General features: G+C 43.7%; 2 protein-coding genes across 5 annotated transcripts; one reads left to right on the top strand and one right to left on the bottom strand.

Annotated features, from left to right (window-relative positions):
• Nucleotides 1–12,525: 12,525 nt before the first annotated feature.
• On the bottom strand, nucleotides 12,526–26,001 carry UTP15 (UTP15 small subunit processome component). The gene is made up of 12 exons (XM_006263831.4): nucleotides 25,778–26,001; nucleotides 24,404–24,496; nucleotides 24,136–24,320; nucleotides 21,250–21,428; nucleotides 20,186–20,311; nucleotides 19,097–19,232; nucleotides 17,107–17,191; nucleotides 15,755–15,904; nucleotides 15,285–15,386; nucleotides 14,997–15,130; nucleotides 13,764–13,822; nucleotides 12,526–13,150 (listed from the first exon to the last, which is right to left on the bottom strand). Exons 1-12 carry the CDS (start codon nucleotides 25,865–25,867, stop codon nucleotides 12,930–12,932), a joined length of 1,560 nt encoding a protein of 519 aa, XP_006263893.1. The 5' UTR covers nucleotides 25,868–26,001; the 3' UTR covers nucleotides 12,526–12,929.
• A 95-nt stretch (nucleotides 26,002–26,096) lies between these two features.
• On the top strand, nucleotides 26,097–53,316 carry ANKRA2 (ankyrin repeat family A member 2). Of its 4 annotated transcripts, XM_014594525.3 has the most exons (11): nucleotides 26,098–26,205; nucleotides 26,884–27,019; nucleotides 28,660–29,069; nucleotides 31,599–31,757; nucleotides 42,199–42,264; nucleotides 45,325–45,348; nucleotides 45,935–46,032; nucleotides 46,220–46,345; nucleotides 50,602–50,668; nucleotides 50,774–50,854; nucleotides 52,759–53,316. In XM_014594525.3, the coding sequence occupies exons 3-11, from the start codon at nucleotides 28,781–28,783 to the stop codon at nucleotides 52,812–52,814; spliced, it is 966 nt and encodes a 321-aa protein (XP_014450011.1). In that variant the 5' UTR covers nucleotides 26,098–26,205; nucleotides 26,884–27,019; nucleotides 28,660–28,780; the 3' UTR covers nucleotides 52,815–53,316. The 4 variants fall into 4 exon arrangements, with proteins under 4 accessions (XP_019338185.1, XP_014450011.1, XP_019338183.1 ...); XM_019482640.2 differs by lacking the exon at nucleotides 50,602–50,668 and having other exon boundaries at nucleotides 26,097–26,205; XM_019482638.2 differs by lacking the exon at nucleotides 45,325–45,348.
• Nucleotides 53,317–67,969: the final 14,653 nt, after the last annotated feature.

Here is a 67,969-nt window from a genome sequence, read left to right as displayed (position 1 = left end):
CCTCTAATGTCTCTGAACCAATAATGGTGGATGCCAAGAAGGATATGGAACAGATTGCTCTAGATATCTGGTTCAGTGCTTTCCCTCCAAAGCATCCACTTTTGCTACTGTTGGAGATGGGATACTGGGCTAGATGGGCCATTGGTCTGACCCAGTATGGCACGTATGTTCTTAAAACTAGTCACACCCAAATTAAAAGAACCAGCATCACTGCACTTCCTTTTCTTCAAAATGTGGAGATGATCAGTCTGTTCATCCTTCTTCAGACATGCTGATAGGAATTCTTAACTGTCTCAGAACTATGGGAGCACACAAAGACCCTGTTGTTGTAGGAACTGTTACAAATGTTTAGTTAAACACAGCTCTAAGGCAGACTAAGAGCCTAACTCAATCAATCAAGACAAGGTAGTGTACATTACTGGCTGATCCCTAAATGCCATTAGCCTAACCCTACAGGAAGCTGTATTAGTTTTAGGATGCTTCGTATGTCATTGGCTGCACTATGGTAATGTTTAAAAGCAATGGACATGTTTATATCCACAGTTAGGATGGTACCACTGCCCTCTACTGGATGGCCTCACCAACTATGATGAATTAATTACTGCAAAGGTCCAATCCTGCTTTTCTTCTAACTTAGAAGATACATGCCTACACCTCTGGGTTTCAAGCAGCTGCTATAGTATACGATACAAGAAATATGCATTGCTAGGATGCCAGCAGTATGTCACTTTGTCAGTCTCTTACTCATTAGGGTTATGTTCCACTAGTATAGTTAATGCTGTACAGTCAGTAAATCTCTAGGCCATCGTCAAAGAAGCATATCAATTCTAAATCTCTGCATCACAGGTAAGGCAACCCTCACAAGAAAGTTGTTTGACTAGCCTGATACCAGACAAGTACACAGCAAAACCAAGAGAACTGAAAGCCATTACGCTGTGCAATGTCCAAATGTATTATATAATATGGGTACTTTCATCCTAGAAGGTTATATCATATTTGACTTTCAAACCCAGCCTCAATGTCCAGTATAAACTTACCCCAAGTACTGTAAATTAAGCATTTTACACTTGAAAAGAGATAATGGTAGTATCCTGCCAGCATACAATAGGTGCTGCTACAGTTAAATTTGTATTAATTTTAATTGTTAGGGCTGTGCGAAACAGCACCATTCCACTCCAACTTCCATTTCAACATTTCAACTGGACAGTGTTTTGTTTCAAGTTTCATTTAGTTTTGAAAGCAATGTTCCGTTTCATTTCGTGGAAACTGTTCCGCTGTTTCGACGCTGTTTCAACATCTTGCCCGTAGGCTATAATGGAGAAGCACAAAATGGCCTATAACTTTGTCATTTCTTGCCTGATTCCAATGAAACTTGCTGGGAAGGTAGCCCCTTCTGAAGCCATGAAGCCCGCCAAGTCTCAAGGGGACAGATGCAGAGGTTCCTGGATAACTGCACCTCAAGGTATTGACAAGCAAAACTCTTGTCACTTGCCAACAGCGGGAGCCTCCTGTCATTCAGCCCACAGATCCAGGGGCCTGCACCCCTGGGAGGGCTGTGCAGCTATGCCAGACTCCTCCCAGGGGTCAGGCCCCTGATTTGACTGCCAGATGACAGAAGGCTGCTGCTGCCGCCTAGGATCAGGGCTGGGCAAAGCCCATGCCGAGCACTGGGAAGATTGGTGCTGCAGCTGGCCCCAGCCAGCAGCAACAGCATGCTGTCATCCAGCCTGCAGATCCAGGGGCTCGCATCCCCGGGAGGGCTGGGGGCTGTGCCAGAATCCTCCCATGAGGCACAGCCCCCAGATCTGCACCAGATGACAGGAGGCTGCTGCTGCTGGCTGGGACCAGCGTTGGAGCCAAGTAAGCCCGGCTTCAAAACTTGAAATGTTTCTAAATGCTTTGGGTGCACTTGTTTTGCTTTGAAGCTGTTTCAAGGCTTTTGTTTTGTTTTGCTTCGATTTCTCCATTTCAAGCTTGAAACGCATCGATACAACTTTTAAATTAAAACACCCAGCGAAATTTTGCGCAGCCCTATGAATTATTACCTGTTAATGCTGGTTATATGTCCTTAGAGAGAACAACATTTCCATCTCCATTTTACTGTGTTACATAGCCATTGTTTAAATTTCCAGAAAAATATAAAAAAAAAACAACTTATAGATGCTTGTTAAATCTTCCCTTCATTTCTGAATTAAATGTAATTAAATTTAATTCAGAAATTAATTACCTCATCATTAAGCAACATCTTGACTAGTCAAAATAAGAGATGTTTTAGTGTCTTTTACTTATGACAGAAAGAGGTAATCATTAATACACTATAACCTGATTATTGTCTGGTCTCAGATTGGCCTGAGTTTCATTCTAGTAGCATTCCCTAGCCATTACTTACATATTTTTTAAAAAGACATGTGCCATGGGCCATGTTGTTAATATCATGATTAAATAGAAATGTACATTTTTAGTAAGTTACTGAATTTCCCAAAGTGTATGACTCACCCCCAAAGGAGGATAACATTCTGGGGGAAAGTTTTTAAATATTAATTTGATTGTAGAAATAGCCGAGGGCAATTTATGTATTTCAATTTATTTTTTGTTTGTTTGTTTTCAGTACAAAGCTTCAATGCATAAGATGCACCTTAATTTTAGGTTGCCTTTTGGGGTAGGAAGCTGGAATGTACCTTATAGCACCATATTTTCTAGGGTAGAATAGCCCTAAGGCGCTAGGCCTTACCTCAGAGGCCTGAATCTGAAGCACTAGAAAAACTGAGGAGTGCCTGCTAATATACACAGGTTAGTTGAACCTCCCACTGGGACTATGGGACTTGTTCTTTTTCCTTCAAATAGCTTTGTGATCAGGTTTTGGGATCACCCTCTATTGGGTAAGGAGAAACGTGAACCCTCAAGCTGCTCTCCCAGCCTTCCGTAGGAGAATTGATTTGAGCTTTTCTGCCACTACTGCCCCAGAAGGAGACCAAAGGCCTGTTTTTATGTGGTGAAAAATAACTACAGTGGGTACCCAGTTGTTTAGATACTGCTGATCTACTGTGCAGTGAAATTAGGACGTGGTTCAATCCAGCTATGCAAACAAAACTGAACCACATCAGGACACTCTTTTGTGGTAACCCGTTGGCCAAAGATTGGGGGGGGGGGGGGAGCTGGGGCATTTCATAAGGCACATGGGCCCAAAATGAAGGCAGAACTGTGAAAATAGCTCTTACCAAGCACACTGTTTTCTTGATAGGGCCTGTTATTTAACATCACTCACTGAGATGACAATATGATGCAGTCAATATGCTAGAGTAGTGGTTCTCAACCTTTTTTAGATTTAAGGCACTCTTGAAAAATGCCAGCTCTGAACCATCACTCATTTTTTAACTACAGAAGAAATAGAACTTTTTTCTTGTTGTAGTAAAGAACTCCGAATAACCACAAGCAGTCAGAATGTTTTTGATACTGTGGATTCCCATTTGAAATATCTGGATTTTTCTTTTGAATCATGTGTAGGTGATTGGCACACCTAGCTACCGATATTGTGCAGCACCCTGCATCACCTTTTAAAGCAGGGATGTCAAACTCATTCAGCCCTGTGGACTGGATGGTGGTTGCTGGCTTGGTCTATGGGCCAGATCCAGATCATACACCAGCCCCACTTCAGGTCTTGTGCTGCGTGCGGCTCATGGGCTGGATTCAGCACTGTGGGTGCTGTACACAGTATAGAGAGTGTAAGGTGTGGGCTGCATGGACCAGCCCCAGAGCCAGCACTCAGGGCTGTCTTGGTGCGGGTGCCACATGTGGTGTACTCTCTAGACCAACTTGGTGTTATGTGCAGGACCCCAGCTCTGCATGTGGTATGTAGGGTCAGCCCAAGACCAGATCATAGTACTTCATGGACCAGATCTGGCTGCAGACTGTGTTTGACACCTCTGCATTAAAGGATCTCATGGCACCCTCTCTGAGAATCAGTTTACTAGAAGCTTTGATCTGGTGACCTCTGGGTTCCAACTCTAAAAAAGGTTTAAAAAAAAAAATTACTTGGAAGTGCACAAATCTTACGTGAACAGCTGTTGTCCTTCTGCGGTTCTTTTCTTGGGACAATATGACAAGCTCACTGCTCCTTCACTATTTCCTTCTCTTATGCTGCATTCTCTTATCGTCTTACTGGACAAAGTACCCACATCTTCCCTTTATTCAAGTCTCCCCTGAAGATCCACTTCTTCAAGGTCCACAAATGCAAACCAACTGAAAAATAATTGTAATCACCAGACTGTGGGATTTCCAGTGTATTTCAGACAAGCTGTGTGAAAGCAATCTAATTTCCTTCTTTTGACAAAGGCATCTGGCCTACTAGAGGAGGAAGCAGTAAATAGTTTAACCTTCATAAAGCTTTTGACATTCTCGCACATAACGTTCCCCTAAAAACCCAAGGGAAAACTGTCCAGATGAAATCACCAAGATGAGTGTACAACTAGCTAATACAGCATGCCTAATACTAGTTAGCAATAGTTTGCTTTATAACAAGCAGAATGTTTCAGGTGGGGTTCCAAGTGCTCTGAACTAGCCCAATTGAATGACTGAACAAGAACACACTTCTTAAATCTGCAAATGACACCATGATGGAGGGGGTTGTAAGTACATCTGAAGATGGAATTAGAATTAAAAGTTGATCTTGTACAATCAGAGAAATAATTTGAAAACAGGAAAACATTCAATATAGACATTCATGCTTTTCTAGCTTCTGAGGTGTTTGGGACTTTTTATTATTATTATTTGTTTGCTTTTTGAACCTCTCTCTGAAACACTGGACAAAGGCCACAGCTACAAGTAGATCAGGCTGATAGGAACCTCTCAGGTGCCCGACTGGAAGATCTTGTTTTTCCAGTCAATGTCATACACAATCACCAGATTTGGGATCCAAAAGATTTTTTCCTCACAGGTCAGGCTGTCAAGGACTGTGGAGGCTTTGAACATATATTACCTGAATAACTTATCTGCCATTGCTGGTGCACTGCTTTAACGGTGCCCTTTTATTCCCCTCCTCCTTTTAGATACGGCATGTTGTAGGGTGACTTGGGTCTTGTTTTCATAAGGTGCTTTGTGGAGGTGATGTGTGTGAGGGCCTGGATAAACGATTGCCTGTGAATGCAAGGGGTGGATTTGTTGGCCCCAGAGGCTCCTTCGGTACTCTGGAGTGCAAAATCAAAAGTGCAAGTACAAAAACAGGAAACAAATTGGATGGGTAGCAATACTGCAGAAAAGGACCTGGACCTACAGTGAACATTGAACAAGCCGACACCACAATGCTGCTGCAAAAGATTTTGCTCTAGTATATATTAAAAATGAACATTGCGTAAGTATTCCACCTTACCAAATACTGGCAAGGTGTCAGCTGTAGCAGAGAATGCAGTTTTGGGCACCACACTAGATAGATGCAGAGAAATTGGAGTCCAGGAGAGCAACACAATGCAAAAGAAGTTTAGAAATGTTGCAACTTAAGAGGAAAGAAAAAAGGATTGGGGTGAAAAAAAAAACATTATGAAGGATGCACCTTTTCATATCCCTTCCAACTCTATATTTCTATGAAACATTTGATCTGTCTCAGCCCTTCCAAATTGTCTCCCCTTTGTGGCAAAGATGGTGTTTGCATTTAATACAGTACCTAAACCACTGCCTACACTAAATAATAATAATAAATTGCATAGACACCAGCTGCAGAATTAGCTCCATAAGTGTCTGTTAAGAAGATCCACATGTTATAGATTAAAATAATATAAAAGCTATCCACAGACTGGAAGTACTTTGGAAGTTGCTGTTAAAAACATTAAGTCATCAACAGACTCAAATTTCAGTAAAAGGCATTCTAATTTCTTATTTGTTGCACCTTCCCACTATCCTAAATATAATTATAGGTCTGAATTATAGACTTACCTTGGCACCATTCTATATTTTGACTGAAAAATAATATTGACCAGATGTAGCCCTGCTTAAGAGACCACAAATCAAGGTGGTTGATCAGAGAAAATAAATTTTCACTAATTTATCAATAATGCATTTCTCATTTTAAAGAGTGGACACATTATACAGCTGCAACAAAGCACATCTCAAGGAGGCATCCCTTAAGTGACTGAAACCTCCTCCTCCTCCTTAAAAAAAAATAATTATCACACCACTCAGCTGTTAACAATCCTAATGGATATAGGTATTTGTATTATGAATCAATGCATCTAATTAAAAAGCACTATTATAGCAAACATTCTCTTTCTCCTGGTCTTATACCTCTGTATTGTACTTAAAGAGAACAATGGCCTCAGAAATAAAGCTGGCAGATAGCACCATTTACATGGATATGTATAAGCTTTTGGCTCCATTTATACATGCCAAGCTCAAAAAGCAGCCCATTTTTACCAATTAGTTTTACAAAAAGTTATGCTGTTTGATAGTCAGTTTTTCTTTTTGAAAAGTCAGTTATTAAATATTATTTAGACCAGTGATTCTCTACCTTTTCAGACTTAAGGCACCCCTTGGATAATGTCAGATCTTAGTTTTCACTTTGTTGTTTTTTTTTTGTCTACAGAAAAATAACAAAGCAGCTTTTCTGTTGCAAAGAACTCAAAAGACCACAATGATGGAGTTCTATTTGAATATCACTGGGTTTATCCTGTGAATCATGTTTGTGAACTTAACAGTACTAACACTGTGTGACACCCCGCCCCAGCACCATTAAAAGTATCTCAAGTCACCCCACGGTGCTGTGACATCCTGGTTAAGAATCACTGATTTAGACTGAAGCTTCTCTGATCTGCCAAATTTTACTTACATTTGATCAGCAAGAAACAATCAAAAGTTTGCTCAAAGCGATTTTATTCGAAATATACTAGGATACAATCACAGCATTACTATCAGCCCAAGGAGTGAGATAATCTCTTTGGCTTGTAAATGTTGCATATTACTGTAAATAGCATACCAGTAGGATAGTATGTCATCTTCAAGAAAGGTTAAGGTTTATTCTTCTCTTGGTGCACACTTTGGAACTGTAAACTTAACACACACACATGCTGCCAAATGAGAACACACCCCTGCAAACGTTGCTCGAGTGCCAGGATGGAAAAATATAAGAGTGCTCTAAAAATAAAATCACTTATTTTAAAATGGACACCATTTAAATTCCTTCCATGATTCAGCCAGAATGGGTTCTTCGTATAAAGTATTACTCACTTAGAAAATGATAGAGAATACTTTATTACAAAAAAAAAATGTAGAGTATTTGTTTACTTCCATTTTTAAAAGGCTAAATGGAGAAGACCTGAGAATTATGCATTGGCTTTATTTTTATTTTCTTCATCATCTCTCTTTTCCCTTCATTATCTCTTCAGTAGTCTTTTTTTTTTTTTTTTTAACTGAAGTTTATTCCATTGCTTGGAACTCATAACAACAGAGCAGGTTTCATAAGTAAAATAGACAGACATGTATCCCACAATACCTTTCCATTTAAAAAAAAAGTGTAGCATCCAAAAAAAGAATTTGATTTTTTTTTTTTTTTAAGCAACTAAGCTGCCAAAATCTGCAAGTCTACCTAGGCCAACTCTTATTTTATTATGCTAAAATATTGCCTAGTAAATTGTATACAGCACAATACATTCTCTTCCCCAATATACCACAATTATAGCCCAGTGGTTCTCAACCTTTTTAGACTTGTGGCATTTCTCATGAGACAAGGCACCCCTCAAAAATGCCAGCTCTTAACTTTCCCTCGCTTTTTGCCTACATGCTATCCTTCTTTGCAACAAGGGTACACTGTTGTCTCATATTCAGCTTATTGTCTACTATAGCCCCCAGGTCCTTTTCTGCAGAGCTGCTGCTTAGCCAGCAGGTCCCCAGCCTGGAATAATCCCCTGCATTTGTACATCCCAAATGCAGGACTTTGTACTTGTCCTTGTTGAACTTCATGAGATTTTTTTTGGCCCAAACCTCCAATTTGTCTAGGTCACTATGTATCCTAGCCCTACCCTCCAATATATCTACTACTCCCCTCAGCTTGGTGTCATCTGCAAATTTGCTGAGAGTATACTCCATCCCATCTTCCAGGTTGTTGATGAAGATATGGAACAAAATGGGCCCCAGGAACAAAACTGGCCCCAGGACTGACCCCTAGGTCACTCCACTTGATACCGACTGCCAGCTAGGCACTAAGCTATTAATTACTACCCTTCAAGCGCAATGATTCAGCCAGTTTTCTATGCACCTTATACAGAGGAGGATTAAGGTATACTGGAGTCCTGGGCAAACACAAAATTGGAGGCTCCCTCACCGCATGGGAACTAGACTGCACCGGGGGGGGGGGGGGGGGGTGCGCTTCCCTTCCTGGTGCTGGCTGGGGAGGGTGCGTAGACCCTGTTGGGCTGGGGGTGGAGGGGCACATGCCCCCATCTTCTCCCTGCTCCCCACCCCTCCCCCATTATAACCAAACATACACAGGTGTGCACAGACGAGCATGCACTCTACTCTCACTCACACACTGCACATGGACACACAAACACACTCTCCCTGCAATAAACAGATACATGCACACGCTCACACACGTACACAGGTGCACAGACACAGAAACAGATGCACAGACATGCACACAAATGCAGATGCACAGATGCATAAACGCATAGAGATGCGCGCGCACACAAAGCAGACAGATGCACAGAGATGCACATATGCACTTTTCCCCACCCCCAGTCACTCCGAGGCAGCCCCCATCCCCCTGCCACAAGCTGTTCGCGGCTCTGTCTCGATCCCCACCAGCCCTGTTGCACTGACTGGCCAGAAGCTGATGCCCAGTTGTGTCCATGCGGACATGCACACGCACAGGGCTTTGGTTGGCTCAGGCCGGGAGCGCCTTGTCTCTGCAGGTGGGTGGCAGCACTGGGAGAGGTGGCTACAGGGGGCTAAGGTGAATTTTGGGGGGTATAGCCCCCCAAGCCTCCCCCTGGCATGACTGCACACCTGCAGAGGCATGGCACAGAGCAGCACTCCCAGCCTGCCCCCCACCCCATTGGGGGAGGGGCCATCCTCACTATGTTAGCAAGGGAAATAAATGTAAAAGCTGACCAGTGCATTTGCACCCAGTTTAAACCCCCACTTTCGCTTCCCTGCTGAGGAGGATCCTGGAGCCTCAAATTGGTAGGGGCCCCTGGGCTCGTGCCCAGTTGACCCATGCATTAATCTGCCTATGACTTTATAGTCCATTCATCCAACACATACTTCCTTACCTTGCTTGCAAGAATATTGTAGGGGACTGTATCAAAAGCCCTGCTAAAGTCAAGGCATCCACTGTTCTCGACACATTCAGAGAGCCAGTTATCTCATCACAGAAGGCAATCAGGTTGGTCAGATATGACTTGCCGTTGGTGAATCCATGCTGACTTACTAATCACCTTCTCCTCCAAGTGCTTAAAAATGAAATCTTGAGGACCTGCTGCATGATTTTTCCAGGGACTGAGGTGAGGCTGACCAGTCTGTAGTTCCCCCTGGACACTCCTTCCCTTTCGTAAAGATGGGCACTGTATCTGCCTTTTTCCAACTGTCTGGGACCTTTTGTGATTGCCACAATTTTTCAAAGACAATGGCCAGTCAACACCCTCAGGACCCTTGGGTGCATCACATTTGGCCCCATGGATTTGTACACAACCACTTTTTTTAAAATAGTCCCCAACCTGTTCTTTCACCGCTGTTGGCTGCTCACCTCCTCCCTAAACTGTGCTGTCAGGTGCAGCAGTCTAGGAGCTGACCTTGTGAAGACTAAGGTGAATATGTCATCAAGTACTTCAACCTTTTGCACATCATCTGTCACTAGGTTGCCTCCCCCATTCAGTAAGAGGGGCACACTTTGCCCGATCATTCTCTTGCTGCTGATATAGTTGTAGAAACCCTTCTTGTTATCCTTCACATCCCTTGGCAGCTGCAATTCCAATTGCACTTTGGCCTTCCCGATTTCATCCCTGCATGCCTCCCTACTCCCAACTCCTCCCTACTCATTTATCCAAGTTTCCACTTCTTATAAAAGCTTCCTTTTTGTGTTTTAGCTTACTAAAGAGTTCCCTGATAAAGCCAAGATGGTCTTCTGCCATACTTACTATCTTCCTGCACATTAGGATGGTTCATTCCTGCGCCCTCAGTAAGCTTTCTTTAAGATACAACCAGCTCTGTGGGACTCCTTTCCCCCCTCAGACTGGCTTCCCAGGAGATCCTGCCCATCAGTTACCCAGGTGAGTCAAAGTCTGCTTTTCTGAAGTCCAGATTCCTTACTCTGCTGCTCTCCTTCCTTCCTTTCCTCAGGATCCTGAATTCAAATAGTGAATAGTATAATCCAAAATTTAAGATCCCAGATTACATAAATGGTGGTGATAAGTTTGAACTTACTTGCAAAATGGTTTTAAAAGATTTTTGAAGCTCATTTTAATAGTTTCTTTTTTGTAGCCCACTAGTAATTTTAGAGACCACAAATAAATTAGATGTGTATTTGTTTTCCCATATGATATGGTAAGCTCACTGTTTTATTTAAACATTATCTCAGTTCTATTAAAAATGTTAATGCAACAGCTTGCAATGGGTGCCAATTGACATTTTAATGCATTGGTTCTAGAGCCAATTTTAGAACATGTAAAAGCTTTAAAAAAGTCTCTGCAATAAAAAAAAAAAAAGTGAGAATGAGGTCAAAAGTCTTCATATAAAAGTAATCATTCTTCAATGAAAACACACTGATCTTACTAGCTATTTCTTCTCATGAAGTTCAGATAACCAAAAACCAAAGAGAAACATTAAAGTTTAAACACATCCCCCACTAACACAACTCTACTTCTGGGTGCATGGGAATGAATCCAAACTCTTTTCTGGCATCTTTCCACAGTACCCATGCTCTGGAGGGCTAATAGGAGTCTGAGGTACAAAAGCCACTCCAAAGCCTCATCCAAAGATTACCTTAATCACATTTTGTCTAACTCCAGCACTAATGAAAAAGTGTATTAAATTGTTCGCTTCAAAAATCCCAAATTCACCTGCAAGAAAACCATACCAATTTGGAAATACTGAATTGACCTGCAAGACCAGGGACTATTCACTTGAAAGATTCCCATCACTTTCCCTAAGAGAAAGTCTACACAACCTGAATGCTAAATCCAAGAAACCACACACAGTACTGCAGCACTAAGAGCTATGCTTCTATTTAATGACATACACATAGTTCTAAATTATGCTGTTTCCCTCTTTTAAACTTGGCTAGCTCACCTGTTAGGATATGAGAGAGACAGAGAGACAGACTAAAAATAAAACTGTGAATTAATTTATAGCCTTTTAACTGAGCTTCCTGTCACTTGCTATCCATAAAAAACAGAGAATCTTAGACTCCCAAACAGCTGTCTGGCTTAGGCTATGGAAAGATACTTTTAAACTGCTTTAAAAGTGGATGGGAATTACCACATGAAAATATAGCTATATAAATGAAAGCAAAACAGGGTTAAATGTTAACAGTGATTTTGTTACATGTATTACTATAAGAGACTCCAGAAGTAAAAGTTACATCTTAACAGCTCCTAGTCTTATTATTCTGTAGGGATTTATTATATTTGTCTAAAGCCTTAGATATCCAGATTTCTTTACTGTAGACACCTATTTGAGCTGATAAATCCCCCCCCGAGATAATGAAACAATTAGCTGTTAAGAAATGCATCCCCCCCTGGAAACTAAAACACACCCAACCTGGAGATCCTGGTTATTATGTGAGCACCTTTTCACAAGTGGAGCAAGAGGACTCAAGAAAACTGCCAATGCTAGCAGAGCTTTCCACTTGGAGAAAGGCTTAAGAGAATGTGGCCTGGTTCAGGTGTATGGTACAATGACTATTTGCAGCCAAAAGGCAGGTAGAGTATATTTTCACTAGCATTTACAATAGTAAATTAATTGTTCAGGACACCAGAAAGTTTGATATTGTAGCCCAAATGTAGCTCTGCCCCTTAATATTATTTACTCTCTCACTGTTTAGTTTAGCTTTACAATACATCTGACAAACTCTACCACGCAAAAATACACAGAGGATGTATCATCTATCTGGCTCTAGTTTGAAAAACAGCCCAGATTTTAGCTGGAATTTTCACAAATTTCTCATCTGATTTCTGCTACTAATATTTACCTTACTTGCTGCATCTAGGTAAGGGCCACATCCACTCCCACAAGTGGGTGGAAGCCCATAAGATCAGTCGTCTTCCAGACATAAGTGGATTCAAGATTTTGAAAAGTAAATTTTAAAAGCAAAATGATACCAAATGTTAACTGAGAATTTCCTCACTATTCATTAATTAAAAAACAGACATACATTACTGCAAAATGTTCTAGGGAGATGCTAAGCAGAGCACCATCCTTTACCACTAAACACGTCACTCCACTGCACTATATTTTCTAATCAACTCAAATTCCTTTTCACTAATGGTTTCATACCAAAGGTTTGAGGTAAGGAACAAAGAGTAAAGAACATACACCACAGTCAAGTTATGTCAAAGTCGTACTTTGTTTTATTCCTGCTTCCAAGTGGTTGATATTTGAGAAATACCAGTTTTTATAGGACTAATGTTAAAAATAAGTAGTCTGAATTGGGTTTGGGACTATAAAATTGCAGCTGTAGATTGTTCCCTTAAAGCAAAGTCTGACTTCGTACTTTTTCATAGTTAAATAGCTTTGGAATAAAACTTTAAAATCCTGGGGCTCAAAAAAAAGACATGGAAAATATTTCTTGCAATAGTCCTTTTCTCCTGTCATTAGTAATCTGGTCTCTCCAAAACACAACCTGCAGGAGATAATTCCTGCAGAGAAATGAGATTTTGAAAGCAGCTATGGTAAAGTTTTCTGGGTAAAGCGCCATATTGTCCAGTCCAAGGGATTTTGTGAAGATGGAATTAATTACTCGTATCTTGTTCCACAACCTTTGAAATACCATTACTTTTGTTCTCGAGAGATGTGACCTTTTTACTTGTCATAGTAGCAAACAGTGCATCCATCATTCCCAAAGTTTCTAGTAATTCCCCCTGATAATCAATCTCTTTTTCTATAACTTCTTGGAGTCTCATGAATTGTTTATCAACAACTGCAGATTGTCCAGCCACAGAGAGATAAATATCTGGAAGAAAGAAAACCACTTAGAGTTTATGCATCTCACTGTCAAAATCTTATTTGCTACATTTTTATAAGCATATTATGACATAATGCACACACACACACTTTTTCTAAATAAGGATCCCAATACAAATCTTTCAACAGGAAGATGAGAATTCTTTATTAGCCTTCCAAAAGTTACACTAGTTATTGGTATTGTCTTGTAGTAGTTGGAGCTAATAAATCTAGAGAAGGTCAGGCTTTTACTTTAAGATATTCTCTACTACAAGAAGCTAGGGAAATCTTATACTGCAAGCGATACAAACTATACTGACGACACTCAGAGCCTGAAACAGGAGCTCTTTTTTAAAATATAAAATATTTTAAGATTTTATATTATATATCATTTTATAAGATTTTATATCTTAACATATAAAAATCAGGATTAATCAAAAGGAAGCACACAATCTGGGCAAAGTCCTTTGGCAAAAAAATTGGCTTTAGTTTTTAGAAGTTGCATCTGATTAAAAAAAAAAAAAAATAATTTGGCAGTTTAAGCAAAATGTTGAACCTTATCCATTAACACATCCTGTTAAGCTTAATCCAATATGCAAGACTTGGTTTTGTACTGTACTTACCAATAATCATTTCTGCAACATTTATCAGCACAGGAGCAAATCTTGGTTCAACCACATGCCTGCAAAATTAAAACAAAGTTCAAACTTAAGATAATTTGGCATTTATCCCCTATGTTTCTCCAGGATCCATGAACAATTTCCAGTACTTTTATAGAACTTTCATAAAAGCTGTCTAGTTAAGCAACAATAGCCCTAAGGGTTTGTAAATCACCAGTAGGGAAGGCACTCGAACCTGGGAGATATTCTTTTAAATAGTGTACTCCTTTAAGTGCCTGCAAACTAAAAAAAGACTATGCACTTACTTAAGCTAAATATACATAATGCTCATTAACAATAGGAACAGACTGCTAAAAATTTTACACCTCATTAAGACTTATTTCTTTGTGTAGATCATTTTATGCTTCACACTTAATTAATATTGATAAGACCTAGTCAGTTGAGGACTACTTTGGAAGTCTTGAACACTGACAGCTCAGTTTCACCAGCAATGCAATTAGATAAGAGTACAAATTAGATCACAAAATAGAGTGGGGCTGAAAACACTTTATTCACTTAACCAACATGCAGATAGCCAGAATTTGTTACCACGTGAGCAACAGACAAATTGGCACATAGGCAAATTATAAGCATATCCAGCACGCATATAAATGGAGTACCACGTACAGGAAGACCAAACAGGAGCTGTGTAAGACATGAAACAGACAGCACTTACTAGGAGTAAGGTGACAAGGGGAAAAAGCAGAAGTTTGAGTGGGTAAGTATACACTCCTGCTGGTGCATCTCACTTCCTCTCAGACAAAGCAACAAGTCCATTCAACATACACTTTATAAATTGAAGTACCCAAGCTTTTTGGGTCACAGGGCTTCCAAATATGATTTTTATGGACCTTCACACACCATATCCAACTTAACTGATAAACACTACGAAAGCGCTGAGACCTAAAATAATCCACAAATGCTTAATCACACACTTGCAGATGACAAGTGGTCCACAGACCACCAGTCCTAGTAGTGACCTACTAACACATGTAGGGAGAAATCTGTTCAGAATACCAGGTAATTAGATGGTAGGGTGAAATTCCACCCTCACTGAAGTCAGTGGCAAAAGTATTGTTCACTTCTGTGGAATGAGGGTTTTATCTTAACATATTTTGAAAGGTAAGCATGGCAGAAGCTGACAAAAAGAAACAGCTGCCTTACAGCGTTTGTCACAGGCAGTCTGAGTAACAATACCTTGTCAAGAAGGTAAGGAGGATACCAAGCTGCTTTTCATCTCGCCCTGCAAGTGCATTTTTCAGTGTTCCTCGGCGGCTTAGTTCCTGCATGACTGCAACCGTTATTTCAGGGGTGTATACTCTGATGGGGACCTATATAAACATGAGAAGAGTTTAGTGGTAGCAGACCACCTTCAAAATGCACGTCTGTTTAAAAATGATTTCCTCCCCTTCTACCCGAATATTAGGGAGATCCCATTTCAGATCATTTTACTGAATAGCAATGAACAAAATGGCAATGTCTTACCTCAAGTACCGCATCAAGAGCCTTGGACACCTGGAAGCTTTTCAGCAATTTATCGTATTTTTTCAAGTGATTTCTTACTGGTTTGCTGACAAAGAAATCCTCCTAGAACAGAAAAAAACAGTTCAGGACAAGTAACAAATATTTAATGCCATTTTATAAGGTTTTTTGGGGCATTAACACTATTTTTCACTTTCTTTATGCTCTTCTTCAGATGTTGGAATGGTGTTTCCATGCACCTTAATCTGTTCTATAACCAACTTTAAGGGAAAAAGTGCACTTGAAATATTAATGATGACTCTCTCAGTAGCTGTAATAACAGCTTAATTTTTTTAAATTAATGTTCTTCATACCAATAACTGGATATATTTTAAAACCTACTCCCCAGATTCTCCCTTACACACACACAAAATTTCAGTTTTCAGTTACATGGCTATGCAAGATGTAACCAGTGTGGACTCTCCCCCTTGTACCTGCTTTGGCATGTAGTTTCTTCCTTTTACAAAGGTCCTGTATGCTGGATGCCTTTTTTTAGGAATCCTTTCTTTGTTTTCTTCATGTTTTCGATGTCTAACATTTAGTACTCCATTGGTCATGCCTACAATAATGGTTTCATCTTCAGGCTAAAATGAAGTAGCAGCAAAATTAGTGAGCAAAGTGTTCTTCTTCTTAGTAAAGCTTTCCATAAACACAGGATTTTCAGTTCATAGTAATATTTCATACTAAAGAGCTCTGATAAAACCTGAAGGAATTAAAGTTGTCTGCATACATTAACTTTCTTCTGTTTTGGGATTTTGAACACTATTTTGAATATGATGCACAAATAGCTAGCACAATGTGTAATCAGTTCAGTTTGCACATAAAAAAGGATATATTTACTAGATGCAATGAAAAAGGCACAATGATGACCCAATATGAATAATACCCATTCAAAAGTGTATTAGCAAAGAAAGCCTGGACACAAAGCACATTTACATAAGTGTAAACAAACACCAGGCTAATTTTGTTACTCTAGGCTAGCCATTTGCTCAATGCAATAGAGCTATTATGAGACTCGCACACCACCTAGCGATGCAATACCATAACAGCAGCCCCCCAGGAATCCCACTACAGGTTCCCTACCTCAGATAGCTGAATACCTCCTTTCAACAACTGTTTTGTTTCCTACCATATATGCCATGTCAGAGGGCTTCCCAATAAGGAAGATACAAGTGTAGCCATCTTTACAAAGTGAAGTGCAGAATATAAAACCACTCCCTTTCTACATCAACTCCTCAGGCCAAACATGCTGCCATCACTCTTCCAGCCATGTGGCAGATCAGACTGGCATAAAAGAGTTCAGGGGCTTAAAGCAGTTAAGCACTTAAAATCTTCATGTAATATAGCAGAACATGAATACTTCTAAGGGCTAGGCTCCTACAACCTTCCCTGCAAAGATGATGGTTACCAAAGTATCTGCAGGGATACAAGGCTGCAAAACAACTCCATGGGACCATTGTCGTGCTCCAGCTGTTATTTCAAAGTGTGCCGCTTTCCCAATCAGCTGCACAGAACAATTGATGCATTCCAGCTGACTGCAGAAGTGGCACCCTTTGAAGAGCTCTAACAGACAGCTGAGTGGTTTGTCCTTAATTCAGCAACCTGCTACAAACCACCTGGATGCAACTGTTCCAGGTTCAGCTATATTTGCATGTATACAATGCATGTACATAATACATCCTTTTGAAATTCACACAGCAATAAAAGCCAAAATAAACTACTTAGACCACCATTTTTAAAGTATACCCCTCTCCAGAATGCCTAAGAACAGTTTTAACATACTTACTGCCAATGCGAGACTGAGTATTGATGCTGCATAATCAAAGCTATGGACTACTTTGTAAGAAGTTGTACTGTAAATCTTTACATGCCTGTGGGGAGAAGAAAAAAAAACAAAACAAAAAACCCACACAACTCAGTTATTATTTGTTCCCATGCCTCAGTCCTGATATTTTACAAGAATAATACTTCCCACAAGTTGTATTAATTTTTTTTTTGTTTTAAAAAGTGTTTTCTTCAGGTTTAATTCATTTCTTAGTATCTCTAACCTACAGAAAGATTTCATATTTATAGCACACCATTAAAGAAGAGAAATGAGGATGGCACCTCAAATATATTTGTGGCTTAAATGAAAGCTTAGTTTCTGCAGAATCTGCCTGTTATTTAGAATTAAAAATGACAGCTTCCAGTCCTCATGGATGCAAAGGCCACAACACGAATGATCCTGCCACATCAGTTCTGAAGTATGGCCAGAACATTAACTTTTACTGCCATCCTGCCTGATAAAATGATTGGAAAAGGAATAACATGTTTCAAGAAAAGAATGCAACAACAAAGGAGAAGGACAAAGAATAAAAACTGGAAGGAAGTCATAGCTACTTCTCACTATACCGATGCTTATAAGGAAAGCATGTTAAACCACTTCAGCAATAACCATGACAAGGCCATATTTTACTTTTACATTTTGTGCACACCTTTCCCATTGACACTGATGAACTTCCATTAAACTACTGAACATAGTATAGGTCCCTACATCCACATGTTCACTTGGAGATCATAGCGAGATCATAGTGAACATCCAACATCAGCCTCTTTACAGAACAAGTCTGACCCCAGCATCAGACCTTGGGACATACCTCATGCTCCTTTGTAAGCAAATACTTTATATTATTTAATCCACCTTTACTCACACAGCTACATGATGGACTCTACTTGTAGAAACTGCTTTGCAGCATCTGACACATGCAGTCTTACAAATTTAGAACTTAGGCCCCTAATATTGCCTGTAAGTGGGAAAGAATATTCTGTGAGAATTTCACCATCAGATAGCCTTTTTCAGAAGACGACCAAGAGAAATATTAATGGCATGAAAGACCTTCCTCAAAGAAAGGAAGACAAGCCAAGCAAAATAGGAGTGGAGGTAGCTGTGTGCTTAAGTGGCCAACAGGAAACAGAATGAGCAAGTGGCACTACTGCAGGACACAGGGAGGGATGTGTAAGAGGCAGGGTCTGTATAGTTAAGAGTAAGAAATAAACACATAACTGGTATTATAGGACAAAATTAGCATTTTGCTCTATACAAGCACCAATATTTCAGATGAGGGAAGTCAATTTCACTTGCATTCAATGCAATGAACAAAAAGAATCTGGAAACCAACAGACCACAGTTCCTTGTTCCTGTAAATTTACAGACCCCTGACTAGCAGTTTAGAAGAAAGTACTCAGAAGAGAAAGTACTAAGAGGAGAAGAAGACAGAATTCATAGATCACCAGAACTAAGGTGAACTGTGATGCAATGGCCAGACAAGGCCAGACCAGCTACTTCTGAGGAAAGCAAACTGGGGATAGGATGAATGCAAAGTGAAGAGGAGCTAGACAGGTTTTACATATGGTGCAAGGGAAGGTAACTAGCAGGAGGGGACTCTGGACTAAAGCAAAGAAAATGACTTGTTAGTAAGAAGATGTGCATTTTGCTATTGAACAAGGATCATACACAAGTTGGATAAAGGATTTAGGTTTGGAGAGTCAGGAACCTATAGTAATTGATGGTCACAGTTCTTTCCCCAGAATAATGCATGCAGGTCAGTGGCCAAGCACATATATACTTAAAATGGGGCCTACATGCCAGGACATGAAACAAGGAATTTCTTGCTGCTTTATTCTAATATTTTTCCAAGTCTACAACCTTGATGTAAGAAATGGCAATGAAATGTTTCCAAACTGAAAACAAACAGTTCAAGAAGATAAATCAAAGTGAAGCAATGAAAGATACTGACCTGTCTAAGGATCCTGAGAGTAATCTCTGCCCAGAGCTGCTCAGGCATAAGCAGGTTACAGTTTTGTGGTGATTTTTAAGTGAAACCAATAAGTGACCTCCTTTTAAAATATCCCAGACTTTAACATACCGGCCCCCTATAAATAGAACACAGAGTGTTGTATTGCCATGTATACACAATTAAACTCTTAGCAAAAATGTTTGAGAATTACACATAAAGATGCACATAAAAACAGACGTATCACAGCTTCCTTTAAAATGCCATGTTTTCTATTTCCATCCCCAACCCCTCTGAAGTATTTCATGGCTGAATCAACAGAGGAGACAGAATGAGAACAAATGGCCTTAGAATTTTCAACAGGTCAGAAGAGAAGTCTCATCTAATGAGACATCCTGCAAAGGATGAACATCCTCTCATTCTTCCATGATCTAGCACTGGACCACTAAGAGTCAATTTCTAGTACTGAAGACTGTTATCTTCCTACTACCCAGATTCAACATCTTAGGACAGACAAGCTCATTCCAGATCTAGGGTGCTGACACACTTAAAAACTGAAACATTTCCAAGTGTCATTGACTGGGAACTGGCTCACAGTTGTCACAGGTCAGGTGTCCACACTTACAGTGCCCTAGCATTTCAGGTAGAACAGGAATCTTTCAGGTGTTGAAGTGCAGTGCGGCATGTCTCAAGGACTGACCATAACAGTGTCACATCACATGTAGTGTCCACGCATAATACTGACCCAGTTCACAGTGAACCAGTTAAAAAGAGTACTTGATTTTTCCAAGTACATTTTCTGAACCATTCCAGGCAGCTTTAAACAGGCTGGTACATCTGCCTGTTTCAGTTTTAAATTTCACTGAAACTAGTCTAAATGTTGCATGTGTCCATACGCTGAGGTTGCTGCTGTAATGAGATGCGAGAGAAATCCAAGTACGGGGCCATTTAAGGAGACAGACAAGAGAAATCACTATATTGTTTCACCACAGGGAAAGCGAAGTTTAAGCATTTCTCTCTCAATAGATGAGAAACAATTCTGTTTGGCGGAGAGTTAGTGCAGAGAGGAAAGAGTTCAATTTGCTAAAGTACCTGCAGAGACTAGAAGACCCCCAGAGGGGAAGAGGAGCACACTCTCCACAGGGTGCCCATGCTCTATTGTCAAGGCACTCTTTTCTGTCCGTGCATCAAATACTTTTACAGTGTGATCATATGAACCTGAAAGAGACCCCCAAACAGTTTTAGTTGTATAATTTGAACAAATTTGAAAGTTAAAAATACATCCAAAATATGATCAGTCATGAACCAGTATCCAAAAAGAGCTATTTACTTAGGGGAAATAGTAGCAAATTACATCATTTAAATTCCAATATGTCAAATGTATTCCAACATGTCTCTGATGTATTGGAATCACTAGCTTTCACAGAAGAGAAGCTTCTGTTCTGGTCCCACTGGCAGTGTGAATCTTTAAAACCACGTCACTCAAATCACCTCTTTGCCTCCCCCATCCAAATTTACAGGTGATTTTACAGGCAGAAATCACAGGAAGTATTAGAGACAGAAACCAGATTTATTACATCTAAAACAAAAAAAAGTTCAAATACCACCTTTCCCATGGCACAAAAAGTATTACCATAATCCTACTTAATGGATAACACCAGAAATAAAAAGTTCTATTTAAGAAGTGTCATATGATTAATATGACACTTCTTAAATTAACAGTTGGTCCTAAGAACATCTTAAGCTATATTTGTTTGTTCATTCTTAACGACAAGGCTTTATTTTAAGCCACACAAACAAAAAACATCTGTTAAATGGTCCACTCTTTTCTTAAAGCAAATGATTTTAGGACATCACAACAACTAGCCAAGAGGAAGCCATATTTGAAAGATTCAAGAAAATCTAGTGAACATGTTAAGCAGTCCCATTGCCCTTAAATGATGTTCTCTGATAAAAAGGCAGTAATAGAACAAAAATAAGCATAAGCAGCAAGCCCACTATTTAACTGTATGAGTCATATTCAAACATGAAAGGAGCAGAACAAACTTAAGTCCTTCATCTCCAGACACAGAGCCCAGATTAGTGGGACTAACCCCTCTGGATAAAGGATCCAGACGAATTCAAGACAAACAAATATTTTAGCAAAAAAAACAAACCTGTGACAAAGAGATCTGCATTCAGTTTACTTGTACAGCCACATCTCACATAGTCCGTATGCTCGCTGTATGACACAATTTCTGATGAGCTTGGAATATCCCATAACTTTGAAGTATAATCATCAGCACCAGAAAATATACGATATTTATCAGATAGAAAGTCTACTACATGTGCTGCTCTGGAAACCAAAAGACACAATATCTAAAGTTACTAGTTTCAAGTAGCTTCAAACTTTGAGCACAGACTTTACTGCAAGAAACCATAACTTTTTAATCTGAAGTTGGCAGGCAACAAGCAGGATGAGGAAGTACCTATTCTAGGAAATTATAGTGCCATGCAAGTCTAACTCATTCAATTCAAAATACAGAATACCAAAGTTGGAAAACATCATTTGGTTTCCTAGTACAAGCACAGATGCAATCCCTACTAACTGCAATTCTATTTTGCACATGAACAAGCACAGGATTCCTCCCAACTGTAAGAACTTCTCTTATTGTTTATGCTTGCTTGAAGGGGTGCATGTATGCAAGAGTGCTTGTGCCAGTTAAATGCGGTGTGCCAAAACTAACTGCATGTAAAATTGGGATGGAAATTGATTTCCCATCCTATGAAACCTGGATATTTCAAAAGCACTACTGTTTTATGTTGGGACAAAAGCTAGAGGGACAGAAACATAGAATTCAGAACAACCAACCAATCAGTACACAGGATACTCCTCTGGAATGCAGAAGACCCAAGTTCCCATATCCCAGGTAAGTGCTCTAGCTACAAGCTATTAACTATTCTGGGATCAGCCCTCTGTTTGGTTTGAATCACAAATTCCTTCTTCAACATGAACAATCTTTTCCAACAAATATTTGGTGAAGCCAGGAAGCTTCTGCAAGAAGTATTAGTTTCAAATGTGCATCTGCCAATAAAAATATTTAAGGGTGCACAGACAGAGATTTGGGGGGACCAATATGAAGAGCCAATTTTAATTTCTAATACACCTGTGATCAGCTGGTAAGTCTGTTGTGGTGGAAGGGGAGGGGAGGGAAGGGAAGGGAAGTTGGGGGTGGGGGGACAGATCAATGCCCCCCACAGTGAGGGAGGGAGGGAGGGAGCGAGCAGGGGCAGGCACTGCCCAGCCAGGGTGGAGCAGGGCAAGGGACTAAGCCGCGGCTCGTCAGGAGACGGTGGGAGCGGCTCCCGCCACTGCACACATCTCGGGAGGGCACCGGGGGGGCCGTTGGCAGCGGCAGGTGGCATGTGCCCCTGGATCTGTGTGGGGCAGGCTGCAGCTGGGGCTGCGCTGGGCTCTTCTCGGTGGGAGCTGGGCTTAGGGCAGGCAGCGGTGGTACTGGGAGGGAGCTACAGAGGGGGCTGTAGCCACCCCAAATTTCGCCATAGCCTCTCCATAGCTGTCTCTCAATGCAACCCTGGCTCTTCCTGGCACATGGGTGGAGGCAGGGCATTGAGCCAGGGCTGGGCTTGAGGCAGGTGGTGGTGACACTGGGAGGGGGCTATGGGGAGGCTACAGTGAAATTTGGGGTGGCTGCAGCCCCCTCCATAGCCCCCCTCCCTGAGCCCAGCCCCCACCAAGAAGAGGCTGGCACAGCCCCGGCTCTAGCCCACAGCTGCAGCCTGCCCCATGCAGATCCAGGGGCACACAGCCCCCACGCCCCCCCCCCCCCCCCATCATGAGCCGTGGCTCAGTTCCATACCCCGCCCCACCCCAGCTGGGCAGCATCTGCTGCAACCCCTGCCCCACCACAGCAGGGGGCCTTGATCTTGCCCCCCCATCCATTGCCTCTTCCTCCACACCAGAATTACCAGCTCTCCAAGTTGGCAGGCTGTACTCCTCCTTGCCTGCACGCTGTGTTGCAGCTACATGCGTCCATGGGCACTTACTGGCCAAATTACTGGCTGCATTGGGCTGATTTCTGATACAGCCAATTTTCTTTACATCGGTACCCATCCAATATCAGACCAATGTACTGGTTCACCACTAAAAATATATATTTTTAAAATTCCTGACCAACTGTAATTGCATATTTAAGTTTATAAACAACTTTGAGGATTTATGCCTAGAAAGGGTCAGTACAAAGGTCCATTTTATTTATTTATTTATTTTTTAAAAAGAGCCAGGTTGGCTGTGAAAAAAAAGATGAAGGCAAACTTGTGCTAGCTCTGTTCATTGCAGTGTACAAGGAGTTTCCCAGATGAAAAAACACCCATCTCTATAAGCTGAACCTTAGGCTTCTGGCCTCTAGAATTAAAATCCACATTTTTGTAACATTTGCTCTTTCCATTTGTTAAACTGCATGTTAGCTTTACGATCCTTTTGCTGCTTTGGCATTATAATCTGGTTTTAGAAAGTTATTTTTTTTATTTACATTAAGTAAACTGTACTAGTTATTGTGAGGATATCATCATGAAAATAGAAGCTAGTTTTGCTGTCTGAAGAGGACAGGCTGCAACCATCAATTCTCCTGAGGACTCATTTTTGAAGACTACAAGTCTCGAGATATTCCTACATACCAAACATCCCAGGTGCTAGTCTCTTATTTGTGACCATGGTTTTGCTCGATAAAATTTTCTGATCATTACATTTTTGTTTTAATTAGACAATTCCTCTAGTGTCCAACAGTGAGACCATCTGTTTTGAAAGAACCTTATCCTTAACACCACCAAACCATTTCTTTCACTATTTTCTAGTATCACTAAACCATCAGTTTTCACATTTATTTTTATATGTGGCCCTTGCACACCCTTGCAACTTCTGTATGGCTTCAGAGTTTGACAAAGCTCCTTCGCTAAAGACCAAATGCAGTTTTCTCCATAATCAAACAGATATAGTAACATATAGATATACCAACATACAGAAATAAAATCGCATGGCTTACTTTGTGTGACCATCAAACTGTCTCAGTGCTGCTCTTCCACTGATATCAAAAAGTCGAACACTACCTTCTTCACTGCCAGCAACAAGCAGCTTGCCATCATCTCTATAAGTAGCACAATAAGCAGCGTCTTTGAAGCGAGAGAATGTTTTGATTGGCTCCTGAGAATATCGACCATAAATATGGATCTAAAAAAAGAATGATTTTTAGATAAATAAATTCTTAAAGATCATCAGTGAATAGCAATATACAATCTATTATGCAAACTTACCCTTGAAGAGGCTGTGACAGCATAGTTATGTGGAGGAACTGGAGAGAAGTCAATTTTATTCACTGCACCAAATTCCTTTATCTGAACTGGAGTCTGAAGAAATTAGAATGAAATTAGAATATCTTTTTAATAAATAAAGTATGTTGTTAGCAGCAGGCTTACAAAGAAGTGAAAGCTGGACATAAGAAAAGTAAAATACATGTAATAGCAATCACAGGAATTAAAAAAAAAAACATCGAATGGATAAAAACAACAATGGATTGTTAAAAAACACCATCAACTTAAGTTTTTTTCCCCACATTTACTTCTAATTTTCTTTTTTGCTTTAATTTAAATATTGTTGTTTCTAATTTTAGGCTTTAGCATGAATTTATATTAATAGAGAGATATGCAGGAATGCAAAACATACTTGCAATGTATCCTTATGGATTTTTAAATATCCATATTTAAATTGTAACCATACTGTCCAATAAATGAAATTTAAGACAAAAAAACCTTCATCTTTTTACAAGTCTGCTTCAATGTCATTATCACCACTAAAATAAAGGAAGGGGAGGAGGATATATTTTATTGCAAGGACGCTCATTAAACAAGTTAAATACCTTTTGAAAGAATATTGCCTGGCTGCCAGGTCTAGTGATGCTTTTTGTTATTGTTATAAAACCCATGAAGCAAGGCACTTACGATGGGATGCGAGGCATCAGAGACATCTTTGGGGTTGAATTTTAGCCACTTACAGTGCAACAAAAAGCCAACCCAGGATCCAACCTTCACACAAAGCGGGCTACAACCCATGCGCCACCCCCCCGACTTATGTTCTCCCATGAGGAAGCTAATCAAGGATTTTACACCATGGGCTGCGGGAGCAGCAAACAATGCTGCTGAGGTGGCTGCACTCCCGACTGCCCTGCGGGAGCAGTAGTCAAGGCCCCAAAGCAGGTAAGAAGCCCACCCCGTTGTCCTGCCTGCTCAGAGGCAAGACCACTTCCCTCTCCGCTTTCCTTCACCTGCTGCGGCCGCCGCTGGAGAAAGGCAACCGCTTGTCCTAACAACTGCCATCTTGGGGTGCCTCTTGCCCAGTCCCCCGCAGGAAGCGGACGCCCAATGGACAGGACACCACCAGGGGTGTTCCCCTGCTCCTCCCTCACTTGCAGTCTCCAGCATTTGAGGTCTAGGAAGCTCCGATTCAGGGAAGTTCCGTGCTGGGCTCAGCCTGGGCCCGCGGTGGGAAACGAAGTCCCGGTCCCGGGCGGAGTCCACGCAACACAAGGGGCAGAAGTGGCCCCACCCCTGCCCGGGAGGGCGCGGGAGGGGGAGGAGACCGCCCCCTCGGAGCCCCCGGCGACGGCTGCCCCGGCCCGGCCCGGCCCCTACCTTGTAGCCCTTCCAGTAGAGCGTGTCCTGCGTGACCTTCTCGCCCAGCCTGGGGAAGGGCAGCACCGCCACGGGCTTGTAACTAGCCATCGCTGCCTCAGGCCCGCAATGGGCCCCGCGGTCCCTCAGCGGCGCGCAGTCACGCGGCGGCCGGCGGCGGCCGCCATGGAGCGCACACGCCGCAACTGCGCCCGTCGGAGGAAAAGTACGTCACCGGCATCACTCCCCCACCCCCATAGGCGACCGCGTTGCGGCGGGAGGGGAAGAGGCCGGCAGGACCAACTGGAAACGGCGGCCGTGGTGACGTAGCGGGGGAGGGGCGTGCGCGTGCGCGCCTGGAACCAAGAAGGGAAGTGACCTTAAAAGAGCGGGGCCGTCACCAGCATCAACCAGTGGAGGAGTGTTGACAACGGTGCGGCGCGGATTAGGTGAGTCCGGCCTAGCCCGGTCCGTTTCCCCCCCCACCCAGTATCGATTGCTTCCTGAGGAGAGTTGAGGGCAATTGAGGTGCTGCCCCTGGGGCCTGGGAATCGCAAGGAAGTGGGGCTAATTTGTGGTATGCCTGCCATAATGTTGCCCCCTGTGCACTAGGCCGTTCTTCCATTCCTCATCAAACACTTAGATTTATCTTCTCCAAGAACAGAGTCCTGAACTCTGATCTGGTTTTGACTTAACTGGAGTTTGAGCTAGGCAACAGTTATAGGGATTTGAATCGGCTCCAAGTATATGATAAGTGACATTCCTTTTAGAGCAAATTAGCTGAAGAAGGATTTTTCCCAAGTATGAAATGTCCCTTTCATACCATGTTGCCCATAACAACTCTACTGGATCCTTTACTCCACAAGGTGCTGAATGCTTGAAAATGAATGTCCTTCCTGGGGTGGGCTTGTATTAATGCAAGCCTTGGTAATAAAAAGCTAACAACTTGTTTTGAAGATGGGACCTTCTTATCCATTGCACAGCCCAGTGTACAGCACATTTAACCAGTATGTCTGCATCTTGGATTTCTTTTTTTGGAAAGATACTGTATACATTTCTGTGCCTCTTAAATGCATGCAAATAGCTTGTTCATGTGACATTCATTGATTTTTTTTTTTTTTTTTTAGGGATGGGGACAATTATTAGGGCAGAGGTTCCCGGGTTGCAGGGGGTTGGCTGCCGGATTGTGGTACCGGGCTGTGAAGGGTTGGTTGCTGGGTTGTGGCACAAGTCCCCTGCTTGGACCCCCATCTGTCCACCCAGGTCAGTGGCTTCTGGGGTTAAAGCTGGGTGGTGGGGCAGCCTTGGGAGGGAGGCAGCTGGCTCTGTGACCCCCATCTCGCTCCTACTAGTCCATGGCATAAAAAAAGGTTGGGAACCACTGGATTAGGGGAATGAGGATCATACCAGATCAGGAAAAACAGCTGAAGCTTCTGAGAGCAAAGAGGGATTGTTGGTCATAGTCATGTTGGTCTAAGGACATAGGCAGGTAGGGTTCTTTGGGTAGGTGTGATATCTTTTATTAGGCTAACTAAAGAGTCACACCTACAGGCTGGGGAACTCCCTTCTCACCAGTGTCGAGACAGAAAAGGATCTTGGAGTCATCATTGATGCCACAATGAACATGGGCCGACAAAGTGGGGACGCAGTCAGGAAGGCCAACCATACCTTGTCGTGCATCCACAGATGCATCTCAAGCAGGTCCAAGGAGGTGATCCTCTCCCTCTATGCAACACTGGTCAGGCTGCAGCTGGAGTACTGCGTCCAGTTCTGGGCGATGCACTTCAGGAGGGATATGGCCAATATGGAGAGGGTCCAAAGGAGGGCCACTCGCATGATCAGGGGTCAGCAGGGCAGGCCCTGTAAGGAGAGGCTGAGGGACCTGAACCTGTTCAGCCTCCAAAAGAGAAGGCTGAGAGGGGATCTAGTGGCAGTCTACAATCTAGTCAAGGGGGACCAGCAGGCATTGGGAGAGTCCCTGTTCCCCCGAGCAATCCCGGGAGTTGCAAGAAACAACTGACACAAGCTATCGAGGGTAGTTTCAGGCTAGACATTAGGAGGCGCTATTTCATTGTCAAGGCAGCTAGGACCTGGAACCAACTTACAAAAGAAGTGGTGCTGGCTCCTACCCTGGGGATCTTTAAGAGGAGGCTGGAGGAACATCTGCCCGGGGTCGTTTGACCCCAGTACTCTTTCCTGCCACGGCAGGGGGTCGGACTAGATGATCTCCTCAGGTCCCTTCTGACCCTACCAACTATGAAACTGAGTTCAGATCTAGTCTCCTCAATAGATAGGACTACATCTATCTCAGGACTGCACAGTCAGGGTCAGAGTCCCGTGTGGCTGATGTGGGATATATCTCCGTCACTGAGCAATAAACCTATTGGATCCTTTCCAGATGGGTAGACCAACCTTACTGAAAGTATAGGGTGTTTCAGGACTACAGTAACAGATTAGAGTTGTCAAAGCACACATTTTCAGTGCTTTTTCTAACTATTTCACATAGTAGCTGGGAGCTGCTGAGTAGTAGCAAAAAGCAAAGTCATTTGTGCCTTGTTAGCAAGATTACTGCCTTAATTCTTTGTACCAGCCCGCTACCTTAGAAACAGAAGGATCTAACCTTGAATCCTTAGTTGGGATTGGCTTCAATAGGAGTTGGGTTTTTTTAATGGAGATTGAGTTGACTCTGTGTGTAGATTTTTAGAATTTGGCCCAAAGTTTTTACCTAGTTTTGCAGGTTCTTTATTATGGGGAAGGTTGCTTTTTTGCGGGGGAAGGTGGCAGAGGGATTACTGAAATAGTTGCAGGTAGGTTAAAATATGTATTACTAATACATTTCTTCAATCTTATTGCAAGATGATGACATTGTTTACAAACCTAAATTTTTTTGTGTTCAATTGTAGGTTGTTCTAAAACCCAGACCTCTTCAAAGAGAGCTTGGCCGATTCATTTGTATTTTCATTGGGAAGCCACTGTCAACTGGACACCATGAAGAAACATTTTACATAACTTAGATTGGAAATCATGGCATCTTCAGCAAGCCTAGATGTTGGGGCCCAGTTAATTGTGGAAGAGTGTACCAACAGCTACAGTCTGTCGCATATGCCAGACATTAAAGTAGAGCACCAGCTTGACTCTAACCCAGAGGAAGGCCCAGCTCAGGGTGTTGCCATGGGAATGAAATTTATTTTGCCCAATAGATTTGATATGAACGTCTGCTCTCGATTTGTGAAGTCTTTGAACGAAGAAGATAGTAAAAATATTCAAGACCAGGTTAACTCTGACCTCGAAGTGGCTTCTGTCTTATTCAAAGGTTGAATGAAGTTTATGGTACAAGTTGCTGTGCTTGGACAACAAATGCTCCCCCTTTCAGATTTGTTCTTTTCAGTATTTTCTTCACTTATCCCCAAGACTGTAGATCATGTAATTTTTGTTTCCTGTGATTCCAGTTGTTTTAAAATTTAAAAACCAAGGTTTAGGGTGATGATACTATTGTTTTCCATTTGAAAGGAGAAAAATATAAATAGTTTCCATTCATGTATTCCCAAATCTCCCATTAATTACAGCAAACATATTGGGTGCATAATGCAGGCTCTATCCCACAATGAAAGGTGACTTGTAAAAATACTTTCCCTCATCTTTCTATATTTTATCAGTAATACTGTCAGCAATTATGTTTTATAACTTATTTCCATAGCATTTTTCTTACATCTTTAACTATGTTTTATTAATTAAAAAATAATTTATCTCTTGAGTTTGCCCCCCACAGCTATTAGAAATTTTAAAGTAATTTTTAAAGAGTGAAAGTAGTAGGGCAAAGAATGGTCCTAAATAAAGGTACTGAACCTCTCACATTTTTGGAGAAAATAAAATACTTGTTTTTGCTAGCTTAGTCTCAAACTGTGCAGCATGGTCTACCTAGCCCTAAGGGGACCCATGTGTCCCTGCAGCACATGAGATCAATATCCATTTTAATGTCTGGGCTTTAAGTGTTTTTTCCCCTTCACTAATACTGATAATACAATAACATAGCTTATATAATTGATAATGGCCCCTTTAATCTTATTTATCAATTTGACACTGTTATTCTGCACATTGCTATGATTGCTTCACTGGGTCACTTTCACCTATTTCTAGAAGTGAGTATGGTTCATAGCCTCTGAGTTCTTCCCTGTAGGCAAGCTTTCACACAGATGTACAATACCATTGAAGATGGCAAAAACTTATGCGGGTTTGGCTGCCCACACGAACAAATTGCAGAAATTGGAACTTATTTCTGTTTCCTCTTTATAGCTTCACCCGTAAACTTACTTCTCACTGTTTAAAAATATTTTGAAGTGTCAGTGATTGATCTTGTCATGGTTCTGAGTCAATCAGTTTTTTAATGAATACAAGCTTAGACCTCTTACAACAGGGGTGGGCAAAAATATGGCCTGCGGGTCAGATGCGGCCCTCCAGGCCATTCTGTCCGGCCCATGAGGCCCCTAAAAAATTTAGAAAATTAATATTTATCTGCCCTGGCTGCCTGTCATGCAGCCTTCAATGGCTTGCCAAAACTCAGTAAGCGGCCCTCTGCCCAAAATAATTGCCCGCCCCTGTCGTACAGCTTTCTCTTTACTTTAACTCGTATTATTTGGCTGCAGTTCAGCCAACAGCTTAAGGCATTTAGCTGCAGCTATTTGACAAGCAAATTATAATTTTGTTTTAACTACTTTTACCCCACGGTCAAACTTTCTTTAATCAGTTCCCTTCCTGAATTTCGCGCACAGATTTCCAGCCACAGAGTTCTTTAGTGTATGAATCCAGGATTACTGCACATGTTAATTTCAAATATTTAATTGGTAGGGCATACTAATGTCAAATCGATTTGGCCATTAATGCTTAACTTTACTGTGAGGTTCTTGCACATAAGCAGTTGGGGGTTTTTTCCATTTCCTTCAACTTGTAAGCGGTAATGCATATATCATGTACAGGGAGAATGTATGCATTCTTCCATTATTGTTTACCCAGGGGGAAAGTAGGAAGGTTAGCAAAGATACTATGTAGAATGACCTTTTGAAGTCTAACTGTTGCCTAGCTGTTGTGGTATATGCAGTTTAATTTGGAAGGTCTCCATTCCTGTTAGATAAACATTCCTGAGACATTCACAATGAGGTATAATTTTGCTAAAGCAAGGGCAAAACTGCCAGCAAAGAAATATAGTACGTTGTTAACTCTAGACCAGTGTTTCTCAACCTGTGGGTTGCAACCCAAAAGTGGGTGCCAAGAATATATGAAAGGATTGCAAACAAGCTTTAAAGTATATTCTCCTTGAAGGCGAAAAACATGGTAAACCATAGCTTTTCTCTTGCAGGCTATCAAGAGTTCCAGCCTGCAAGGGGCTGCTAGGGGTTCTCCATGCCCCACACCCACCCCCTGCTCCACACACTGGGCCCTTGTGGCAGCAGGTCAGAACTGAGGGGCACTGCATTGGAACTGGCCATTGATGCTTACAAATGGGTCCTGCTACAAAAAAGGTTGAGAGCCACTGCTCTAGACAATAGTTTACCTCACTTAGATGTGAGAGACAAAATGTGCATTATGGTTCATTTGTCTTTAGATGATCTAGGCTATATTCAGCATTGGGTAGCGTAACACTGATCTGAGGATGAATATGGCCTTACATTATTTCCTGCTCAGACAGTGAATACTAGAAGGGATTCACATCACAGAACATATTTAATCCATGTTTAAAATATCCCGTTACTTCAGTGCCTCCTAGGTTGCCTTAAAATCAACAGCTTTCTTTCTAGTGTTCTTACAACTACTAAAACTGTTTTTTTTTTCTTCCTGTTTGACTTAGCTGAATGCAACATCCATACTTCCCCTTCCCCGGGAATTCAAGTAAGACATGTGTACACTCCATCGACAACTAAACACTTTTCACCCATAAAACAATCAACTACCTTAACTAACAAGCATAGGGGAAATGAGGTCTCTACCACACCTCTGCTTGTAAATTGTAAGTATTCCTCTGAGGCTTAGTAAATGATTATTTTATGAATTTTAAATTAATCACTTTGTCAGATTGGTTTTGACATTTTTCATTGTGACTATTCATAAATTCTTAAAACTAGAAGCATCCTGGAGTAAGCTCAATAATTTGTACTTGACCAAAGTGTATTTTCCAGAAAGGCTTCTAAGCCTTTCATTTGAAGGAGACCACAGAAGACTTTTCTCATTATTTTGATCTCTTAAGGCAGGCATTTGATTTGAAAATAACTGTTAGGTTGTTTTTTTTCAATATTAGTTCAGCAGGTTGAATTAATTAGTGTTGTCCTACATGTTGTACAGAAACAAATATTAAGCCGGTCCCTGCTCTAGAAAGTTATAAGCAGGAGAATGGATGGGGAGAGAGATGTTTAGAGACTCAGGGGAAAGCAGCATGTGAATTAACTTTAAAAAATTTAAGCTAATAATTTTTGTCCTACAAAAGACTCCCGTTAGAAATGTCAAGTGTACATCACTGAAACCTGGCAAGTTCAGCAACAACATTTTCTTGTTCATATCAACATGGACAAGGAATAGTCCTCTCCGATCCCGGGGTGGGGGGTATGTACAGGCCCTGCCGGGTGCTGCCAGCTATGCACTTCAGCATCTCGCCACCCCCGCATAGGCTGATATGGCTTAAGGGAGCCTACCCCTACCCTAGCCCTAGAGCAAGATGAGGGCAAGGCAAGGGCCCCCAAAGGGACACTTGCCTGCCTGTACACAAATGCCAGGAGCTTGGGGAATAAACTGAAGGAACTTGTCCTCCTGCTTAACACAAATAACTATGATGTCATAGGGATAACGGAGACCTGGTGGGACTCCACCCATGGCTGGGCCACAGGTATGGACAGCTAAACCCTGTACAGGAGGGATTGAGTGGACAAAAGGGGCGGAGGTGTAGCTATCTATGTCAAGGAAAGCTACGTGTCCCTGCAATCTGACATTGGCGCCCACAGTGGATGACTGGAGACACTCTGGGTTAAAATCTGTGGGGAACACGGCACAGGGGGCACAATGGTGGGAGTCTACTACAGATCTCCTGCCCAGGATCAAGACCTTGGCCAGGAGTTTGCCAAGGAATTGGCTGAGGCCACACGGTCCTGGTGCATGGATGTTATGGGAGACTTCAACTACCCAGACATCTTGTGGCAAGAGTGCTCAGCTAAATCCGAGAGGTCGCAAAGCTTTCTCTCGCGCGTGGATGAGCTCTGACATGAGAAGTTGACGGGCTGACGAGAGGCAAAGCACTGCTCGACCTGGTTCTGGCAATGGGAGACGACCTAATTGGGGAACAAGCAGGATGAACTAGCGCTCCTGCTTGCACTAAACACCTATGACTTAGTGGAGCTAACAGAAACCTGGTGGGATTCATCCCACGACTGGGCGGTACATATTGAGGGCTATAGATTGTACAGAAAGGACAGGTCGGGGAAGAAAGTGCAACCCCCCCCCCCCCCCCCCCCATGTCAGTGAGCAATATACATCAACCCTCATCAAGACAGAATCCAAGGTTGAGGAAGTAGAAGGATTGTGGGTTAGGCTACATGGGGGGGCAAGGAGAAAGGGATTTGGTGGTAGGGGTCTGCTACAGACCCCCACACCAAGGGGAAGAAATAGATGCGGGGCTCCTGAGGCAACTCTCGGAGACCATAAAAGCTAAAGAGGCGGTAGTCATGGGGGACCTAAACTACCTGGACATCTGCTGGGAGACGCAGACAGCAAGGTCCCATCGCTCACGCAGGTTTCTAACCTGTGTACAGGACCTCCACCTGACACAGGAGGTGCATGGTCCCACTAGGGGGAATGCCATACTGGATCTGGTATCGGCAACAGGGGATGACATGATAGGGGACCTCCAGATCGGTAGACATTTGGGAGACAGTGATCACCTAATAATAGAATTCAACATAAGACGGCGAGTGGGTAAGGTAACTAGTAGGGCGAAAGTGCTAGACTTTCGGAAAGCTGATCTCAATGCACTCAGGCGATTAGTCAAGGACGCGCTGCAGAGTAGGAGTTTTGAAGGGATGGGAGCCCAAGAAGGGTGGCTGTGCCTTAAGGAAACGATCCTTCGGGCACAAAGCAAGACGATCCCCGAGCGAGGCAAAAGAGGGAAAGGGACCAGGAGGCTTCCTTGGCTGACCAGAGAAATCCAGGGCAGCCTAAGGGCCAAAAGGGGAGCACATAAAAAGTGGAAACAAGATGAGATCACTAAAGATGAATATACCTCCTCTGCTCGTGCTTGTAGGGAGGCAGTTAGACGGGCCAAAGCTACCATGGAGCTGAGGATGGCAACCCAAGTAAAAGACAACAAGAAATTGTTTTTTAGATATATTGGGAGTAAAAGGAAGGCCCAGGGAGGAATAGGACCCCTGCTAAATGGGCAGAAACAATTGGTGACAGACAGGGGGGACAAGGCTGAACTTCTCAACGAGTTCTTTGCCTCAGTGTTCTTAAGTGAGGGGCACGACAAGTCTCTCACTGGGGTTGTAGAGAGGCAGCAGCAAGGTGCCAGACTTCCATACATAGATCCTGAGGTGGTGCAGAGTCACTTGGAAGAACTGGATGCCTTTAAGTCGGCAGGCCTGGATGAGCTCCATCCGAGGGTGCTGAAGGCACTGGCCGACATCATTGCAGAGCCACTGGCGGGAATATCTGAACGCTTGTGGCACACGGGCCAAGTCCCGGAGGACTGGAAAAGGGCTAACGTGGTCCCCATTTTCAAAAAGGGGAGAAAGGAGGACCCGGGCAACTATAGGCCAGTCAGTCTCACCTCCATCCCTGGTAAAGTCTTTGAAAAAATTATCAAGGCTCACATTTGTGAGAGCCCAGCAGGGCAAATTATGCTGAGGGGAAACCAGCACAGGTTTGTGGCGGGCAGATCGTGCCTGACCAATCTAGTCTCTTTCTATGACCAGGTTACGAAACGCCTGGACACAGGAGGAGGGGTGGATGTCGTATACTTAGACTTCAGGAAGGCCTTCAATACGGTATCCCACCCCATACTGGTGAACAAGTTAAGAGGCTGTGATGTGGATGACTACACAGTCTGGTGGGTGGCGAATTGGCTAGAGGGTCGCACCCAGAGAGTCGTGGTGGATGGGTCGGTCTCGACCTGGAAGGGTGTGGGCAGTGGGGTCCCGCAGGGCTCGGTCCTTGGACTGATACTCTTTAATGTCTTCATCAGTGACTTGGACGAGGGAGTGAAATGTACTCTGTCCAAGTTTGCAGATGACACAAAGCTATGGGGAGAAATGGACACGCCAGAGGGCAGGGAACAGCTGCAGGCAGACCTGGACAGGTTGGACAAGTGGGCAGAAAACAACAGGATGCAGTTCAACAAGGAGAAATGCAAAGTGCTGCACTTAGGGAGGAAAAATGTCCAGCACACCTACAGCCTAGGGAATGACCTGCTGGGTGGCACAGAGGTGGAAAGGGATCTTGGAGTCCTAGTGGACTCCAAGATGAACATGAGCCAGTAGTGTGATGAAGCCATCAGAAAAGCCAATGGCACTTTATCGTGCATCAGCAGATGCATGATGAATAGGTCCAGGGAGGTGATACTTCCCCTCTATCGGGTGCTGGTCAGACCACAGTTGGAGTACTGCGTGCAATTCTGGGTGCCACACTTCAAGAAGGATGCGGATAACCTGGGGAGGGTCCAGAGAAGGGCAACTCGTATGGTCAAGGGCCTGCAGACCAAGCCCTACGAGGAGAGACTAGAGAAACTGGACCTTTTCAGCCTCCGCAAGAGAAGGTTGAGAGGCGACCTTGTGGCTGCCTTTAAGTTCATCACGGGGGCACAGAAGGGAGCTGGTGAGTATTTATTCACCAAGGCGCCCCCGGGGCTTACAAGAAACAATGGCCACAAGCTAGCGGAGAGCATATTTAGATTGGACATTAGGAAGAACTTCTTCACAGTTCGAGTGGCCAAGGTCTGGAACGGTCTCCCAAGGGAGGTGGTGCTCTCCCCTACCCTGGGGGTCTTCAGGAGGATGTTAGATGAGTATCTAGCTGGGGTCATCTAGACCCAGCACTCTTTCCTGCTTATGCAGGGGGTCGGACTCGATGATCTATTGAGGTCCCTTCCGACCCTAACATCTATGAATCTATAATCAGTGACCTAATGATCGAAGGGAAGCTGGGTGACTGATCATGAGCTGATCACCTTCACCATCTGCTGTAAAGCTGGCAAGTCAGTCAGCAATACAGAAGTCCTTGATGTCAGGAAAGCTGACTTTGACAAGCTCAGGAGGCTTGTTAAGGAGGCCCTAAAGGGCCACAACCCAAAGGGGAGGGGAGTTCAGGACGAGTGGTTGCTCCTCAAAGAAGCGATCCTGGATGCGCAAGCAAAGTCTAGCCCATTTCCGAAGAAATGCAGCAGAAGGGCACAGCAGCCTCCTTGTCTCTCCAGGGAACTAGCGGACCTCCTGCATCTAAAAAGAAAGACCTAAAAAGTATGGAGGATTGGATCCACTTCCAAGGAGGAATACTCTGCACCGCTCCAGACCTGCAGGGAGCGAACCAAGAAAGCCAAGGCTGCAATGGAACTCCAACTGGCTACAAGTATCAAGGATAATAAAAAGTCCTTTTTTAGATATGCGGGGAGCCGGAGAAAAAGCAAGGGCAACATTGGACCCCTCTTAAACCAGATGGGACAACTGACACCCAGGAAAAAGCCAACTTGCTAAATGGGTACTTTGCGTCGGTCTTTCACCAGTCCCATGGGACACCCCTGCCCATTACGGGACAGGGAGGCCCGGGTGAGGGAGATTCCTTACACCCCATCAATGCTGACCTCGTGAAGGAACACCTTGAGAGGCTGGACACCTTCAAGTCAGCCGGCACTGACAATCTACACCCCAGAGTACTCAAGGAGCTGGCTAGCATCGTAGCTCAGCCTCTGGCATGGATCTTCAAGAACTCCTGGTGCTCAGGTGAAGTGCCCAAAGGTTGGAAGAAGGCCAATGTGGTGCCCATCTTCAAGAAAGGGAGGAAAGTGGATCTGGCAAACTACAGGCCCATCAGCCTGAGCTCTATCCTAGGGAAGGTCTTAGAAAAGATTATCAAAGAGGCCATTCTTAACAGACTGGCTGAAGGCAAATCCTGAGGGATAGCCAGCACGGGTGTGTTGCGGGTAGGTCTTGCTCAACCAGTCTCATTTCCTTCTATGACTAGGTGACCTATCGCCTGGAAAAGGGAGAAGAGATTGATGTTGTATATCTTGACTTTAAAAAAAGCCTTTGATCTGTTATCCCATGATCGCCTCTTAGCAAAACTGGCTAACTGCAGTCTCAGCCTCACCACGACTCGCTGGCTGGGGAATTGGCTCCGTGGTAGGACCCAGAGGGTGGTGGTGGAACGAAATCAATCATTGTGGTGCCCTGTGACCAGTGGGGTCCCCCAAGTCTCTGTCCTTGGGCCTATGCTATTTAACATCTTCATTAATGATGTGGACATTGGTATCAGAAGTGAACTGGCCAAGTTCGCCTATGACACCAAACTTTGGGGTAAAGCATCCACACCTGAGGACAGGAGGGCGATCCAGGCTGACCTTGACAGACTCGGGAAATGGGCAGACGAGAACCTGCTGGTGTTTAACACTGAAAAATGCAAGGTTCTCGACCTTGGGAAGAAAAACTTGCATCATACTTATAGGCTCAGCAGTGTTATGCTGGCTAGCACTATGGATGAGAGGGACTTGGGGGTCATGATTGGCCACAAGATGAACATGAGCCTTCAATGTCATACTACTGCTAGTAAAGCAAGCAACAGAGTGGCTTGCATCTACAGATGCTTCTCAAGCAAATCCCAGGAGGTTATTCTCCTGTTGTACTGGGCCTTGGTGAGGCCACAGCTCATAGATTCATAGATATTAGGGTCGGAAGGGACCTCGATAGATCATCGAGTCTGACCCCCTGCATAAGCAGGAAAGAGTGCTGGGTCTAGATGACCCCAGCTAGATGCTCATCTAACCTCCTCTTGAAGACCCCCAGGGTAGGGGAGAGCACCACCTCCCTTGGGAGCCCGTTCCAGACCCTGGCCACTATAACTGTGAAGAAGTTCTTCCTAATGTCCAATCTAAATCTGCTCTCTGCTAGCTTGTGGCCATTGTTTCTTGTAACCCCCGGGGGCGCCTTGGTGAATAAATACTCACCAACTCCCTTCTGTGCCCCCGTGATGAACTTAAAGGCAGCCACAAGGTCGCCTCTCAACCTTCTCTTGCGGAGGCTGAAAAGATCCAGTTTCTCTAGTCTCTCCTCGTAGGGCTTGGTCTGCAGGCCCTTAACCATACGAGTGGCCCTTCTCTGGACCCTCTCCAGGTTATCCGCATCCCTCTTGAAGTGCGGTGCCCAAAATTGCACGCAGTACTCCAACTGCGGTCTGACCAGCGCCCGATAGAGGGGAAGTATCACCTCCTTGGACCTATTCGTCATGCATCTGCTGATGCACGATAAAGTGCCATTGGCTTTTTTGATGGCTTCGTCACGCTGCCATCTGGAGTACTGTGTCCAGTTTTGGGCTCCACAATTCAAAAAGGATGTGGAGAAGCTTGAGAGGGTGGAGAGGAACGCCACGCGCATGATCAGAGGTCAGGAAAACAGACCTTATGAAGAGGGGCTGAGAGCCATGGGACTCTTCAGCATGGAAAAGCACAGGCTCAGGGGTGATCTGGTAGCCACCTATAAGTTTATCAGGGGTGCTTACCAGGATCTGGGGGAATGTCTGTTCATCAAAGCAGCCCAAAGGATGACAAGGTCGAAAGTTCACAAACTCCTCTGTGACCGTTTCAGGCTGGACATAAGAAAGAACTTCTTTACCGTCTGAGCCTCCGAGGTTTGGAATAGATTTCCGCCAGAGGTGGTTCAAGCACCTACTTTGAACGCCTTCAAGAGACATCTAGATGTTTATCTTGCTGGGATCCTATGATCCCTGCTGACTTCCTGCCCTGGGGCAGGGGGCTTGACTCGATGATCTTCCGAGGTCCCTTCCAGTCCTAATGGCTATGAAATCTATGTGACGCAGGCCCTGCACACACCTAGGGATGGCTCTGAATATAATGTTTAATGATTGTGGAACTAAACAATAACCTAGTGAATGGCAATCACCAATAACCACTAAAGACGTTTTCACACATGCTTTGTGGGGTGGGGTAGAAGTGCTTTAATTAGAGCAGCTCCTGGAGCCGCACTCCAAAATGTTGACAGGGGTGCTTTTATATAAAGCTTGTTCAATGAGCTTTAGTTAAAGCAATCCGGGGACCGTTTTGAAGTGCAGGAACTCTGATACATGAGAAGCTGGCTGCAGCAAGATAGTTACTGCGCTCCAGCAGACTTGATTAATTGATCAATGGAGTCTGCTGCAATACACTATACAGGCACCCTAAAAGTTCATTGTCATAACCAGGGATCCAGGTTTTCTATTGGCTGTGGAAAACTGGGTTTTCCTCTTTAAAGGGGAAACTGTGGGTTTCCTCTTACAAGCTGGCAGCCTTCTAGCCTGCAAGGAGCTGTTTGGGGCTGGCAGAAACAGGAGGGCAATTGGAAGCAGTTGGTGCCACGTGCACATATATGCACATGACCAGCATACAGCCAGGCAGGATGGTGGGAACAGCCCTGGCAACTGGATATAGCTAAGTCTAGGGGGCTGGAGTTGGAGGGCCAGGGCTTGGGGACTGCCCAGGGGGCTCTGAAGCAGGCATGGTGTGTGTATGTGGCAGGGGTGTGTAGAGGGGAGGGGGCGGAGGGTGGGTGCCTGCCAAACTGGGGGAAGGTGTCTAAGTGCCGGGGCTGTGCTCTGTGCTGCTGATGAGCCTGGTTCTGTGATGTTGCCAGTGGGGTATGCTCAGAGACACCTGCCTCTCCAGTGGGGGAAAGAGGCAGGTTTGGGGTGGGGGGATGGCAGAGGCTGGTGCCATACTCTCAGGAGTTGGGCAGGGTGGCTGGGAGACGCTGCCCAGGGAGGGGGCTGGAGTGGCATGGCCCCCCCGCAGACTTCTGTGTGCACAGTGGGGTGCGAGGCTGCAGCTGAGCTGGACCACCTCTGGGCAGGAGCTGCCTCCATAGCCCAGCAGGCAGAACTTGACATGAGAGGGAGTGCCACATTGCTGTGGCTGCCAAGCTGAGGTGCCCCCTACCTACCCAGCAGCAGTGGAGGGCACAACTCTGCACCACTGCTGCCATACCTCAGTTTGGCGGCCATGGCACTCCTTCCCATGCCAGGTCCTGCCCACTGGACCGCTGAAGCAGCTCCTGCTTGGAGCTGCCCTGGCTTGGCTGCAGGCAGCTCCAAGCAGCCCAGCCTCTGGCTTCTTTACTATTCATTCCATCTAGGAAGAGCACACACCATCTGCAGAGACTTCCTCAGCTTGGCGAAGGGTTTTTAAACCCGAAAGCTTGCTAAAAATAATTTTTTTCCAACTATTTAACTTGGTCTAATAAAAGATATCAGATTCACCCAAAGAACCTGATAAACATTGTCAAAATTCCCAGTGTCAAAAACTGGGATGAGAGCCTTTCATGCTGTAGCTCTGTTAACAGGTAACCTTGCTGCAAGATCACCTTCTTGCTGATGCTGAGAGGGGGTTTGAATCTGTTAAGCTGTCTGACTTCTCAGCAGAGTGAAGTGACAAGCGCACCACAGGACAGATATTTGCTTCCAGTCCTCTTGAAGCTGAACTGCCACTGCACCTTGCAGTTCCTGAATAAAATGAATGGGGAGCACAGGGAAATTTATACCCTTCTGGGAGCAAGGGACCAGGCTAGAACCCAGGACAAGTTCCTTTTCATAGTTGTATCCAGCTCACCGGGCCACACACTCATTAGTTCGTTTACATCTTCCAGGTCCCGCATCTCACTCTCTAATGGCTTCCAGGGATCAGCTGTAAAAAGTAAAATACAATAAAAATAAAAGCTGGAGAAGGGGCTGGATAATACCTAGCCTGTGACCTAGTAATTATCAGACTGTGTTAGAAACCAAGAGGAACTTAAATCCCAACTCCCTTCTGGATGATCCCAAATCCCTTTTGGATGCTTATCTTGCTGAGGTGATCTGACACCAGTTGACTTCCTGGGGAGGAAGATTTCATAGACATTAGGGCCTTGTGAGATTATTGGGTCCAGCCCACTGCCCAAAGGACACCTTGGGCTGGGGACTGGACCCAATGATCTCACAAGGCCCTAATGTCTACAAAATCTATGATGGGGGTGGGGATCTAAAACCTGGGTCTTCCATTTCCTGTGCAAATACCCTAATCACTGGGCTATTGCAGCTAAAATATGGGATCTCTCTCTCTCTCTGTGCGATGTAACACCTGCTAATCCTGGGCTTTTGAACAATAGAATTTTGTGTCTTACACTTGCTCAGTGTACATGTGTACAGAACCGCTGTGTAGGATTGAAAACTGTGTGTAAGTGCCACAATTGTAAATTATGTGCCTTGAAAACTGCTATTTAGGTGTGTAGAGTGAAATAGGATTCTGCCTATAGATGCCTAGTAGGTGGAATAAGACCTGCCCTTATGATACTTCTCCAGAATACCTTCAGGCTCCATCTCAGAATGAGTTCCAAACAGGCAGAGCTGTACCTGTACAGAGCCTATTTCAGGATTGAGATGTGTTTTCTGTTACTCAAGCACTTTGTTGTTGTAACACTTCCCCACAAAATTTTTTTTGAGAAATGGAAACATTTTCCACCCCACTGGAAAAATAGGTCTTGTTATGTAAACGTATTTAAGGCCTGGTCCAGTGCCCACTGTAGCAGATGGCAGTCCTGCCACTGACTTCACTGGGTAGCACCCTTCATGGTATACTTTGAATATTGAACAACTTGGTGTTCAGTCAGCGTACATTGATCTTAAGTACAAGCATTTACAGAAGTCAAAGGAGGAAGTATTGCTTATGTCTAACAATTATCAGTTGGTCTCTCTCTATTAAGTTAGTTCAGTAAAGTGTGAAACACTTAAAAATTAAGTAAAATGCGGGAGAAAATGCAAAATAGTTTAGAAATGGAAAAGACTCCGTTCTTGGTTTATCAAAGATTTATTTCTTTTCATGTGATAAACATCCTTGAAGCAATATCTCTCAAAGGCAGTGGGACTTTTAAGTTGTAGGCCAAGCTGAAGGAAACCATTTTATAGAGACCTGGACATAGCAGTAAAATGTTTCCAAGCCCGAGGAGGAAGTATTTTTGCTGTCCTAGTATGTTATGATATTTGGTGGAAAAACATTAAGATCTGTGATTCCCCTTGTTAGAACCACTTTTAAAGACTGCTTTTCCAATTCTGAAAGTAAGCTGAAATAAATATGAAATGAAACCTGAAAGCCAGTAGGAACTTAGTTATTCCAGCTAGAACAGGACCAGGCTTTATGTTTATTTATAAATGTTTATTCATTTAATATGCTCTCTTTTCAGCTCTGTCTGTTCACCAGCTTGCTGCCCAGGGGGAAATGTTGTATTTGGCTACACGCATTGAACAAGGTGAGCGTCTGAGGAACTTTTAACTTTCTTTTTTGTGTGGAGGATTTATAACCTTGTAAAAGTATGTTATATTTGCTAGCAGGCATCTATTGCATAGAAAATTCACACCCTAGTCTGTCACAAACCGCATTCACTCCTGATGTCTATTCTTTCTGGATCCATGGTACATTTCAGGCAGTGTATTCTACCATCATTATAGCTTTGATGTAAAAAAAAAACCCCCCAAAAAAACAAACATTAGTGTTCATGAGAGTTGCCTCTATCAAAGACTTAAAAACCTTACAGGAGGAGTAATCTACAGAAGCAAGATGGATGAGAACCTGCACATCTCAGTTTGGAGATGATCAAAGCACAGGGTGGATAAAAATAAATTCTTAAAAAAAAAAAAAAATCTGTTTTTTATTTAAATTAGATTTTTTAATTTAATCATATTTTTAGTTTTTTTTAAGATGCCTTTTAAAAAAGCAAACGTATATAAAGATAGTTTTAATTTAAGATATGTTAAAGCTCAAATATATCATCATGAAATAGGTATTATAACTTCTAATTATATACTCTTTGAGACAACCTATTCATGTGACCTTTTAGAAAAGTTTTATAAATAGGTTACAACAGGCCATTGACTACATTAGGAGCCCAATCTTATGGGATTCCCAGAGTCTCCTCTAGTGATTAGTAAAGATTAAAGAAAACTACTCTACCCAGTGGGACTCAGTGCTCAGTGTAGAACAGGGGTGTCCAACCTTTTTGAACGTGGGGCTGGATCATGAACTTTTTATCACCCAGTGGGCCGGTGACCCATATTCAAAGACCTCACAGGAAACGGTATCACATCACCCCCCTGAAACAAAAGTACAGTATTTACTTTTGTATCCCGTCACAGCACCTTGGGCCTCAGAAAACAGCTTGGAGGGCCGCATGTTGGACAAGCCTGGTCTAGAAGATCCCATTAAGCATCTCTGTGATGCTTAGTTTCAGTTTTCAAACTCTGGATTTGTATCTCCAGAGATAACATCCTTGTTAACAGCAGTATAGGGAGATGAGAGATAACAGACCTGACTACATGCCCATCAGCTCTCTTGTGTCTCTGCAGTTTTGTGTACACAGTCAAGCCCTTACCTTTCTCTAAAAGTGCAGTTTCAAGAAGTTAAATGAATAAAGGATATCAACAAGAACATACTTTTTGTAGAAAACAATGATTAAATTGAGGCTTCCTGACCAATGATTTAAATATATTTGATATAAATCAAATCCACCCTGTCAAAGCATTTGTGTTTATTTCATTTTTAGTTTGAAACAGGCTCCCACTCAAATAAATGTCTTTGTAATTCTAATGTGCCTGTTTTACATGTGCAGCAATCAGTTGTACTTTCAGCCAGCTTCTCACTGGCTAGTATTCCAAATCCATGAAGAGTATGCAACGGTTATTACAATATCCTGAAAAATAACCAAACTAACAGATAGCTTCTAATCAACTGTGCATCCCTTCTTCTAACTAATCACACAGATTTGAGAATGACTGGCTGGCTCAACACAATATATGAGCTGGGTTCAGTTTCTCTGATCTGAATCTGACTCACATGGGTAGGTATAACCAGCATTGCCAACCATCAAACTAAGCTGTTGTTATACAGGAACATACAAGTCTAAAATTTATTTTCGTGGTAGTAAAATGATCAACTGCAAGTAAAGCAAATAAAAAGGAAGGGGAAGACAGAGTAAACAAAATCATGGAAATCATAGAGCTGAATAATGGTAAAAATTAGGGGTGTACCAGTAAATTTTTGGGGCTGATAAAGATGACTGATTTTTTTTTTTTTAATGAGCCATATCAGCTGATGCCAATCTGATTGTCAATATGCAGGTCCAGCTGCTAAGTCTGTTGTGGGGGAAGAGAAGGGGTGTGGCACGGGGGCAAATTGAGGCCCCTGTGGGGAGGGAGGGCCAGGGCCAGCGCAGCTGGGGCGGAGCAAAGGGGGAGCTGCAAGCGGGTCATTGGGTGGGGAGGGGGCAGCTCAGGCTGCTGCACGCACCCTGGGAGGGCATAGAGGGTGTGCACTACCAGATTTGCAAGTGGGGTGAGGGCGGGCTGCCGCTGTGGGCTGGGGCTGTGCCAGGCTCTTCCCAGCTGGGGCTGGGCCAGACTGCGCTTGGGGTGGGCAGCAATGTTCCCTCTAAGCTGTGCACGTGCACATGCATAGCCACGCACAATAAAAAAATCATGCCGCAAAACAGCGGGGAACCCATGTGGACCTACCTGCCAGCTGCTGCATGGGTGGGGGGGAACCAATTGCAGGGTGGACTGAAGCAGCACATGCCGAAAGGGGGAGGCGGGATCAGTTTGGGAACAGACTGAAGTGGCGCGCTCATGGACCACTACATTGTAGAGGGAACATTGGCGGGCAGCAGTGGTGCTGGTGCTGGGAGGGGGGGCTACAGGGGGGTTGGCAGCCACCCCAATATTCACCAAAGCCCCTCATCCCAGCACCACCCCTGCCCACCCCGAGCGTAGCCCAGCCCTGCCCCACCCAGGAAGAGTCGGTGCAGCCCTGGTCCCAGCCTACAGCAGCAGCTGCCCTCGCCCCACACGCAGATCTGGGGGCACACACCCCTCATGCCCTGCCGGGGTGCGTGCAGCAGCAGGAGCCAACCCCCCCCCCCATCTCCCCGGACAAGACTCTCGCAGCTTTGTCCTGTGACCCGCCTTGGCTGTGCAGCACCTGTCCCTGCCTCAGCCCTACTCCCTCCCTCACCATGGGGGCCTTGATCTGCACCCCCCCACACCCCTTCCCTCACAGACTTACCAGACAGACCTGGCTGCTCTCCACGCTGCTGGGCTGTGCTCCTGGCCACCTGCCTGCTGTGCCACGGCTGCACATTTATCAGCCACACTAATCGGCCACATCAGCCAAAAAAAGCCAATGGCCGATACTGTCAATTTTCCTTATATTGGTGCTGATCTAATATGGGACCAGTGTATCGGTACACCTCTGGTAAAACGATGCACCTAAAAACTACAAGCACTATAACACCATTTTTTTTATTTTTTTTTTTAAACAGCAAACAGACAGCCAATAGGAACAGGTTAGTCCCACTCATCTCATCTTACCAACCAGAAAAAATGCTCCTTTTCACCCATTTATCATCTCTAGGACATCTCTGCCCTTAACCCTTTCCCCCCAAAAAAAACCTTTCAGCTCCATGAATTTGCAGACCTTTTATGCTATTCAGGTGGCTCTAAAAAGTTATTTATTCAAAAGATCAGAATGTCTTGTTGTCTTAGGCTAGCATACTTTTAAATTGTGTAGTACATTATCACACATGCAAAATTAACTTTTCTATTACTTTTTAAGCAGTGAATCCTTACTTCCAAACGTACTCATAGTCCACATTATGTACAAAAGACCTGCAGATTTTCACTAGAGAAATAAAGCTTTATTTGTAAGAAGGCAAAAAGCACCACAGACTATCAGGTTTAATTTCTTTTATTCTCTGTATAGATTAGTGAATTAATGGTTTGACATCTACACAGAAAATCTCAAAGTAATCTTAAAGTAGATTTACAATCCCAGCTAGTCATAATGAAAATGATGATACAACCCATATTCTGGTGGCACAAACAGTGCAGTGGTAAAGAAGGTAATTGAACTATATTCTTTCCTTTAAACAGAAAACATAATCAACCATAAGGATGAAGAAGGATTTACCCCCCTGATGTGGGCTGCAGCTCATGGGCAGATAGCAGTTGTAGAATTTCTGCTTCAAAATGTAAGGAGAAAATACTGTTTTTCTCAAAGTTCTTCATCTACTTCTTAGTTCTTTTTATATTGATGTTTACAAATGTTGCTTCATTTGTAAAAGTCTCAATATTAATTATTCTGAGCAAGGGAAATAAAAGGGACATTTTCTGAGTGGGGTTGAAAGCACAATTTAACACTTTTTTTTTTAATTTCAGGGTGCAGACCCTCAAATTCTGGGAAAGGGGCGAGAGAGTGCCCTGTCATTGGCCTGTAGTAAGGGGTACACGGATATTGTCAAAATGCTGCTTGATTGTGGAGTTGATGTGAATGAGTATGACTGGGTAAGTATCTGACTAGAGTTTACATGCTATGACCTTAGTGTACCTCTGTCAGGAAATTCGCTCCAAGATTTAGAGCTATGGTAACTTTTCAGAAATACCTTAGATTTCTGAGTTTACTTTGTGTGTAGATAAACAGTCAACAGGAGGATTGTGCTGTGCAGGACTGAGAAAGTTTGTCCAGGCCTCTGTGACAAACCACTTGATGGGAAGGGTAATGAAAGCTCATTGTAGGCCTTCATATTAAATTCTGGAAGTATTGAGGAAAACCAGGTGAGCTTAATCCTGGTCTCACTTATTGGCTATGAATCTTTGCAGGGTCAAAGACTATTTGTCTTAGGACCCTAGGGCGTAAAATAGGGGGTTGCTTGTTCTTTCCAAAGCTGGCTAGTATGTTCACTATCTGTAATTTTAGCTACAGAAAACTGTTCTGTATAGTAAACAGGAGCAGAACTTGAGAAGGCACCTGGCCCCAGGTGCCAACTTGGCAGGAGCACCAGAACGGTGCTCCCACCCCCGCAGAGCATGGAATTCAGCAACAAAAGCTGTTGCAGCAATAGCCAGGTGCACAGACACTGCACTACTACCCTAGGAGCAAGCAAGAACTGGGCCATGCAGACTGAGGACTGTCTCCAAGTCATGGAATAGATAAAACTAACAGCATATTCTGCATTAGTAGAAGCATTGCTAGCAGATCAAGGGAAGTAATAATACCCCTCTATTCTGCACTGCTGAGACCACATCTAGAGTACTGTGTCCAGTTTTGGCACCCCCATTACAGAAAGTAGAGGTGCACTGATACGATAGTCGGATCGGCACCAATTTAAAAAAAAAATAAAAATTATCAGAAATGGGCTTGATGTGGCCGAAAAGTGCCCGTGCATGCGCACAGCTGCAGTGCAACACAGGCAGCGAGGAGTGCAGCCTGGGTGCTTGGAGAGCTGCGTGCAGCTGGTAAGTCTGTTGTGGTGGAAGGCATGGGGGAGGGAAGGGGAGCGCACATATCAAGGCCCCCGTGGTGAGGGAGAGAGTGGGGCTGGGGCAGGCACAGGATGGAACTGTGGCTCGTTCGGGGTGGGGAGCTGCTGCTGGGCTGGGGCCGGGGCTGCACCAGGCTCTTCCCAGTGCTTGGGGATTGGGGGGGGGGGGGGGGGGGGGGTCTTGGGCTGGGGGGATTGGGCTGGGGCTGCGTTTGGAGTGGGCAGTGGCAGCTGTGGGGAGACTACAGTGAATTTTGGGGTGGCTGTAGCCCCCTTCCCAGCTCCAGTGCTGCCCCCCCTGAGTACAGCCCAACCCCCTCCTCCCCCCCCCACTGGGAAAAGCCTGGCACAGCCCCAGCCTGCAGTTGCAGCCTGCCCCACCCCACACATCTGGGGGGAACAGGCCCCTCCCCATGTCCCGGATGAGCCATGGCTCCATCCTGCGCTTCGCTCCCTCCAGCTGGGCAGCGCCTGCCCCAGCCCCTGCCCTAGCCCCAATCCTTCACCGCAGGGGCCTTGATCTGCCCCCTGTGCCCCTTCCTTCCACCACAACAGACTTATCAGCTGGACGAAGCTCTTCAGGCTACATATCTGAAATCTGATCGGTATAAGCCAATATGCCTCCTTAAAAATCAGCTGTCAGTATCAGCTCCCAAAATCTCTGTTGGTGCACCCCAAATAGAAAGGACGTGGACAACTTGGAGGGCGTCCAGTGGAGGACAACAAAAATTGTTTGGGGGCTGGGCACATGACTTCTGAGGAGAGGCTGAGGGAACTTGGCTTATTTAGTCTGCAAAAGAGAAGACTGGGGGGATTTGATAGCAGCCTACTGTTAAGTGATGAAATGGGATTCATGACTACTGTATAAAGGATTGACAGCTTGTTTGATAAATGACAGAACAAGTATTTGCTTAACTTTGGGGTCATTTAACAGCGAAGTCCAGTATTTAGCTGTAAGAGTGATAGTATCTCACCAATACAAGCAACCCTACAAGCCCAGCTCAGCTTGAATTTCATAGTCATCACCTCCAACTACCTGAAGGGTGATTCCAAAGAGGATGGAGCTAGACTGTTCTTAGTGGTGGCAGGTGACAGAACAAGGAACAATGGTCTACGGTTGCAAAAAGCAGGGTTTAGGTTGGATATTGTGAAGAACTCTCTCGCTAGGAGGGTAGTGAAGCACTGGAAAGGGTTTCTTAGAGAGGTGGTGGAGTCTCCATCCTTGGAGGTTTTTAAGATCTGGCTTGACAAAGCCCTGGCTGGAATTATCTAGTTGGGGTTGGTCCTGCTTTGAGCAGGGGGTTGGATTAGGTGACCTCCTGAGGTCCCTCCCAACCCTAATTTTCTATGATTCTAAGACCCCTCCCAAACCCACATGCTGGAGCCAGCACCCACTCTGGCCAATCTGGGACTGAATGGACAAACACAGCATCTACTCCAGGACCTGTACCACATATAGCACCCACCCTAGACCAACTGGAGCAGGTGTCACATGCAACGTATTGCCTGGACTGGCCAGAACAGGCACTGCAGGGGACGGAACCAGCATGTGAGGGTGGTCTTGGTCTGGCCGTGCACAGTGTAGCTCTGTAGGCCAAATCCTTGACACCCCAGTCTAAACTAACAACACGTTCACTTACTAAGTTTTCCCTTTTTAATATAAATGTCAGTTACTCAGTTATAAATATTAACATGATTTCATGCTGTTGTTAAACTTGCATTTTACCATAAGGATTCCTTTAGAAAAGAACAACTAAAATGTACAGATAGTTATTAGAATGTATTTGAGGTTCCAAATGGTCATGTTTGAAAAAGGTTTTTAAGACTGAACAATAGCACCAAGTCTAGAACAGGGGCCTGGCTACTAGTCCATACAGTGGTGGTGTCATGAAAGAAGCCTTGTGTAGGAAGAGCTCCTGCATCTTCCTCCATGACCTTTTGGCTACTGTCCAAAAGATTGATATACTTAAAACAATCTGAAAGTTGTTCTGAGTTATGCTGTGGTACTGGCCAGGCACACAGCCAGCTCAGGATTAGGAAAGCACCACCTACATGGCTTATTATTAGGGACCACTGTAATTCAGGCTCCAGCAGGGGGAAAAGTGGGCTCCAGCAGGCTCACCAGAGCCAATTTCAGGTACTTGAGTGGGGGTGCTCTCCCCCACCTCCGATTAGCTGAGGGAGCCCACCATGGGGCTGATTATCGTTAAACATCAGCATACAGGCTGTTCTTCAGCTGTTTTAAGAAAGTAAAGCTCACCATTTATTAAACAACAACTTAAAGTCAAGTTTACCGCTTACAATTCTTAATGAAACCATAATAAACAAACTTTATTAAACAACTTTTATTGAGTGCTAACTTTTATGGAATGCCAACCCTCAGGCAAAATTCACTGCTGCAAAATCCATGTTAACGATTGAAAGCGAGCATGGAGCAGCCATGCTCCCAAAACAAAGCAGGGCCAGGGAGAGCCATGTTAGGTGGGGAGGGGGGAAAAGCCCCTGCAGTGGGAGCACCCTGTACCCCATGCCTGGCTGTGGGAGCAGGCACCAAGCATGCCTATGCCCACAGCCCCTAGGGCAGGGAGTACTCACCTGCTCTGCTCTGGCAGAGCTTTTAAACTCCCGGCCAAAATGGGGAATTGAACAACCTGATCGGCTGAGCCCTGGCAGCCTGTACTAGGCTGTCCCTGGAAAAGCATGGGACTTCCAGTGTTCCCAGGGCTCTGCTGCCTTTCTTCTCTGCACTTCAGGTATGGTTTTTATTATTATTATTTTATTTTTTTCCTTAAATTTTGTTTTCTCCACCCTCCATCTTCCACGTGGATTCAGGCCATTTCCAGCCAAACTGCAGTTTTCCAGGGTTTTCAGAGAAATGCTAAGTTTCAGGCTCTCTCAGATTCCCCTGAAGTCCAAATTACAGTGGTCCCAATTCTTCATCTGCCATGGAATATTTACAAACACAGATCTTGGTCCTGTTGCCTGAACCATGAGGGGCTTCTTTTCTGTGCAAAAGTTCTTATTTCAGGGGGACTTTTCACAGGATTCTGCTCACACAAACCACTCTGGGGGTACTTCTATAAAATTCATACAGAACTTGAGTTAGGAAAATGCTGGTGACTTGCATATGATTACTTGTACTCTAGAGTCTCACATATATGCAAGCTACTCTGTATCAGCCAGGGCTCTCAATCAACACCTATTCAATTTTTTTTTTTTTTATAGAGCCGTTTAGTGTTCTTTTACTAAGGACTATGAGACATTTTCCCTCTCTTGCAGAATGGAGGCACACCTCTGCTCTATGCTGTGCATGGAAACCATGTGAAGTGTGTAAAAATCTTATTGGGTAAAGTAACTTTAGGCTATGAAACCCCTAAGTACCTAATTACTGCTTATGTGGTTCTACTAACTGTTGACATAACTTAATTGATTTTCTTCCTGTTTTACATAGAAAATGGCGCCGACCCAACTATTGAGACAGACTCAGGCTACAATTCCATGGATTTAGCTGTTGCTTTGGGCCATCGGAGTGGTGAGTATTTAGGATAACTTCACTTTGATTACTTTTATTGCTGCTTGTTTACAAAGCAAAGTCGCTATCCCAAATGGCCTTCAGATCACTGAGTCTGTTAGGATGTTGTTTTCTGTTCATTACAGATTAGCTAATAACCTTTACCTTTTCAAATGCACACTGTTGGCTTGACTTGTGCTTTTAGAATTCAATAAAATATTAAGCATAATGCTGTGTGGTGTTAGATGCATCTTAAAACATAAATTAGAGAGCCAGACAGATGCTTCCAAGGCCTGGCACTGGGGAGGGAGTTCATGAACCCGGGTCAGTAGTGAGAGAATGTTGGCAATTCTGATCCATGTTTGCAGGTGAATATAATTTGTAGGCTTGTGTGGGCCCACATGGGTTTAGCTGTACTGTAGGAAAGAGTTATCCTAGAGGAGGGCTGACAGTGATAATTCCTGTGCTTTCTCCAGGGTTTTGCCAGGGGAGAAGAGTTTTAAAATCTGTCCTGCAGTGCATAGGACCCTATTGGCTGAAGCTGCCTTGGAGATCTTTCCCAAATCACTTAGGCTTTCAGCCTGGGTCCGACATTCTTTGAGGGTGGGGTACTCCATTGCTTTAGTTTCCAGGCAAGATCTCCACTGTCACACTAGTGACAATTAACTTGAACTTGAAATGTAGCTCAAGTCAACTTCTATGAATTATTTTAAATATCATTTCAACTGAAACAATAAACATTTTCTGATACATGGGGACAACTCCTCCACTCCTGCTAGTGTGGTATGGAGAGTAAAAAATGGCTTTCTCCATTGGTTCTTCCTGGCGAAACATGTGAAATCTTTGTTTGTTTAAACCAGTAATTGTCAGTTGGGATGGCAGGGCACCTTTGAAGAGATCCTTTGAAGCGTGCTATAGGAAGTATAATAAAATAAGCAAGATGTGAGGAGATATGGGCAGGCTCAGGCTCTCTCTACCTGGCTGTCCCACTCCACAGCCCAGCCCCTCAGACACTATAACAAATTTAGTTTTTGAAAAGGGATGCCACTCAATTCACAGAAGCTATGGAGAGCTGCCTTGAGTCTAAAAAGGTTGAGAACCAGTGGTTTAGATAATGAATTGAATCAAAGAACTGTAAACAGTGCCAGACATGGCTTTTGCAAGCCTCCGGGCTTGTGGTGCAGTTCATAACTATATGAATTAATTAAATGCAGGTGGTTCAATCTTTGGAGGCTAAACAAGGAAATTGTTGCTGAGCTTCCTACTAAATGTGACTTTTCCCCCTACTCTAGATTCACTCTCTGCTAGTGAGCCCGAATCCCTCATGCCCTACCATAAAATAAGCCACTGACATTTCCAGTAGAGCAGGGGTGTCAGATGTCTGGCCCATGGAGCCATAGCATCAGACCCACTGGGCTCCAGGAGCAGCTGGGAATTCCAGGGCGGTGGAGACTGAATTAACAGGGGTGAGGCCTATCACCAAATTCTGGGATATGGAGCCCTTTTGGGGATGCGCTTTGGTGGTTGGGTGAGCAATGGCTGAATTAACTCCCACAGCTCCCAGACACCTCTCTTGCCATTGCTGCTGCTGCCTGCTGTGCTACAATAATAGGGTGTGGATCCAGCCCACGAGAAGCCCCACAGTCTGGATCCAGCTGGAGGGAAGGGCAAATAAGTTTGACACCCCTGTAGTAGACCACAAAACTGCCCTTGTCCATACCCCGTCTCTGTATATTGGCCTTCTGTTAGCATATTTATCATGTTAACATAAGAGCACCATATAATGTCTTATGAACAGTACATTACTTCATATCCCCTACAATAATCTAATGAAAATACATAAGTCGGCATCTGCCAGTAAAATACTACATGGACAGTGACTTAAAAATCATTGGGAACTATTTAACCAGATTTCTCCACTTTAGTTCAACAGGTCATTGAGTCTCATTTATTGAGACTCCTTCAGAGTATCAAGGAGTAACAGCCTGTTACAAATAGAAGCATTGTTCTCTTCCTGAAGATTTGGACAGGTTTATAATCCCCATAATCATGTGGTAAACACTTGTTTACTCTTTTAACTTTACCTCAGTCAATGTTTTTTCTGTTTTTAATAAGATTTTAATACATGTTCCTTCATGTATCTCATTGGTGTTCATAGAAGTCTGTGATGATTTAACCTTTTTTAACTGTATTTTATGTAACTTTAAAAGAAAATGTAAGTTAATATTGTGTTGCATGCAACCCTTCTGGACAGATACGTAGAGTCATAGAAATGTTGATGTTAAATGTAGTAATTGCATTGTACATAGCATTCCACCTGATCATGTAGTTAATATTATATCCACATACAGAATTTGTTGAGATTTTTTAGGCGTATTGCCATAAAAGACAAGCTCCTTTACTGTTCACAGTATAAAATCGTGCAAAATGTGGTTGTTTACAGAATATTCTGCAGTAAAAATTAAAACACTTTATCAAATGTCTGCATTTGTCCAATTGAATTTGAAGTGAGGTGTTGGTGGGTTGAATTACTTATTGTTTTAAAAGAGATAATTAGGTATTTATTTAATGCTTTTTGGTAATTTGTTTCCATTTTGATCCTCAGATCTTTGGGGCAAATTCTGTTCTTTGCTTTTGTCAAATCAGGCAATTCAGAGGGAATATTCACCCTAGTTAGGGAATCTCCCAGTATAAAGGAATCCCAGAAATCTTAAACTCAGCAGACCTTGGTCCTAAAGCACAAGGGACGTCAGCAAGGGAAGAAAGATTAGCTAGTACACTGCATTCTAGCTATGCTCAGCCAATGGATGGTCTAGTTCCTTGGGGAATCTATCATAATCTATTGCAAATTACAGCAGTGTTTAGGTGGGGGAAAAAAAAAAAACGGGGCAGTGGGAACTGGCTTCCCGAGGAGATCCCTCTCCTCTTTATCCAGTCTAGATTTAGAGGCAGGAAATGTAGCTCCTTATATTTGCACAAACAAGTAGTAACCTTTTGAAACAGAATCTTAAGATGTTTCAGTTCAAGTACGTGTACATGTACAGCCCTCTCCTGGTGCTTACATATCCTCCACATAAGAGTTCAGAGTGTTTAAACCAACAGACTACAAAAGGAGTTATTCCTTCACTCTGCATCTGTCATGTTCCTCCCAAACCCAAGGGCACATACAGAGAGCAAAGTGACCCCATCACCATTCCCTTCCTTTTTACTCTGCTTTGGTAAGGAATCAGAATATCTCCAGTGTCCTTGGCATAGTTTATCTTTTATAGTTAATTTATACTGTAGGTAGTATTTGTTACTATAAAGTATTTTGGTAGCCTGGTGGCAAAAAGTAATACATGCCATGAATTTGAGGAGGATCTGTGCACACTTCTTCCCAAACAGGAAGTAGCACTGCCATCTTAATATGGCATTGCTGTTGCTCTAATTAGTCTGGTATTTGACATTTCTCTCTCACAGTTGCACAGCTGTGCCACACTCACACAGCAACACTAATTATGTTTTAGCAGATACTACACTGTGTTCAGCACTGTATCATGTAATGCAATAAGTTTGCAATATGGGCATGCCCTAGGCGCACTTACCATTATTTTTTCCAAGATTTCATGCCTTTGGGAAAGTGATGGTACACACCTTAGTTGTTAAGGACTAGTCTGTTGTTTTAGTATCAGAAATGTGCAAATCACTTTCCCCTTGTGGCATATAGTAGCAGATCCAAAAGAACTCTGGTTTCAGTGCAAAGGCTTTCCAGTTAGATGAGACTGTTCTTATGTGACCTTATCTGCTGCTGTAGCTCATTTAACCAGAGTGCAAGTAATATTGTCAGCACATTGTAGTAGAGTCCCTGTAGCCAAAATATGCTGAAATGACAATGGAGAGCTGATCACACATGTTAATCCCCATGCTCTGGTAACTGCACTGAGTTTGGGCACACAGCTCAGAGCAGAAGTCCTGCAGTCCTAACACTGAGAGCTGCTGCTTCGATTGCTTCCCCCCCCGCCCCACCATTACACTACTGTAAACACTAGGTGTTGGAGACTCAATGAAAAATAATCTATCGCCCTTTAACACAGCTAGTCCTTAAAGATATTCCATAGGGTATGTATTCTACAATCCTCCCGTTGTCCTCACACCTTGAAGTTTTGTCATTTGAACTCTGGGCAGAGAAAGAACTGGGTGATGGTTGGGTTTGTAAAGTACAGTAAAAGTTCTGTTAGCTGGCATGCTCTACTAACCAGCATGCCGGCTTATAAGATAAAGTGAAACTAGAAGTGCCCAGTGTGGCACTTCTGGTTTCTCTGAGCCCCCACAGCCCGGGGGCATAACAGGCTGTGCGGGGCCCGCCTCCCTGTCCCGCAGGGCCCGTGGGAGGGACAGAGGGATGCCCCAGATGCAGTGGGAGAAGCGGCAGCCAAGTCTGCTCAATTAACCGGTATATTTTGTTATCCGGCATCCCTCATTCCCGGGTGATGCCGGATAACAAGAGCTCTTACTGTATATGCATGACCCCCAGCAGACACTGATGTTGCACAGATACTCTGTGTATAGAGTATTTACGCCATGAGTTGGATCCACATATACAGAACAACAAATTCAAAGAGCTACAGCTACTGGAAAGGTAAGCAACAGTCTTTATTCCCAGCACAGTGTTACTACTATGTTTAGCTTCCATTGTTATTGGAGATCTTAAATAAATTAACAGATTGAAATTAATACTGAAATTGTATCTGATGAAATAACATGTAAAACAGAAGCTGGGCCTCAGAATAAAGGGTGTGGAAAGATCCTGGCACTTCAAACTAGTCCTTTTAGTCAAAGCCACAGACATAATAAAATCTTGATTTCTTTGTTTCAAAGTAAATGAAATTAAAATAGGAGAATTTTAACAGTTCTATAGATTTGGACTCAAATTCTTTTCCCTAACTTACTTCCCTAACTGGAACTTCAATAATGTTGTATGAGAGAGGTAGTTAGCCATGTTAGTCAAAAGATAAGGTAGATAGCACCTTTATAGACTAAATAAAACATAGAGTGTGAGCACAAACTTTTATGAACCCAAGTTCACTTCATCACATGCTGTGAAAGAACAGCACAGAGCAGAGTATAAAGTGGAGTGAGTGATTAGAGTAGGTGAGAAAGCAGGAAGGGGAGTGCTGTGAGACATACAAGCAAAGAACCCATAGGAACAAATAGGTCACAAAAGATAAACCAGGGAATGGGATAAGAATCTGTAGTCTGTACAGATTAAGTAAATTAAACCATACTTAACACAGTCCAGTTTGTGGATGATCATCCTGCTTCCCTGTCCAGCAGAGCAGACCAAGAAGATTCCTGGGAACTGTAAGGTAATTGGATTGTGTTAAATACTCCCTCAGCTGCCTGAAAAGTAATACCACAGCTGTTGTACTCTCAAGCAGGAATCAAACCAGAGTACTTGCAACCCTGGGCAAAAAGCTTCCCTGCTTAATACAAGCACCTCACTGTGGGGAGGGCTGATTTGGGGGAGGTATATCTTGTATGTGAAAAAACACAGTAATATCTGAGTCAACTACTTCACTTCTATAGTATTGCATGTAAATATATTATATAAATATGCATCAAGCAGCCAAAATATTCCCTCGTGATTTTATATTCTACAAATGGCAGCATTTAAAGTCCAAACATTAAATAGCTGGTTCACCTTTCATTTTACTCTTCAATTGGCACTGAATGGCCATAGAATAAACTAGCTCCCTTATTGCTGATTATAAATTAACCTTGCATGTAAGATGACTCCATATTTTCAGGTTCAATTTCAAGGAAAAAACAGGTTTTTCTTCAAATATATGTTGATAAGTACAGCTAAAGTCCTTAAGCTGCTATTGCCCTAGCAGAATCCTACACGACCATCAAATAACCAAGGAAAGGACTGAAAGGGTTAAATCACTAAAATGCTAGCATAAAAAACCTCTGTACCAAAGCTAATTTTGCCCAAGGCCCATCCACTACATCAGTACATCTCAAGACAAATATTTTTGGTTCGCACCTCAAAAAAAGACAAGCTATTTTTTAAAGGCTAGATTTAAATTTCAGTTTGGGATTCAAACTCCATGGATTTATGGAGCCAAAACGCTAGATCCAAACAGTGCTGGTTTTACAAGGTCAGACTCCAAGTTTTCCTAATTGTTGGGATACGGTGAAGGAGAAAGTGGTTGATTATAGGGGAATCATCTGGTTTTGGTTTAGTTGGAAAATGCTAATCTGTTGAGCTGAAAATATTTCACTATTGCTTTGACCAGCTTCCAGTAAAACATCATCAGGGTTCCAAGAGAACACTGCCTGCTTTCCAGCCAACTGCCCTTATGGACTGACTGTTTCCTGGCTCTATGTCTCCTGCAGTGGAGTCAAGGGTCTGATGGCCTCAACTTGTCACCAGACTCTTTGGCTTCCTCAGCTGTAGCTTGCCTGAGGCAGGATTCAGGCTTACCTCCCCATCCAGCAGAGCAGACCAGACCAAGAAGACACTGGAAACTGCAGGGTAACTCAGACATTGTGACCTCGACATACAAGTTCAGCCCACCTGCCTGGCACCACCATGACAGCCAATGACCTGCACAAAATCCTAATTCTTGTTTGTATGAGGTATCAATGAAGATGCCACTAATTCTATCAGCTTGAAGCTGAAACCTAACAGCTGTACCTTCTATTTCATTTAAAGAGCTAATAATACTCTAGATAGAGTCACTTCTGTGGCTTGTGATTAAAGAAAGGGGCGACAGTACTGACAAAGGGCTGAGGCAATGGCAAGATAAAAAGCAAACAATACTTTTAGTTATTAAATAAAACACTTTAGTTGTTAGCCTTTTAAATAGAAGACCTGTCCTTTTTCATAATACACTGTTTTACATCAAAGCAGGAACTCTTCTGGGGAAGAGTTTCTTCAGAAGAGAAAAATCTAGTAGTTTTTCTGAAATCTAGAAGCATCTTACTGCAGTGACTAATGGTGGGCAGAGGGAGTGGGAACCCAATCAGAAAAGCAGCGGCCCCAACAAAGTGAAATTAGTGGGGAAAAAAACACCATTTCCAATTGCAAAGCACCATAGTACTGTATGTTACCTGTAGCACATACCTCTAAGGTCTGGGCATTAGAGATGTGCAGTTACCTGAGGGTATGTTTCAGCTCCTTTTGAAGTCACCTAGATCTCTAAAGCTAGAGACAATGCACAATTGGTTCCCTGTGAATATAGACCAGTGTACATTTTAGCTACTTTAAAAGGGAAGAGGGAGCTGCAACTGAGGAGCATGCAGCAGCTGTCACAATCCAAATGTTATATCCATAATGGTACTAGTGAGCTATTTTGACCCTGGATGAAGCAAAGTTAAAGCTGAAGCTGTTCTGCTTCATTTGTATTCCCTACAGACCTAACCCAATAGCTTGTATCGGGATCCTTCAATGGTGATACTATTGTTACATCCACGTATGCCTTTTGTGTCCTTCCCTCACCTACTCCCAGCTTGGCACAATCTGTCAAGCCACCCTGAATCTTTACAACAGCCTCCCAATTCACAAATCCCAACCTCCTTCCCTTTCCTCCTTCAGCACCTGTTCTATCAGGCTTCTAGTCTGTAGCAGCCACATGACATTTGTGCCATAGCAGCCTCTCTGCTGCATGTTTGATACCTGGTGGTTTTGGTGGGATGTGAATGAGCAGGAAAGATCTGCTGTCCTACAGCCTCATCCCTCTTTAGCCCTTTGCAGGTTTCCCCTAAGATGTTTCTGAACCTGTCAGCATTCAGCACTATTACTCCTCCTTTTCTTTCCCATCCAAGAGATGGATTTAAAGAGAGCCACTGGGAACTTTGCAGCACTGGGAACAGCATCAGGACTACCTATTTTCCTGACATCTCCGGTGGAAGACAAAAGCACTCATCCTTGCCAGTGGATGTAGATTTTGCCCCTAAAAGTAAGATGCGAAGGGCATTCTTGAATTCCTGCTCCTTCTGTATGTACTTTCCACGTAGAAATGTTCTGGTTTCTGCCTGCAAATGGTATCCATGAACAAAAAAAACATTCCACTTGCTGATCTCTACAGAGAACACAAATCAGCCATTAAATATTGAGGAGGAGCTTGTTGGTACTAATTCTGGAAGGCTACAAGCCAGGCTTGAAACGTGCCTATTTCCCATCCTGGTGACTTTGTGCAAACCAAAGACCCAGCTTAAGCACACTCTACAGAGGGAAACTGGCATGAAGCAACAATGCCACTGATGATGTAACCTTTTTAGCCAAGACAAACCAATACTAATTTTTTATTCCAGTGAAATAGTGATTTTTTTTTTATATACTACATCAGGGGATGTCATCTGGAGGTATGTGTACCCTTGGGAGTACATAGAAAGGGGTTAGGGGGTACACATGGGTGGGCAGGCATGGAGCACCACCACCTCCCAGGTACAGGGCTGGGGGAGGGGAGAGGTGAGGGCAGCGGCTTCCCTTGACGGGCTGCACGTGCGCTGCCAGGCTGGCTGTGGGGGAGGGGGTGGAGTTCACAAGCCACCGCAGCTGCTGCCATCCACCACCCCGTGCTACCACCTGCAAGCCCCCCTCCGCTCAGTGTCCAGCCATTGCCATCCCAGCCACTCTGCATCCAGCCATTGCCACCCTACACCCACCACTCTGCCAGATGTGTACCCAAGAGTACACTCCTTTAAAAAGGTTGAAAACCCATGTGCTACATCATTGCTAACCTTTTAATAACTTTAAGATTATTTTCAAGCACAGTCCTATGACCATGCAGTTAACTCAGAGCATATGTTAACAACTGAACACAGGTATTTTATTGTTTCTATTTTTGAAAAGTCATACTGAAAGAAGTCAAGTTTTTCTCAATCGGAGGCAATCTGTTTTTCTTGCAAAATGTTAGACATTTAATTGGCAATTAGTTCCCATGTACTGCTATAGCCAAACCACAAACCAATGATGCCATATTCACATGACAAAAGAGTTTTTAGTCTTAGTGACAAGGGAAAAAATATAAATAGGTCAATGATTACCCTTACTGTGAAGAAAGATTACATTTTTCACTCTTTCCACACTGGAAAACTGGTTAGGGGTATTCCAGTTTCTTTGGCCATTGTGGGCAGGGCCTTATTTGTTTCTACAACTTAAAGCCATGGAGTATGGACACAGCCTAGACTGATGATAATTAATATTGTTATGATGGTTCCACTTGCTTTCCGCTCCTGCTACATAGCACATCTGCTTTCAGGAAGTCCATCACATGGTTTGTCAATGAATGTATTAACCAGGCAAATTAAGAATTCAGTTGCTTGGAATTTTAAAGAGCAAAGATACTAGCAGGAATTATTCCTAAGGATGATACCTAACTAGATCTTTCAGTTGAGGTTGATTTGTTAAGCAAATTAAACTAGCAAGTCCTTAGGCATACAGAGCTGCCAAGCACATGAGTCAGTCTTTGGCAGACAAGCATTGAGAAAATCACTTGAGCACACAAGACAGGATTTGGGAATAGTTGCAAAGCTGAGCAGAATAAAAAAGGAAGGAGTTTGGGATGCAAAGTGGATGCACCACCAAAAAGGCAGAGGTGGTGAATTATAGCACTTTAGTTTTGCCTAGACATTTGTACAGTTCATGAGTTTCCTGGGGAAACAAGCTAGCTAATTCCTAGACACAGCAGAGGAATCCTGGATTATTTGAAACCCAGAGATAGAACTTTCAGCATTCAGGGTGGGTTACATGGATTAACTGATTATGTGGGGCAGCTACACCAAAAGCTCATGAACTTAAGAGGTGAGAGCCCAGCTGAATAACAGACTCTCACAGCCAGCAAGTTTCCATGACGTTTCAGCCTTTTTATTTCACTGATGCAAAACACAGCCCAAAGCTGGAAGCTATGCATACTGTATCTTCAAAGCCCAGTTATTTTCTTGTGCATATGATGTGTCATATCATATGATGGCATGAAAGGAAATAAACCTTCTAACACACTATCAACTGGCTGTCATGCATGCCACTGGCTTGTTTGATGTGCCAGCCCTTATCCAGACTTCCAGTGCAGGCTCAGAAACAGCAAACGTGGGCTCAACGTGATAAACATTTGCATCTCACATTTGTTGCAGTTAGGGCTTGTCTGGCTAAATATATTACTTTTGTAGAATGGAAGTATTCAGTATCAAACTCATTTTTTTCTGGAGTCTATTTCATACCCACAGCTGTTTAATATTAACAGTGGAAAGCCTCCCATGAACAGTGAATATAATTTTAACTAGACCTCATTGATAATGTCTCCAAAGAAGTTTCTGAATGAAATTTTTTGGTCGTGTGAAATCATGATGATGTTTCAAGTAGGTCCATATGTGTTCAGAATGTATTTGCTGGATTTATGGCTTTGAACTCTCAAGTCCACCTTGAAGCATAGTTTACAGCTTGTCAACATAACTGATCCATCATGTCTGCCATATTTTCTAATGAGACTGAAAATTCATGCAAACTGGACATTTTCAAATAAACATTTTAAAAATCTACGTATTTTGATGGTGTCTAGTAAATAATATTTTATACTTCAGATAGGAATGGTTAAGTCACAACTGTGCTAAAAGAGACTGAATACAAGTTTGGAGAAATAATGCAGAAAAGTACTGAAACACAGAGTCCATTTCTGTGAAAGAAACATGCCAAAGATATATCTAACCCAGTGTTCATGGGAGGGGCCAGAGTAGATGCATATTTTAAAATACATAAATACTAAGCCAGGTCAGTGAATCTGACTGAATTATGCTGGTTGCAGAGCTTGAGCATGGGGGAGGGTGACTCTGCTCCACCAGATCCTGGGACCTGCAAGCTCTACCAACCAGAGCAACTGGCTCCAAATTACTGAAGCATAAGACACTGAACCATGGAATTCTGTATCCCTGTGCTACCCTCAACATGTTCCCTCTGCCTGCTGAAGCCTAGGGGTGGCTGGTGACAGAGAGCTGGATATGCTGGTTTTACTCCATCCAGGAATTTTCCTACACCAGCTGGCTTCCCAGCTGCTCCTAGATCTGCTGTCTGAGCACTGCAGAACAAACAGATGGGGGACAAATGATCTGACAATCAATCTGACACTAACATGCATTTTGCCAGTATCCTTTTCTCCTGTCATCTGCCCCAGGAACAAAAAAGAAAACACATTAACAAAAAGTTTAAATTCCCATACCACATGCCTACTGCTCTGTGAATTCATTACATCCACCCTACCTCACTTCAACTGTTATTGGTCCCAATCTTGCAAACACTACATTCATGTGTCACTTTGTAGATCAGGACCTTAGATTGTATGATAGCTGTAGCACTCCCACTGCGTGTTTACACAAGGCAGAATGACTCCTTTGGGACCTCTATAACAACACGGGTTCACTGGCTGCGTAGATAAGGCCACACTTTGTTGGACAGCAGTATGACGGTGGTACTATGGTTCTGCTGTGAAACAGTTTCTGTACAAATGATACTCACCAACTTATCGGATCCACTCTTTTTATGTACTCAGCGCAGAAACAGACATTGTCAAACTGAAGTAGATCAGCTGTGGTGGGACACGGGACAGGTCTGAGGAAAGTGACATGTGAATGCAAGTCCCCAGCTCCTGTGTGCTTCCAAACGAGGACCCCCACCAACCTGTGTCTCCATGTGAAGCACGGGTCAGCATGGGACAGGTTCCAACTTGGAAGCAGAGGGAGATGGGAGTCCCTCAGATCCTGTGCTTCCCCATGCCTCCCAGGGGCATCTCTCTAAGTGGGAAAGTCCAGGATTCCACACTTATGGGGGCATGCTGGGATATCCTGGGGATGCACCTCTATAAACAGGGAACATCAGGCTTTCCCCAGCATATTTCCTTAAGCAGGGAATCCTGGGCTTTGCCTGTTTATGGTGACATGCCTGGGAGGTCCAAGAGTACATCTCAGTAGGCAGAGAAACCCTGGCTTTCCCTGCTTACAGAGATGCACCCCAAGATTCCCCAGGGCATATCTCCATGAGCGGAAAGTCAGGAAGGCACTCCAGCAGCTTGAAGGGCCCAATCCTACACAGGAATTCCCTGGGGTGTGCAAGATCAGACTGTCAGGGGGGGCAGGCAACTCTGACTGCACATGCTCTCCCACCACCAAGCAAACAGACATCCGCTGCAATAAAGCAGCACAATCTATTACTACCTTTGTCACAGTCATGAATTCTGGGCATTTGTGGAGCAACAAAGGGTATGGTCTATTCCACCTTTGTGCTGCCATAAAAAAATGTATGGCAGCCCAAAGACAAGGAAAGGCGACATCTGTTTCCATCCTCAGAGGTGGATCTGCTCACTTACGCAGCTAAAATGAAAGGTTTATTTTTACCACTCTTAGAGCAGTACAGCTACAGAGTCAACAGTTAAGATACGAGCTAGACTTTATTCCATTCCATGCACTGTCAGCAGCATTCTGTATCAAGTTCCAGTTAGTTACACCTGAGCAGCCTGCCTCACTCGTATGTAATCATGGATCTCAAGCCTGGCAGAGCAGGGTATTGCTACTACAACATTCTTTATGGCCTTAACATGTATATTGGCAAGGTGATATCTATTTATAATGATGCTTCGAAGATTATTCTCCTACCATATTGCTATCACTTTGGCAGCATCGCCCCTCTACTGGAGCTCCTCCACTGACTGCCTACTCTACTCCATTAAGCATAAGCTACTTACTTTCACTCTGAAGGCTCCTCAAGGGTTTTCCCTTTTTACTTCTCATCACTTATTCTGTATCAAGATACTAACCTCACATGTCCATTTAGCTCATGTCATCAGCCTCCACTGCCTACTTACCAGTTTCAAATTTAGTTCCTCTCATCCTGCCCCCAGGTGCCCATTATAACCAGTTGCAATCCTCTCACTATCCTTTAAATCACAGAAGTAAATTAGGGGGTTGTTGTAGGTAAATTGCAGTTGTAGTGAGACTAACATCTGTCACACTGCCCAGTACTATCCTTGTATTCCCCTGTCTGGATCCCTTTATAGTCCTCATCTGAAAGACTGACACTATCTTTTATTCCGTTTATACCATATTACTTGATACGAAGATGAGGTTGTAGTCAGTGCCCCCCCTCCTCTGAAGGGGGAGGAAGCCCCTTGTCTTAGAACAGAGTGAGGGGAAGGAGAGGGGAGGGGAGAGAAGAGAGCTGCTCTGGCCTGCCATCTCTCCCCTGCAGCCTCTCCCCACCCCCACTCCACATAGCCTCTGGTCCCCTGCCTGCTCCTCTCCTTCCCCCACTACTCTTGCTCTATGCCAGCAAGCTCCATGCATGCTGCAGCCTAGGGTATTAAGCAGTGGCACACCTGCAGCCTGGCTCCATATCAGCAGTGCATACCCCACATGGCTGCTATGGGGCCACAGGCCTGGGCCCCACTCAGTGTCCCAGGCTAGAATGGGGACAGAGCCTGCTGGCACAGAGCAGAGGCAGGGGGCAGATGTGGCAGGAGGCAAGTTGCTTGACCTCTCCACATGACCTGCTTCCCCACTGCCTGCCCCCTCTGCAGCAGTGGGAGGGATGAATTAAAGATGAGTCTCCAATAATTAGATTCTGTACATGGAAGATTTATAATTATTGGAGGGTTATCTTAGATTTGAATAAACATAGTATATCCTCTCAAATCATGGTGTCCTGCTCCACACTTACCACTTCTATGGGGTATAGTGATACAAATAAATAGCAAGGGGGGGGGGGCAGGGAGTGGGGGGGATGGTTAGATAGAGAAATCACATTTGATTTGAGAGGTCTAACAAAGCCATGATGCAGGAAAGCTAATCCAGATGAAGTACCTATAGGATTTCCTACGCTCAAATTTAGACATCTAACTTTGAGACTAACCACAGCTTCCATTGAAATAGAAAGGAACTACAAGTGCTCTTCACCTCTGCTAGTCTGACCACACAGACATGTGCTGACAGTATTGATCTTCATAGACTTCATAGATTTCAGGGTCAGAAGGGACCTCAGCAGATCACTGAGTCTGACCCCCAGCCCTGGGCAGGAAACAGCGCTGGGGTCCAGCCAGCTGTTTGTCCAGCCTCTTCTTAAAGACCCGCAAGGTAGGGGAGAGCACCACCTCCCTTGAAAGCCCATTCCAGATTCTGGTAACCCTTACCATAAAGAAATTCTTCCTTATGTCTAGTCTAGATCTGCTCTCTGCCAGTTTGTAGCTGTTGTTTCTAGTTACTCCAAGGGGCACCTTTGTAAACAGAGTATCTCCTATTCCTTGCTTGCCCCTCCGACAAATTTGTAGACGGCCACCAAATCCCCTCTCAGCCTTCTCTTACAGAGGCTGAAAAGATCCAGGTCCCTCAACCTCTCCTCACAGGACCTATGCTACAGGCCCCTAATCATGTAAGTGGCCCTCCTCTGGACACTCTCAAGGTTATCCACATCCTTCTTGAAGTGCAGCGCCCAAAATTGACTGCAGTAGTCCAGCTGTGGCCTTACCAGTGCCTCATAGAGGGGAAAGTATCACCCCCCAGACCTGTTTGAGATGCACCTATCAATGCAAGATAGAGTACAGGTAGCTCTATTGATCATTTTGTCACATGGTTGACTCACATTCATCTTTGAGTCAACTATGACTCTGAGATCCCTTTCTGCTGCTGTGCTGCTTAAAGTCATCCCCCAATCTTTGTGTGTTGGCGATTCCTTCTCCTTAGGTGCAGTAATCTGCACTTATCCTTGTTAAACTGTATCCTATTTTGGTCTGCCCACTTTTTCAGCTTGTCCAAATCCACCTGAATCCACTCCCTGCCCTCCAGTATGTCTGCTTTGCCCCATAAGTTGGTGTCATCTGCAAATTTGAACAGCGTGTTCACTACACCCTTGTCCAAATCACTGATGAAGATGTTGAACAGCACTGGCTCAAGGACCGAGCTCTGGGGAACACCACTACCCACATCCTTTCAGGTCGCTACTGACCCATCCCCCACCACTCTCCTGGTGCATCCCATCAGCCAATTTGCCACCCACCTACCTGACTGCATAATAATTATCCAAGTCACAGCCACTCAATTTTTTTTATGAGAAAGGGATGTGACACTGTATCCAAAGCTTTTTTTAAAATCCAAGGATATAACATCAACCTCGATTCCTGCACCTAAGAAGTTTGTGACCTGGTCGTAAAAAGAAACAAGGTTTGTCAGGCAGGATCTACCCACTATGAATCCATGCTGGTTGCCTTTCAGCATTACTTTTCCTGCTGAACTCACACAATGTATTCCTTAATTGTTTTTTCATCTTTGTGCATGACAACAGATATCCAAGTTTGAAAAAATTGGTCAGTTTAAGTAACCTTTCTTGCTGTCATTAGCAGAGGCACTCAGGCCAAAATTATCGTTTTTGAGAGATGGAGTTGTCTTCATCTTTGAAAGTCACTGTCCTTTGGCCCAAAATTCATTAACCCTTAGGACATGCTACAAACCCGATTTTTAAACAGTTAAAAAAAAACAGCTACCTGGAGGGACAAGTTCTTTTTATAGTTGTTTTACTGATTGTCTAGCAGAAGGCAACAGCTTTGGTTCTTTTCAAATTGGCAAGCAGCTTTTGATTTATAGGAGGGCACATGTAGTTTAGGATAGACATCAGATTTATAAAATATTTTATAGCTCAAAATTTGTTCTTAAACCCTTTGTAGATCAGCACTGATCTACCACATTGAGATGCTTTAAACTAAACAATGCTGTTTAGTTTAGCTGTTAATCTATTAGAGAAATAGATTTTGTTAAAGTAAACATTTGTATGGGCCTATCTATATTTTTATGGCATTTGAAAGTTGTGCATTTAATAGTTCCACTGTGAACAGCTTGCACAATACAGAAACATGATGCGGTTTTCTCTGCCAAATGTGACCATATGCTTCAGTAAGTTAATCATTTTTCAACAAGCATTTGGCTTCTAGTAGCAAAACCAGATCTACTCAAAAATAAATAAATAAATAGCCATCTATACCACAAAACTGAGTTAGTGTTAAGCTGCAGCACACCTAACGAAATTACAGTTAAACACTTCATAGGAAACCAATGGAGACAAGAGAGGAAACAACACTAGCTTACGAAACAGCGACAAGCACGAAGTGTTTTTTAAAAGCTATGTCTCCACCGATTTGCATTTTGAGCTTACTAAAACTGAACAAATACAATCTCAAGGGTTTGATAAAATGAAGTTACTCCCCAAAAGTTCATCATCTAATAAAATAAAAGTCTTAGTCTGTCTGTCTGTAATGTTTTTGGGCAACTGCGCATACGCTGCCAAGAGGGCAGGCAGCAATTGGCTGTGCGGGCCTAAGTTTAAGCTGCTTCTGGGGAAGTTTGTGGTGGTGTTGAACACACCCCAGCTGAATGAGCAGTAGGGCTTCCCCACACCTCCATGCCTGAGGGCGAAGGATGGGGAGGGGAATCATAGTAGTGGCACCCCGCAGAACAGCTAACTGGGAGGGGGAGGCAGCAGGCAGGGAGGCAGACACAGGCTAGGAGGATATGGAGTGGCAGGGGAGGGCGGGTAGAGTAGGGCCGGACCTGGAGCAGCGGGGGGGGGGGGGGGGGGGGGACACGACACGACACACAATAGGGGGAGGTGGAGTGAGGCTGGACCCAGAGCAGCAGTAGCGGGGAGCAGGAACAGACCCCAAGCAGCAGGGAGGCAAGGTAGAATGGGTCTAGGCCCAGAGTGGGTAGGACAAGATATGGTGGGCTGGGAAGATATAGTGGGCCAGACCTGAAGTTGTGGAAGGTAGATTAGAGCTGGACCTGAAGTGGCAGGGGGTGTGTGGAACAGGGCACAGGGCCAGCCCAAGAGCAGCTGGGAGGGGGGGAGGGGGGGGGGAATAGAGCAGGCCCAGACCTGGTAACAGACTTCAGATTAAATGTTTTAAGTGGAGGACTGACTGTACTGACATGGCCAAACAGGGAGTTAAAAAGTTAGTTTGTAACTATTACTATGTTCTTACCCTGAGAGAAGTTTAACATTAACCCCCTGTTTCCTCTTAATGCCTAAAGCACCTGTAGTTTAACCTTCAATAGTTATGTCATTGACCAATCAATATACTTATACGAGTCAACAGAGCAATTTAATTTATGTCTGGGTGTGTT

The sequence above is a fragment of the Alligator mississippiensis genome, chromosome 3, assembly GCF_030867095.1.
Source record: "Alligator mississippiensis isolate rAllMis1 chromosome 3, rAllMis1, whole genome shotgun sequence".
Classification (NCBI taxonomy): domain Eukaryota; kingdom Metazoa; phylum Chordata; order Crocodylia; family Alligatoridae; genus Alligator; species Alligator mississippiensis.
The sequence above is the reverse complement of the archived record's forward strand: the minus strand, read 5'-3'. Positions and strand labels throughout refer to the sequence as shown.

Bases quoted from the DNA above. Each gene is read 5' to 3' on its own strand.
- UTP15 (XM_006263831.4), bottom strand. From the start codon at position 25,867: ATGGCTAGTTACAAGCCCGTGGCGGTGCTGCCCTTCCCCAGGCTGGGC. The intron at 19,233-20,185 runs GTACTTTAGCAA...TTCTATTTATAG, and splicing joins GGGTCTTCTAGTCTCTGCAG to GGGGCCGGTATGTTAAAGTC. The intron at 15,905-17,106 runs GTAAGTATGTTA...ACTTCATTTTAG, and splicing joins TACTCAGTCTCGCATTGGCA to CCTGAAGATGAAACCATTAT.
- ANKRA2 (XM_014594525.3), top strand. From the start codon at position 28,781: ATGGCATCTTCAGCAAGCCTAGATGTTGGGGCCCAGTTAATTGTGGAA. The intron at 29,070-31,598 runs GTTGAATGAAGT...TGTTTGACTTAG, and splicing joins GGCTTCTGTCTTATTCAAAG to CTGAATGCAACATCCATACT. The intron at 50,669-50,773 runs GTAAAGTAACTT...TGTTTTACATAG, and splicing joins GTGTGTAAAAATCTTATTGG to AAAATGGCGCCGACCCAACT.